This window comes from Rutilus rutilus, assembly GCF_951802725.1.
Source record: "Rutilus rutilus genome assembly, chromosome: 11".
NCBI classification, from domain to species: domain Eukaryota; kingdom Metazoa; phylum Chordata; class Actinopteri; order Cypriniformes; family Leuciscidae; genus Rutilus; species Rutilus rutilus.
This window is the reverse complement of record NC_140216.1, coordinates 3,963,082-4,033,915: the sequence shown is the minus strand read 5'-3', so window position 1 is coordinate 4,033,915 and position 70,834 is coordinate 3,963,082. Positions and strand designations below refer to the sequence as shown.

Here is a 70,834-nt window from a genome sequence, read left to right as displayed (position 1 = left end):
CGCAAACTCCAGCTCCCCAAGACCTCTGTGAGGAGGCAGAGTGTTTTCTGCTCCTCATCTACCTCTCCAGGTCTCATTCTCAGCCCACCACAGAGCAGCAAGCCAATCATCTCCAACCGTCAACCCCTTTGTTCTTGGATCAACCAATCGCTGCCAAGGATCTTGTCACACTCTTTATATGGGATGGTCTCCACTTTATTAAGCTTTTCTGGTAGATCAGGCTCGTTTAGGCAGACCAGATTATGTGATCTGATGAATTTTAAAGTGTGATGTATGTAAATGTGATGTAAATTGAGCAAAGATCGGGAGTCGAGCTGTAGATTGGCAAATTGAATTTGTTTTAATCTCCAAGTAGTTTTTTAATAAAGAGTTCAATTATGTGAGCAGTTTGCCCTTTCTCACGTTTTATGCAGAAGTCACCTATTTTTGACATCTTAGACGTTAAAATCAAGATTTGTTCGTTTTTTAAGAGAAACGCCATTGCTGGAAATTTCTCATGTTCAGGTTTAACAGCTTTGTTGGATTAAACAGTACCCTTGAGTACCTTTCTACCTTTGTCTTGCTGTGGAAACAGGTTAGTTTCTACCTTTTGTTGAGGTATTTTACAGAGTAATACCTTTTAATCTAATGTTCGTATGGCAATATGTATATAGTATCTGTTTCAACAGGTTTTATTTTCCTCTTCTTTTTTTAATTACTCTGTTTGGTCAGTTGTTTTAATACGAATCGCGTCAAAGGACTTACATACACACAGGTAACCTGTTTAAATTTCAAGTACTTGGTTGTTGTGAGAGTGTTGTATTTGGGGTTTTATGTGCTATGAACCTCTCTAAAAGGATTTTAGTTGTTGGATTTTGATGTTTTGTTTTAATGGGTTTAGATTTTTTTTCTGTCTTTTTGTTTTAGTTTTTAAGTTTGCAAGCTCCTTTGTCCAGTTATGAGCTCCTCTTGAGTTAGTTGTAATGAATGAGTGACTTGTCCTTTTGATTATTAAAATGGCATAACTCCATGGGATGTTATGTTCAAAAATAGACCCTTTGTCTGCTAAAGATTTCTGTAATTTGATTACAAAATTTTGGATTTTCTCAAACTGAGAGCCATCTGGAAGCCTCATGCACAGGTGAGGAACCACTGTTTTTAATGATTAAAACAAAAAATAGTGTCCTGGTAAAAATGGTAGTGATGTTTCAATCAAAATTGATAAAAAACCCTTTCAATGAATGCAACCTGGTGTAAGTTTGATGTGGGAAAATAAAGGAAAAACCTTTTACCATAATGTTCTTGTGGTTTAGAAAATTATTTAATTTTGTGTTCTTCAAAGAGAAAAAAAAAAAAAAAAAAACCAGCAATGTAGACCGTCAAATAAATAGAAGGACTTTTAATATAATTACACAAATCCCAGCTCAAGTGTAACTTGTTGACTTAATTTAGCTTGAGGCATGTGAGCTCCACAAGCCTGGAAACAGCCTGCAAACTTTAGTTTTATACTACACTGCCATCTGCAAAGCCTTGTACTTAGTCCATTTATCATTTATGAGTTACACAAACTTTAAGCAGCAGAGCATAGAGAAAAGGGGTGTGTCATGTGATCAACAGACAGAGTTACCAAGAGCATCATCAATTAATCAGGAGTGAAGCATTCACCGTCCAGCCAATAGAAATACACCTGTATCACTGGAAAAGGGGTGGAGTCACTGTGATCCTCATTAATTATTCATATATTTGATAAGTGAGTGTTTCACTATTGGTGATTATTAGAAATACGAAGAAATATAAATATGCTTTGATGTTCCCGTAGTATTGTTGACTTTTCGAACATTTTTTAATAAAAAAAAAAAGAAAGAAAGAAAGATGTTAAGTTTAAAACACCCCAAAACTCTATTAAATATTTGTTTTTCCACAGAAATGTGTTGAGTATTTTTAATAAATGTGTGCAAGTTGACACACACACTTTAAATGTTACACATTTAAACAACTTATTTGTATTTTTTGTTGGTTTTGGTTTCATTAATTGTATTATTATGTTTCATAATTGTGAATAGCCAATAATAGCCTGTTTAATGGCATGTTGACAACGTGCTCAACATAATATGATAAAATGCCACATAAAGTGTCATCATTTTCAACGAACTGTCTGACATCCAAACTGGTTTCTTATCCTCTCGCTGTAACATGGCCTTTAGACCACTTGAGGGAGCTAATTTACTAGAAATGCGTATTTTATTTTAGGCACAAAATCATCCACACGTTACGATCACAATCCCAATAGCTCAGGAGAAGCTTCAACCATGTTAATATATTCCTGTGAACAGTTCAAGACAATAGATAAAGCAAAGGAAAAGTCCGTTCACAACATCTTTGTATTTTTGTAATTTCATGTGCAACCCACGTTCATGTTTCAAGACTGTATGCAGAGTCTGTTTGTGATGCAGTCTATTTATAGATGAAAAGAGTATTTCAACACACAGAATGCTTCAGCTGTGCCCATGTACATTACAGCTTAGATGAAACTACACACACACACACACACACACACACACTAAAGCTCATCCATGTACAGACTGCCTCAACCCCCACAGCATCTGATGAGCCGCAGCCGTCCAATCAGAGATCCCGAGCCTCTATAAGCCTTATATGAAGTCAATGCCGTGAATGACCAAGATTGGATGAGCAGTTATGATGAGTAGCCTTTTAGCTTTTGTTATGACACATCTTCACTTCCCCCAGGGGGAGCTTATATTATATTATATTACATTAACCATGCTTTATATGTGCCTTACATCAGATTCAGATAAATAATAAAACCACAAAATCCCTAAGAGGCCCGAGGTAAGTGAATGAAAAGACGAATGACGTCTAAACACACTACATGCTCAACAAACAGAAATTTGAATCGCTCTAATCTGTACTTTGAGAAGTAGTATAGCCTACATTCATGGGAGAACCGCTGTAATCTGAGGCAGAGTTTTCATCTGTAAAATTTGTTTTTGCATACAGAGAAAAAAACTGTTAAAGGGATAGTTCACCCAAAAATGAATTTACTCACCCTCATGTTGTTCCAAACCTGTGAGTTTCTTTCTAAAGTTGAACACAAAAGGAGATATTTTAAAGAATGTTGGTAACCAGACAGTTATAGAAATGGTGAACTTTTCATTTCCTGATCCCGACTTTAAAGCTGATGTAATAATCAAACTCACTCACCAAAAGCGAGTTGATCAGGGTTGATCTACAGCTTGGATATTGTTTCCAAGAAGTCAAACAAAGTTGTAGTCGTCGTCTTCATCGTCTTTTTTAGTTTTAGATTTTAGTGTTTTAATGTAAACACACGCTAGACGGACGTCTTTAACGGCTGCGCTCGCGTATTTTGCAGCGTCTCACGTAAGACACGGCTCTTTAAAAACGTGGAGCTCAAGTTAAAAGTTAAAGTTCTGTGTGAATGGCCCCTTATAAAGTCTGATTCTTTTGTGACTTTAATGGCTCGGTTCAGTCTAAAAACGGTCCTCGCTCTCATGTGTAGTGTTATAAAATCTGATTCATTCTAGTGAATCGGTTCATGCTAAAAGGTTCTTTCTTTTACATTTAAAATACGATTTATTAAAGTGAATCGTGTGAATGAAGAGATTAAAGAAAATAATTTGGTTTTTGGATGATATTTCTGTATATCGACATACATAGATTTCTGGGTGAGAAGTATTTGGAGTGTAATTTGAGGCAGACTTTGCGATGAACAACCAGGAAGCATATTCATTAACATATGATCACTAATTTAGGGTCTTTACAAAGCTATAATCATCAGTACAGAGCACTTGATGAATTAAACATGAGAGGGCACACACAGCACCAGCTGCTTTGAACCCAGGATTCAAGTGATCGGGACAGAAGCACAACCTGCAATTATGGCTGAATCTCCTTTTCTTTTATCTGGTAAAGGTTGAGAGAAGTGTTTAAAGGGAAAGTGAATTATTAAAGGGTTAGTTCACCCAAAAAAATGAAAATTCTGTCAGTAATTACTCACCCTCATGTTGTTCCAACCCCGTAAGACCTTCGTTCATCTTCGGAACACAAATTAAGATATTTTTTGATTAAATCTGAGAGCTGGATCACTCCTCCATAGGCTTTTAAGACATTATAACTTGCTGGCCCAGAAAATGTATTAAAGAGATTGTTAATATAGTCCAAGTGACTACAGTGGCTCAATCTTAAGTTTATAAAGCGACGAGAATACTCTTTGTGCGCAAAAAAACACACAAAAATAACGACTTTATTCCACTATTCATTTCCTTCTCTCTGGGCCTCGAGTTTTTTCACGTAGTGTTTTAGCGCAGCGCTTCTGTGTTGTACGTCACACGCATCACACACATGACCAGCGTCACCCAATAGTGAGCCTACGTGTGACGTACAACACAGAAGCGCTGCGCTAAAACACTACGTGAAAAAACTCGAGGCCCAGAGAGAAGGAAATGAATAGTGGAATAAAGTCGTTATTTTTGTGTGTTTTTTTGCGCACAAAGAGTATTCTCGTCGCTTTATAAACTTAAGATTGAGTCACTGTAGTCACTTGGACTATATTAACGATCTCTTTAATACATTTTCTGGGCCAGCAAGTTATAATGTCTTAGAAGCCTATGGAGGAGTGATCCAGCTCTCAGATTTAATCAAAAATATCTTAATTTGTGTTCCGAAGATGAACGAAGGTCTTACGGGGTTGGAACAACATGAGGGTGACAGAATTTTAATTTTTGGGTGAACTAACCCTTTAAAGAGGATGTACAGCACAAACATACGGTTCATTAGCGCAAAAATAAGATAAAAGAAACTGAAATTTTAAATTGCATGTTAAACAAACTATTGTATGTCAAGGTATATATAGAGACCAGTATCCTGACAAGAGTAACTCAAGAGTTGATTGTCCGAGTGTGTACATGTGGCGTGGCTCATCCTTTAAATATGCAAAGCCCAGCATCTCTCTAAAAGCTCTCTGTTGTCATGTTATTTTTATAAGTGTCCATGTGCACTGTGCACTGGTCTGAAAGAAACGACACATTAGGTTTGGGCCTTTGCTCTCCCAGAGCGCTATATAGAGTGTTTGTGTTTTATCATGTGGTATTAGTAAAACTGCTTGTATTTTTAGCTCGGTTGCTAGCATCCGCACAATACTCGCACTGGGGAAAATCCTCTCTCAAAAGGAGGAAGCAATGTTATTGTTGAAAGGTGGAAACAGATATGCAATTTGGAACTGGAAATAAAACCGGTGTCCAAGACGTATATATTTATAGCAGACTGATGATCTGCTGGGCAATTATTAGCGCATGCCTGTGCTGGAGAAATGTATTCCTGTGACATTAGTCATAGTTTTTAAATCGCCTTTGTGAACAGCAGTGTTGGGGAGTAACTAACTAAAGACTGCAATGCTTTTAGTGGCGTGACATTAGTTCAGTTATATTCAATAAAGTCGCGGAGTAACACGACCAATCTCTGTCATTGTTTTTTAAATTACAATGAAAAGGAAGAAGCAACAGATCTTTTCTTCTGTATTGTGAAACGGATTATCAACTAACAAAGAAATGTAGGTCAAGGACTTGGTTCTAATCTGCTGTTGATTGGATTTTGAGAAGAAAACACCTCTTTACCGTCTTCACCAACATGCAACAAGTGCTTTGTTTAACAAAGGGGTGGGGTTTCAGCAGACGTAATGATTGGAGAAGTCCTGCATACAGTTCCCACCTAAACTGTGCTCTTTTTCTCACATTCGTATCGCTGAAAAGCCTGATTCATTCTAGTGACTCGGTTCATCCTAAACGGTTCTCGCTCTCATGTGTAGCGTTATAAAATCTGATTCATTCTAGTGAATTGGTTCATGCTAAAAGCCAGGTCCTCTCTTTCATATTTAACGTCAGAAAGTCCTGTTTATTAAAGTGAATTGGTTCATTCGGACGGTTCACGTAAATGAACAGTTGGGCTGCACGATATTGAAGAAAAATGCGATATGCGATAACTCATTAAATAATGCGCTATTCGATATGCGATACGATAATGCTTAAAGTGTGTAAAATAAACTTGAATTATCTTAAAAATACATTTACAATGATATAACCTACATACGTGTTTCACATTCATTTTGTGACAAGAAAACTGTAGCATAAGAAGTGTTATTTTAACATCAGTGTAAACCACGGGGTTTAGGGGTTCAGGTTATCCTACATTAGGGTTATTTAACAACAGAAACTGAATAATCAAATGTAAAAATAAACACTGCTTAGTTTTCACTGTATGAATTAAATATATACTGATTCTTATTAAAGCTACAAAAGTTATTCAGCCAAGAGCAGTGAGTGATTTTCTCTTTGTCTTTTGAGAATGACCCCAGTTATTGCAAGCTGTTGCGATATGCATATCACAATATATACATTTGCGATATTTCGATATATTGTGCAGCCCTAACATATTTTGAAATAAAGTCCCTGTGCGATGCTTTTGACGCAGTTATGTCGAGGTACGGAGGTCCTAAAGGGACATGGATGAAGCAAAAAAAAAAAATGCTTTTATGTTCTCTCACAAAAGTTTTGCGTTCCCCTGAGAAACTTTGCGTTCGCTCGCAAAATGTTTGCATTCCCTTGGGAAACTTTGCGTTATTCTACTTATCCGACTAACCCTAACTCTATCAAGTCTACTAATACTCTAATGACTGTTTGACATGTAGTTGCAAATGAATTAAAGTGTTAGTTAGCATGTAGTTGCAAAGTTACTTATAAGGTCTAAAGTGGACTATCAAAATAATGCTATAAATTATCCTTGTTTTTGCTTTAAAAAATACGACTATAATACAATGTCAAATATTTTTTGTTTATAAAACATACTGCCACTTAATGATTGTAGTTTAACTACGTCAAATTAATGCTTGTAGCTTAGCTATCTACAGCATCGAAGTATCCATCTTATTTTTAATCAATTTGTAACTTGCTTTCGGTGTCATCAGTTTATTTTTAGCTGTATAAACCAGTGCGTTATGCTGCTTGATATTGTAAACTGGTGTTTCATATCATATTATTTTTATGCATTGTTGTGATCAAAAACACACTGGTTGGAGCGCAAACTGTTTTTCCATTTACTGCACTGTTATTCTTCAAGTTACTTATCTGTAGCAGCTAATGAATCAGAAGTAAATAACTTACTTCCACTTTGGAAAATAAGGTGGATACTAAGAATGCACCGAAATTTCGGCTACCGAAAATTTTCGGTCGAATATCAATCAGTTCTGGCAGGTCACGTTAGTCAAGCTCGCATCAGCTGACTCTCAGCGGATCCACGTCGACCTATAGGAATACGACGCCTATCACTGTATACATATATAAGCTCCTTCGATATTATCAGGAGCTATCGCGTTTCTCAGGAGCGAATTACCCTCCTCTCTCCCCAGCTCCTCCTCCCTCCCCAGCTCCTCCTCCCTCCCCAGCTCCTCCTCCCTCCCCAGCAGCTCCTCCTCCCTCCCCAGCTCCTCCTCCCTCCCCAGCTCCTCCTCTCTCCCCAGCTCCTCCTCCCTCCCCAGCAGCTCCTCCTCCCTCCCCAGCTCCTCCTCCCTCCCCAGCTCCTCCTCTCTCCCCAGCTCCTCCTCTCTCCCCAGCTCCTCCTCCCTCCCCAGCTCCTCCTCTCTCCCCAGCTCCACCTCCCTCCCCAGCTCCTCCTCCCTCCCCAGCTTCTCCTCCCTCCCCAGCTCCTCCTCTCTCCCCAGCTCCACCTCCCTCCCCAGCTCCTCCTCTCGCCAGTCAGGATTCAGGATTCCCCCTGAATCAGAATAAATTCTCGAATCATGTTGTACTTTAAAAATCTTGAATTAATGATATCTGCAATACATCCATATTGGTTCTGTTCTGTTTACCCAAAGGGGGTTATTGCTGCTCTTCCTGACCTTATCCATGCTCGGCTGCGCGGGAGTTCTTGCCCAGAACAGAACCATACCGCCAATCCAAACTGTATGCTAATTGTCAATCGTATTCGACGATAGTGGTCCTGACAGAACAGCTATTTTTGGTTTCTGAGGGCCAAAATCAGTGACCGAAACAGACGTTTGATTAACGCTATTGGATACCAAGCACTGCCACTGATAAAACATTATTTTGAGAATGACAATGTAGCCTCCAACATTTGGGTTTGTCCTTTAGTGTTATATTGATACCTAAATATGTAAATTAACCTAAATTCATCAGTGCCGCATTAATGATTTGATTAATTGAGCAAACATCATACCTATTAAACAACTGCACAAGGTACATACAGTACATACACGCCGTGATGTGTTGTGTCTGATCTATTTGTGAATATAGGTCACATTTAATAGCCATTCTTTCTAAGCCTTTCTCCAATGCAGAAACACAATTTTAGGGAGAGCACGGCTATACCGTTTAGCTTCAGGCTTCAAACCCAAGAATGACTTCTCTGGGATGTCTCTATTAATCTATTTGAATCAAGTTAGAAGCACAGCAAAAACAGATGCTGCGAGGCTAATGAGTCACACAGCAACAGTCCTACGCTCTCATTGGCCCAGATGAATCGGTTGCCTCAGTGTGAATCAGGTGTTGCCGATCATCCGCTCGAGTTCAAGCCCTGCATACAGAATAACCCTTCAGGACGCTTCTGCGAGAATGTTAGCATTAGCCCAATAAAAAATAAATGTGAAAGCAAAGTGGTCCTTCAAATGTGTATACCCGGTCCTACATGTCATGTCGGATGCTTTCTTTTTCTTTTTCTTTTTTTGTGAGGAAATGTAGTGCTGATCCTCACAGGCCCTAGAGCTTATTAAGGATGGTGAGAAGTGAGAAACAGAGGGGAGTGGGATATAAATCATTTATCATTTATCATTTAGTCATGCAGCAGAATCAGTTCAGCACATGCATTAGAAAATGTGTTTCTTAAGTAGTTATCCTCAATTAGATTTGCCAGTTCATTGTTGTGAGGCAAAATTTTGCATTGCTTTATATGATAAAATTCATATTGTGCATTAAAACACAGAAGTGTTGCAAAAGAAATATATTGCAATATGAAGCTAAGATTAGCTTCCCTGTATAATAAACATAAATTTGCATTCGCCATGCCACAGATCTTGATGATAAGATTTTGAAGCTCCACACAAAGAACTGGATTCATCATGGATTGGAACTGGGCCAAGAGGATGACTCAGTTTTGTATCATACCCTAAAGTGTGTCAGTAATGTTTCACATGAGTACACTAGGAATACTAGCACTAATAATACTGGCATGAACCGAGTGTAAACAGGCAGTTACTTAGACTGCATGCATCTGAATGCATATTAGATGCGTCACTGAACAGATGTGCCACCCTATTGTAACGTATGTGCTGCATACAATATAATTATTATTATGCTTATTAATTATAATTATCAACAAATTATTAAAAAGGATTTCTGAAGGATCATGTGACACTAATGGCTGCTGAAAATTCAGCTTTGCCATCACGGGAATAAATTATTTGTTTTAAAATACAGTTTGAATTTTAGTTTTGTCACATGATCAGAATAAGCATCTGCTACTGTTATATTAATCATGTTATACTGGATCAGTAAAAGTCTTTAATGTCAAAGAATATGTGATATGGGCGGGTGGTAGAGCAATGAGGTTAAAAGCTGTACGCTACGATTTCTGCTAGACCTCACTTGGCCTTAAACCAAATTTAATTAGCCGTACGTTTAGCAATGTGAATAAGCTTTACATGTTAAGCCTGGCATGCTGAACTCAAGCCTGCTTTGGATAGCTGTGGCCTAGATTGCAGTCATAATTAATTTAGTGGTCTATGATTTATGCTCATTTTGTCATCTAATATGGCTAAAACTCTGGGCTTTTAGAACAGTCATAATCTAATGGGTACTTTGTGTTTCCTAATAAAAAACTATAATCATGTAGAGCAATTTCTGCTTTAATAATAAACTGTATGCAATGGGGCAATGTACAGGGGCATTTGTTGACTTCACCCACCCACCTGATTTGAGCTCATATCAGTAATGGATGATCAGGCCTGTAATTATGACCACATAATTGCTAATCTTCCAGAATGCCAAACGATTTTAATAAGTAAGTTAGCCTAGCTTCTTCAAATCACAATGTATCCCATTCATAGGTAGTCTTTCATTAAATCCAGTACAGTAATTATTCAAAACAACACCAGGCCTCTAAAATGAGGGGGTCAACCTGCTTTATGAAAAATTAATCTCAGAATGATGCAATTCAAGTGTAAGAGCAGTAACTGCTAGGTTTTCTGAACAGAGTCTGTTTCTGAGGCATGTGGATTATACATTTGTGTGAGAGAAATAGTTTTTTTTTTTTTTTTTTGTGCTGCCTTTTGACTGATTCTGTATAATTAATAATCTAATTCTGTCATATTATCATTGTTAAATCAAAACATATAGGAAATATTTAGTTCCGGTTAACACTAATGTTAATTTGACTGGACAAGCTGTGTTCAGTACTGATGTTTTGTATCACTCCAATTCCTTGTGTTCATTACAAAAAAAAATGCAGTTCAATGATTTGCAAGACTAAAATTAAAAAATATAGGCTATAGTATTTTACCTGAGTTTGTGACTTGTAAAGTAGAAGACCGTTAAAAAGTGGCGGGAAACATTTCTCCTCACGGACTGCACACGATAGTGAATATGTAGCGCGACTGAACTGATTCACAAACAAATGAGCCATTCACACCAAGAATGATAGCTGTAAATATATCTACAAAGATAACTATATAAACGTCGACACCAGCGGACGGACGATATAGTTGTTTGTTTATTCAAAGCGTGTGCTTGTCTGTCACTTTAAATGCTCGAGCTCGTTACGGCAGGATGGATTCTGATTGGCTGTCGATGCTTTCATCGTTCATCAGCTGGATAATCGTGATTCTTTCTCTGTGCCTTTATCGTTACAGCTGTGGTGTAGAATTATCTTTATCATTATCTTTGTAGTTATCGTCCTTGGTGTTAACGGGCCTTTATGAGCTGGCTCTTTTCAGAAAAAAAATGACCAGTGTAGGGTATTCTACAAATATCTTTTGAAATGCAAATTAGGATTGACCCACTTGACATTGGGGAGTAGGAAAGACTACTGCTAACTTTTACCTGAACTCTTTTCCACAAAAAGCTCAACATTCCCATCATGTTCACCTCAAAACAGTTTTTTTTTTTTTACCTGAGCTGTTTTTGCAAAAAGTGAGTGAATCGTAAACCACTTTAATCATGAGTAATACACATTATCAATGCCAACAGAAGTACTACAGCCTTGAAAGTGGAGTCACAAGTAAAAATACAGAAGCTCAAAGTGCAAAGACAAAGGGTTGAGGTGTTAGAGGAACAACAGTTAATATATAAACAATAGACCGTGAGATAAAACAGAACACTGAAAGTTCCACCTATTGTTCTCCTTCCTTGCATTCATTGTAAAGGCTCACATAAAGCATTTTGACTGACTAAAGATTTGGTCAGGGGCTTTTCTTTCTGCGGTTCTGTGATGGTGTTGTAGGTGTTCTAGTTTTACTGTGCTCTGCCCGCTGCTGTCTGGCTTGCAGCTCCTTTACCTCAGCCAAAACCTCTCTAGCTTCTCGCCAGGAAGAAATGGCCTCTTGTAAGAGTCGTTCAGCTGCCGCCCTCCTGCTATCCCAGTCCAAAGCCTCATTGAGAGGAGAATCAGTACCCCTAATGCTTTTGAAATGGGGCGAGTAAGAGATTCGGAAAAGAGCAGGGTCTGTTGACTTCATATGGGGGGAATTTGATCCAGTGGACAGAGGCGAGTCTGAACCTTTGATGTGGGTCAGATCGATGCATTTCATTTGGGGTGAACTTGATTCTTTTGAATCAGGTAAATCGCAGCTCTTCGAGCGAAGTGCGTTTTTGGAATGAGGGGATTTGGACTTGAAACGGGGCGAGTCTTTTGATTTCACATGTGGCGATTCTTTCCCTTTGGAACCGGGCGAATCTTTCACCCTCACTGAGGGGGAGTTTGTGCCTTTGCTGTGAGGTGAACTATGTGAGCTTGAGCCCTTGGAGTGTGGCGAGTCAGAGCCCTTGAGATGCCGGAGACGAGGGGAGTCAATGCCTCTCAGGTAGGGGTAAGATCCCATTCTGTCCCGATGGGGTTCTTGTTCCTGAATCTCAGCGAGCAGCTCTTGAGTCCTCTCCAGCCGCTGGTTGATCAGATCCTGCAGGTGTCCCGTGGGACTCTGGGCCTGCGTCGCCTGGGATCCATTCTTCCTATTTGGTTTTCGCTCTCCTCGAGACAGAGCGTCATCCATGGAAGCACATCGGTTACGGCCCTGAGATAACGTCTCACTCTGAGGTGTGTGAGACTGGTTTTCATTGTTCAAGGAGAACTCTGTCTTGCGTGGCAAGCTGCTGGTTTTCACCTTGGCCTCTGTAGAGGAGGACGGCGGCCTGGACGCATCGGTACCAGCGCGTCGACGGCCAGGAGCCAGTTTATCCAGGCTGACCCGATGGTCCTTCGACCACTCATCCTGATCGTCATCAAGCATACCAGCATCTTCTTCATTCACCAAGTCCAGCATCAGCATTCCATCAGAGGAGGCAGAGGCCTACAACAAGACAACATTAAATACCACTTTATGTTTATCTGGTGGATATGCCAGTATCTTGACACCTAGCAGCATGAATGCAGCATCATGAATTAGTTTTGGTTACCAATCCCCTCAAAGAAATGCACCAATGTTAAGTGAGCAGTATTCAGGTGGTCATGTGATCGTAATTATTTATTTAAAAAGGTTTGAAAATATTGAACCAAATTTAACTAAATATACACTACCTTTGTAAAGTTTTGGATCGGTATGACTTTTAATGACTGAAAGAAATCTCTTATGCTCATAAAGGCTGCATTTGATCAAAAATACTGTGAATGTTTTTCTATTTTAATACCTTTTAATGTAATTTATTCCAGTAAATCATTCTAATTTGCTGATTTGCTGCTCAAGAAGCATTTCTTATTATTATCAATGTTAAAAACAGTTGTGCTGCTTAAACTTTTTGTGGAAACTGTGATAATGTTTTTTTAGGATTCTTTGATGAATAGAAAGAAACAGCGTTTATATGAAATATAATTCTTTGTAACAATCTTAAAGTTTTTACTGTAAGTTTTGATCAGTTTAATGCATTCTTGCTGGGGGAAAAAATCTCTTAAAAGAATTTTACTGACCCCAAATAACAGATAAATCTACTAATCCTAACTCAAAAATGAAATAAATTCAAAGATCGCTGTCCAATGATAATCTAAAAACTGTTAAGAATAAATAATTCTCACAATTGTTGAAACTCAAATAAAAAGTGAAATTACTAAAAGCATAAATGTTGAAACGAGATTTAGAAAGGGAAAAATAAAAGGTGGGGTGGACATTTTACTCCAGGGGGACATCTTACCCCTATCTTAATCTACTATTTATGTGTAAAACGTTTTACTTTTTAATTGAAGTGCTTCTTTTAAACCGCAAAGTTTTCTGGACTGCACTACCTCTCTGTTATGCAGTCATGTTATAAATAGCTGCATATAAGTTTCATCATTATTGCACCAAACAACCACCGAGTGCCATGAAGTCCGTATGAGCAGACAAACAACAACAGTCTTTGGAATCAAAGTCAAAGCAAGAATGCCACCCACCACAGCCATGAGATGACCCCGCGTAGGCAAACGCCGCCCAAGTGGGATCTTGGCCCGATCGCGTGTAGGATGAGCCAGAAGACTCTCCTCCTCAATCGTCACCTGCGAAGGGAAATGAATCAAAACTGGAGCTGAGCTCATTTTTACCATATTAACACAGTCATTTTCAGCAACCTTATATGGGTTCTAATTTACACAACACAAAAGGCCTATATGACATGAAGCGTTAATTAGTCTTGCATTCATCTCAGTTTAATCCAGGAGTTTAATCCATAGTGTGAAAATGAATTTGCAGATTTATAAATAGAAGGTGCCTAATATAGATGATGTGAAATTCACACAAGTGGGTTTCTGGTATATGAAATGCAGTGGAAAGTGAAACAAGACTGTGTGAAATCTTTTGCAACCCATATGCAATTGTATTAAAAAGGGTTTTAATGTTCACTTTTTTAAATCTTAAAGAGGACCTATTATGTACTTTTACAAAATCCACTCCACTAGAATAGCTTTTCCAGCTTTAATGTTCAGAAAAAACACGTTATTTTTCCCATATTCTCCATTGTTGCAGCTCCTCTCTTCCCAGTCTGTCAGTAACACTCTGTTTAGTTCCTGTCTGAAAAGCACAATGAGCTCTGATTGGTCGGCTGGATAATTGTGTTGTGATTGGTCAACAGTTTGTTTAGGAAATATCCCACCCCTTACCATAACCGCCAGTTTCAACACACTCAACCAGGCCTCGTCCCTTTATTTAGCATATGCCTTGGGCGGGAATTATTTAAATGAGGAATATTGTGTTTGTTCCCGGAAGAAAACTCAAGACTACAATGGAGGCGTTTCAGGGAGTTCAGAAACAGTGAAACTGATATAGAGAATAACTCCCTTTGGAGTGACTTTGTGCTTGGTAACTTTGCAGAGCTTTTTCATGCTCAAACAGCAAATGGTTCAAAGGTGCACATTTAAACACACATAATAGGTCCTCTTTAAACCCCCTTTTAAATTATTATGGCCATAGTAATAAAACATGATGTTGACTGGCTTAACAGTTCTTAGCCGAAATGTTTTCCATAGGTATGTCAACCAAAAAAGTTACAGAGTGCTTTTGTGAAATAATTGCACAAAGAATTTCCAGTATCCTAAAAGTGCAAAAACAAATAATGACAAGAAGATAGAAAGATCTAAAAGTGAAATAGAAGAGGGTTAGCACTAGAAAATGAAAGAGAAATATATACAGAAAGAGACTGACTAATGCAATGAAAGAGTGTTGGAGTGGAAAGCTAAAAGATGAGCATTAAAAAACAAGGAATAAATAAAGAGTATATGAAATGTCTGTGCTCACCTCATCCAGCACACGATTCTTAGCTCTGGTAATAGCTGTATTTAAAACATTGATCCAAGATTCCTTCTCCTCTGGACTCACAGCCAGAAATACAAGATTGGGGCTCTAATGGAATAAAGCACTTATTAAAATATCAACAATTACAATTATTAAAATGAACAATTATGGTATTTTGAATTTTCAAACATGCATTTTAAGGGTCCTTCCATCTTTTTATCAAGGAATCAATTTCGTATTGCCAAATCTAAACGTTTGCAAAGCTTCATTCAACCAGGTATGTTTGAGCATTCTGTCCTTTTTAGGGTTGCATCTTGTGAAATTACATCATGTTTTTGGTTTATTTAGATGTCTTTGGTCTGGTTACCAATTTGATTATTTATGTATGGTCCTGTTAATGTCACTGTATGTCTGAGCCTCGTCACAAGCATTTCAATGCCCTCTATTCCCCAGAGTTAATTGTGCAAATGACAAATAAATGTCTTTTGACTCTTGACTCCCTTGGTCTGTGTGGCATTCATATTTCAGTTGAACAGCACCAGAGTTTGTTTGGAAGCAGACTGAGATCCTGAAAATGTGGTTCTCGGTCCGCTTGTTTGGTGCACCAGCGTTCACACTTACTCAAATGAGCCGCACTCACAGAGCAATCGCACCAGAGTTTGTTTTAATCGAACCAAACCTGCCAAGTGTGAACACAACCCTAAAAAAACTGATTAAAATCATCCACCTTGTAGTCAAACAGGCACAATATGAATTGAACCCTTTTTTTTTATCCATAATTTCATAATGTTTAGTTATTACCTTGTTTCCAGGGTGTTGGCGGCGTAGCAGGGTAAATTTACTGTGGTTCTTCTTGCTGTGGCTCTTGGCTTTTCGCAGTTCCTCCGAGCGCTCATACTGTGCCAGGTCAAACACTTCATGAGTCTTCCCATTATTCTTCATCTGAACACAAGAGCAGCAGCATCAGCACACAGGCCTGAAGCTAGTAACAATTGCTACCATTAATTGAACATATCAGCTGCGCTTTCCCAGGCCAACTGTGCCGACAACAGTGATTCATGATGGGACACATTGATTTTAGCTCGAAGGACAGCAATAATTAATGTTCAACAGAACACTGCTGCGACATCAGTTCATGGAATCTGACAGAACGCTAAACAAAATCACCAACATTTAATTTACAAATAGTTACAAAAACATCTATTTAAGGATATATGAACAACACAACGTATTAAGAGTAACTTATACTCTATGGAAGCCAGTTTACACCTCAAAGTAAAAAATGGTACTTGTGTCTTTTATTCCTCATATTGCTAATTTATTTGTAACTATATATATGCAACTAGGCCTATATCTGACAACTACTGCTTATAACTGCTCATTTATGTCATATAATTGTGGTTTGACATTTTATAATGTGACTTTATACTTACAAGTTCTGAGTGCTAGCTAGTGGATATCTCACAGTGTTATACCGTACCTCAAAATAGCCATTGCAAATGTGACTATGGGCCCTATTTTAACGATCTGAAACGCAAGTATCAAACGCGAAACGCAAGTAACTTTGTGGGCGGGTCTTGGGCGCTGTTGCTATTATACCGGCGGGATAAATGACTCTTGCGCCTGAAAGATTTTGTATTTTCAGTCATCAGATTCATCTACATTGTGACTTAGATTTAATCAACTGAAAACAGTGTCTGTCATCAGATTCATCTACCTTGTGACTTAGATTTAATCAACTGAAAACAGTGTCAGTATAGATCGATCTCCTGTGGGAGGTCCTAACAGTTTCCCTGTGTTTGTAGCCCTTTTGTCTTCATGTATAAAGGTCAGTCACACCGACAGAACATTGGGTTAAGATTGTTGAAGGGCGACATGCTAACATCGCTGCTGAAGGACTGCTACACTACAAACCTTCAATAAATTCCTTTCCCCACAAGAACTCTGGTCAAGCTTACTTATTTTATGTATTGGAGAAATCTAATACATTGGCGAGCCACCCAAACGACTGCTCGGCCAAATACACCAAAATCTAACACGCCCGATGCAAATCTAAATCTGTGGGTTGGTCTGAAGTAGCTTCATTATTCATAGGTGTGGTTTGGGCGTAACGTGAAATAAACCAATCAGAGCGTCATCTCACATTCCCTTTAAGAGCAGGCGCGCTTGTTCCATGGCGGATTGCTATTATAACGGCGTATTTGCCAGACGCACGCCAGGAGTGCTTCACAGCCGAGGAGAACGATGCTTTCGTCAGGGCCGTAAAACACAGAGAAGTGACATTGGGGATGGAGAAACACACCCAAATATAGCTTCGGTTAAACAGGCGTATGATAATTTGGGTAAATGTGTAAGCTAGATTTATGCCTATTTTTTCACATCTTCATGGACACAACAATGATTTCCCTCGTGTGTTAATATTTTTCCTTGTAATAATGTAGCCTATGGTTTGCAAAAATGAAAACTGCTGCTTCTGTGTAGATGAGAGAATCAAAGTGTATGCGCGTTGTGCACACGCTACATTATGGCCAAGCATGCGCCCTCAAAATAGCATATGAATAACATGCGCAACATGCCACTGACTTTAGACTAGGTTTTTCCTGGTCAGTGGCGGAATAGTTTTCTGAAACTGCAAAATAGCACCAGGGAACGTTTGCGCCGGAACACGCCTCCTCTTTTCGCTGAACCGCCCCCGGGAGCGCAAGTTCATTCCCTGATTTACCGACGTGCGTCTGTGGAGGGAAAAGTCCGCTGTGCGCGGGTGCAAAATAGGAATGATACATGTGTCGGTGTACAAAGTCAATTGCGCTGGGTGAAAGATAGGGCCCTATATCTCACAATGTGAATTATGATTCTTTTTTTGGTAATGCTTCACATTTCACAATGAACAGTGCAAACTTCACAAATATAGCCAAGCCTGGTTCAGAACATATTCTCAATTAATACCAAATAGCATAAAAGGAAACAAACTGTGTTCTTTTCCATCAGAAATCAAGACAGGTGTTCCAAACGGTTTTCAGTTAGTACAGCCCCTCCCCTAATCATTCAGCCGTGACCCATCTGTGAAAAGTAAACGCCTCATTTTAAGACAGGTCAATCATCATTATGACTGACTGACTGTGGTGGAAAAGAGGTAAATTTCACTGAACCTGAGGGGGGAAAAACCCCACAGTGGGACATTAAATCCCAGAGAGCCACAATGAGGGTCACAAGGGTTTCTGCTGAGACGAACACAAAAACTCAACGCTGGAGATATTAGCATGCATGTAATGTCTCACATACCAAAAAAGAGAAATGTAGACATTTTGGGTCAGAGTTCTGCATGCATTCACCATAGCAACGGAAATACGCAACAAAGGAATCTGATGTCAGTCAGCTTGAGATTAAAGTACAAAGATCAAAGTGATCTGTGATCACAGACCAAACAGCAAGCACAAGCAAACCAACATCTATGACTCTATTCCGCTTTGAGATAGGTCACGTTTATCTAAGAGAGTTCACAAAACAGCCAGTTTTACGATAAAGAGCAGCATTTAGGTAAACCCCCCTCTATGCCACATATGGCTAAAGGTAATCTGTGTAACCGTATGCCTCCAGATGGCCTCCTGGGGTCACACATTTAAATGTGAGTGAGCGCACACTCTGAGAAAGAGCGTACTAGTGATGCTAATATGGGGCAAAAGACCCCTGGAGGAAAAAAGCCCGGCCTCTCTTCACCACATCAATATTTCACTCCCACGGTTGGCACAGCACGTTCCCGGCAGGGGGCCATCCTGATCTCTGGATTAACCACCTCCCAAAATAACCCACTAACCCACCATCTTCACTCTCACGAAGGTAACTCCAACAAGATGTAAGGGATAAAACGCAGCCTTCGTAAAGAGTACTCCTATGAATATTACATTTCAGACCAGAGCTGGTTTTCAAGGCATTGTGAATTGGTAGTTAAGTTTATAAAGCTGGCTCTGGCTGCTTCACTTTGCTTGGAGCCATACAACCTTAAAATCAGTCTCAAGATGTAAGGACTGTGAACATGAAGTGAATACTGCTGCTATTACATGCCTAGTTTTACCTCTACGAACAAGCTGGAATTAAAAAGATTTGCAGAATCCCCTTGAATCACGTGTTCAGTGTGTTCTGTAATCTGGTTGACTGCATTATTTAGAGGTCAACCAATTTTCCTAAAATAGACATAATTGAAATAAACTAAAGTAAACCTCACAGCCCTTTGTCCTGCCAAATCGATGTTATGCAAAGTTAAAAATCATAATTCACACAGATGATTGGACTGACGGATGATTATCAGACACTGTGAATCTGTGAATCCACACTGTTTATGAGTAAATCCTCAGTACATGTTTGATATGATCCATTTGCACACATGATGAATAAACTCTCAACCAAGAATGATCAGCCTGGATACAGTGAATCCTAGAGTAGAGCATCAATTATTTACACCAGATGTATAGAAGGAGCTTGAAAAGAAGCACTTTGAACCCAGTTATAGATGCTCAACTGTCTACATGTATAAACTTCAAATAATTCACATGGGAATCAGAAAGGATCATAGCCTTTACGAGTAGAGTTGCGTGAAGTGTCTCACTATGCTACATGAGTGAGATCAATTGAGTAGTTATGTCAAGTGACATCATTCTGGCAAGAATAGGGCTACCTTGAGCACTGAAGCAAAGTCAAGTGCAGCGGTGCATAACGCTATCAGTCCTAAGACAAACAATACACAGAGCCTGAAGGCATTGCAGCGATCACCAGAGGACAGACCTGTAGCACACACTCAAGACTGATGCAACCTGCTGACATTGTATTCTGATACTATAAAAATAACCTTGCTTGCCTGACTGGTGGGACGATGCACAGGGCTAGAAGATGAGCATACAGAATGCTAATCTGACTTGCGGCTTTATTTGACAACATTCATTTCTCTGAACACCTGGGGAATCTTCTGAAAATATGATGTCGTGTATGCCGAACTAAAATATTTTGGGAATTCAAGCAGTGCTGACAGTGGAGAATGAAAGATTGAAGATTCAATTACAATGAGCATAGACTGTATATTAACAAGGACCTTTTATGCCCTCTTGATTTTGTTTATGGGCTCTACTAGAATAGGTTTTCATGCTTCAATGTTCAAAACACATTATTTTCCCCATATTCTCCATTGTTGCAGCTCCTCTCTTCCCAGTCTGTCAGTAACGCTCTGTTTAGTTCCTGTCTCTATGAAGCCCCGCCTTCTGAAAAGCACAATGTCCTCTGATTGGTCAGCTGGATCAGTGTGTTGTGATTGGTCAACAGCTTTGAGAATGTTTAGAAAATGCCCCGCCCCTTACTATAACCGCCAGTTTCAACACACTACTAACTAACTCAACCAGACCCCGCCCCTTTATTCTGTGTATGCCTTGGGCAGGGAATTATTTAAATGAGGAATATTGTGGTGTTCGTCCCCGGAAGAAAACTCAAGACTACAATGGAGGCGTTTCAGGGAGTTCAGAAACACTGACACTGATATAGAGAATAATGGTACATTCAAGTCATGTCGAAAATATCATATTTATGAGTTGAACGCACATGAACACCACCACAAAATCGTAAATATGAGCTTGGGATTTTCTTTAAGCCCCGATGTCTTTAAGCTCCGACCAAAGTGACTTGAATGCACCTGACATTGTAAACACGACTTAAATACGAATTTCCCTGGAGGACTTGAACGCACCATAACTCCTTTGGAGTGACCCTGTGCTTTGTAACTTTGCAGACCGTTTTCATGTTCAAACAGCAACATCACACTCTAAAGAGAGTTGAAAATGCTCCTCTTTAAAATAAAAGTAATAATTTATCAAATAAATTAGTAATATATTAATATACATAAAAATATATTATTTGAATTTTTATGTTTTTTATGTTCCTTTAATACTTTTAAAATGGAAGTTTCTATTTTTTTTTTTTTACAAAATCATAACACTTAACTCAAGGTGCCAACTGCATTGGTGTCAGCAGGCTCAGTTTTGGTGATCTGTCCTTGTAAAGTTCATGTTTGAATAATTCCCCACATGAATAGGAAACATCCACACTCATTCTACTTCACTGCAACACCACCTGCATTTTGTGTATGTACTTGGTCTCTACATGTAAATCAATGTCTTTTTGAAGCAAAAACTTAATAAAAAAAAAAAGATAGGCATATAGTCAGTATTGGATTACTTACCAACTACAAACTAGCAAACAGACATAACGGAAAAGACTTTCAATTAAATCTGATATTGATTTAAATCTTTAAAAAACTGTCACCCTACAGTAAAGACTATCTTAAGAGGAGTCCCATTGTTCATGGTGAACTTGAAAAGCTTATCTGGTTCTTATTTGTGTCACTGACAGATCAAAACACATGGATGCAAATTGCTGTGATACTTCATTTAGATGCGGTATGTGTGGTTTGTTCACATGGGTTTCTTTTCATGATGGCGTGACACTGGATTCAGAGTCCTGAACATCTCCAGGGAGCAGGAGATGTGCAGCTGGGCTTTGAATCTTTTAATGTAAATAACAATGTCGCTCATCCAAAAGACAGCAGATGTGTGAATGCGACTGCTTTCTCAACTCTTAAAACCATGTACGTTGCTTTAATGAGAAAAACCAGGGCAACTCCGTACAGTTTTCCATGATGTGCTGCTATCTGACGGCTCTGTGAAAGTGATGAAAGCCTACAGGCAATGACAGAAACAAGCTGCTACACTTCCATGAAAATGACAACCGTGCCTCCACACAAGCTTCAAGTGAGCAAATGATTCAATTGTGAAGATTGGTTGCTCCTACATCGAACCGGAAATTGAATTCAACTGAATATTTGAAAGCAACTTCAGGGATCTTTGGTAGTGCTCCTGACACAAAATCCATGACACAGGGAAATATTGATTGTAGCCACTAACCAGGTTCGCTGCTGCTTGTCGTTTGGGGACACAATTGGGTTTCAATTTTCAGTGTTTATATAATACCCTTTAGAAAATTATAGCTTGTCAAAAGGATTAGTTTGATGTTGCAAGAGAATGTCCTTAATATCAAGGGCAGGAGTTTTTTTTTTGGCATTACTCCTATCATATAATCTCTGTAGTTAATGTCAAAATCTGAATGGGTTACATACACGAGTAGTTGACATGATATACCTTTGGGAAGTTGACATGCCCTGACTTGAGCATGAAATCATCATGAAAACTGTATTATAATTGTCTTTATGACTCACCTCTTTTTCAAAGATGTACAGATGATCTCCTTTAAGCATCACAAAGCGGTTTCGCCATATTTCCCTGAATATTCCTTTGCCGCTGAACCTGCGGATCCAGCCTACTTTGTCTGGTTGGGGTGACGGCTGGTTGGCATCCTGAAGACCCTGAGTGTGTCAACAGTGACCCGGTTAGTGTGTCGCCCGTCTTACATAATAGTATCCAAGTTCAAACAGATCTCTGTCACATGCTAAGCCATCATTACGTTTATTCCATATCTGTTAGTACTTATAATATAACTATTAGTAAGTTGTCCAATAGTGACTTTTTTATTGGTATTTATGTGTCTATTTGAAGTATTCAAACAGTTTACGAGTTACAAGTTTTGTTAGCTATTTATTAGATACTAGTGCATATAAACATTTTAGTAACACTTTACAATAAGGTCTCAATTAATGCATTGGTTAATGCATTTACTAAAATGAGCTGAACATGGGCAATATATTTTACAGCATTTATTAACCTTTGTTCATGTTAGTTAATACATATATTCATGTTAGTTCACAGTGCATTAACTAATGTTAACTTTTGAGCTTAAACAATGTAATAGTAAATGATGAGACTGACACTTTACCTAAAATCAATAAATACTGTAGAAGTATTTTTCATTATTTCATGTTAACTAATGTTAACTACTGAAAACTGTTACTAGTACAACTGGAATGCACACTAGTGTCATATAAACAGGTAGATATCTAATAAATAAGTACAAGTAAAGATGGAATAGGCTACTAGTAACTATTGAGTCCATAATTGTATCCATAATCTCTAATAAAATAAGATAGCCACTACCGGAATAAGAAGGATAGTAGCCTAAAAGTAATTTGTAAAAGATAGGCTAGATTACTTACTAGTTAATGCATTAATTAACACAAAGCAATACATTTGTTACAGTATTTATTAATCTTTGTTAATGTTAGTTGATAAAAAAAAATCCAGGTTGATTATTGTTTGTTCATGTTAATACACAGTGCATTAACTAATGTTAAATACAACATTTGATTTGAACAATGTATTAGTAAATGTTGACATTATCATTAACTAAGATTAATAAATGCTGTAGAAGCTTTTTAGTTCATGTTAACTAAAGTAGTTAAGTAATGTTAATAATGAAACCTTATTGTAAAGTGTTACCAAAATAACAGTAACCTAACAAAATAACTAGGCTACTACTTAACGTTAATTACAGGCTACTAATGCACCTTCAAATTATATCCCAAAAAAATGTTTTACTGTCAGTTGGTCAATTAAGGGTGTGGTCAATTAAAATGTCTGTTAAATAGAATAAAATATGTAAAACAAAATACGAGAGACAACAGCATAATGAAGAATACGCGTAACGAAGATCTACGCTCTCGCATTCGGCGCTTCATAACAAAGGAGTCACTGCTAAATTAATTTAGCCTACACATAATAAAGAAAAAGCAGAATACAAACACTTGCGCTGTTAATAAAAACTATTAAATTATGAGCATTCATAACTACTAGCCTTTACACATCTGCATGAAATTCTCACCCTTTTGACCAAATGGCTTTTCTTCATGCTGTTCGCAAAATATATGTGTCCCGCTCTCTGGAAGAAACTGAGGAGTTGTTCTGTATCCTTTGAGGAGAATGTGGCGCGCGCAGGTGTTGTGTGTGGCACGAGCTGTTTCTCTCAGGACTGATGGACTGCCAGTCTCTACATTGACGATTTGCAAACCGCGGGCAGAGGCTCTCCATTGGCTTGGGTGAGTCCCCGAGCTGCTGCTGTGCTTCTCAGTTCTCACCGACACGGATTTCCCCGTTTATAGAGCTCGACTGCTCCATCTATTGAACAACGAGCACAGCTGTCGGCGGGATGGTGATGATGATGATGATGATGTCACGCTGCATATTGAGCTTCCCTCATGAACACACTGCAAATCAGCGCACAGCAACGGATATAGTTATTTTAAATGATAATCAATAGTGCAGGGGTGTGTGTTTATGTGTGCACCCTAATGAATTCAAGAATATATGGTCATGTTTTTAATGTAATATATCCAGAACCACAGTGTTGGGTGTAATTTAATTACTATTATGGAGTTAATATTGTGCCATAATTAACCAAACAAATCCAGCATTTTGCAAACAAACTCGACCTTTACTTTCTGTAATTTACTTAGTTACTTCTGATTTAGATTAATTGCATGAAATACTGTATTGGATTTTACATCGACATTGTTAAAATGTATATTTTGAATGTGCAACTTCTCCCTTTAGTCAGTTTAAGAATAATTTATGCAATTGTATATTGTTTATTTCAAAGAATCAAAAGTGCAATTTCGTGTGTCTCCTTGTATTGTTCAACTGGTCAAGGTTGATATGGGATTTAGAAAGTAATTAATAAGTAATCCAATATTTTTTGGAGAGTAATTAGTACAGTAAACTATTTACACTGTTAAAATGTAATTAGTAGCTAGTAATTCATTTTACTTTTTTAGAGCAACTTACCCAACACTGCCCAGAACTGATCAACTGAGACCAACCGGGGCTAGTTGTCACACAGGAAAGTTTAGAAATTTTGATTCATTCATATTTTAGAATATTTTTTGTGTATGTTGTCCTGCAAACTAAAACAACAACATCACATTTTTAGCTGTTGGGAAACAAGAGAACAGAATAAAACCGCTACATATTCAGGCAAGGATATTTTTCATAAATTGCAGGTCGGGCAACTCGTCACATTTCTGAGATTCAAGCACTTTTCTTCATAATTGATTGTTAACTGTTTAAATTTTGCTGCAATGTTTATCATAAAGGCAGGTTCCACTGTGACAACTTACCCCATTCAGTGTGAAAACATTCTACTGGTGCGTGCCTGTTTTCCCCCTGGGTAATAAGAGTGTAAATGTTCGTTATCTTTAGTCTATACAGAACTTGACATATAAAAATAAACCTACCTTGATAGATATCGCTGGAATAAAAGTGTGACTAGCCGTTCGACTATAGCTTTGTTTCACTAAATCTAAAAAGAAATGTGGCAAAAGTTTAAAAAGACACGAATGAGAGCATGGATCTGAATATCGCACATACAATTATTATAACCACAATAAAACAAAATGCATGAACTTAAATTTAGAAATAGAAAATGTTTATTATGTAACTCAAGTATATAGGGGGATTTCCAAGGATTTTCCCTCCTACAAGCTCTGAGAAAACCACACACACACACACACACACACACACACATTCAGAAGGACAAACTACATCACTATAATTACACCGCTCTAAGCTTCTTTTCCGTCCACATAAATTGACCACATTATTCTAGAACGAAGCAAGAAATGTTTCCCTTGGGTTAATTGGGACAGATTTCTGGAAATAACAAACGGACACATCATGGACCTGATTTTTGTTCAGCTGTATGTGGGACAACACATCAAGTGTGACATAATCTGGCTAGCAAATCTACCAGGTCCTTTACTGACTCATCATAAGCAACCATTAATGTTTTTTTTTTTTTTTCTGTGCTGTAAAGTCATTAAGTGGTTCACCCTGCCGTCGTCTGGATGATAGTGGGGATTAATGGATGTGATTAGTGAGGGAGGAAGGGGAGTTATAGTGGAGCAACCTGAACTTGTCTATGGGGGTTTAAGCTCTGGAGGTTAAAGTGATGACCTAAAAGGTCAGGGCTAAACTCCGTCTACTTGATTCAATTTAATCAGTAAATCATTTGGGATGTGTTATACAGCCTGTTGACTGAGGCTTTAGTGGTAATAAAAACATGAAAAAAAATGTGTTGGTCTGAAATTTTCATTTATTGAAGAGCATCATAAAATATCGTCACTTACTTATCATGTTGTCCAGTTTATCAAGCTACAGTATGTACAAAGGCAAAGCTTAGTCAAAAAAAAAAAAAAAAAAGACATGCATGTACTGACACACTGAGATGCAAATACGTCGATGCGAAAGTTAGCCCGATTTAAACTCTTTGTCCACCAAGAACTGTCATATTAATTGATAAAAGCCTTGGACATTAATATCATAGTAACAGGCTGAACTGATGAGCTCTTTTTCATGAGCTGACGACACGCTGCAAATAAATATCCATTTTCTTTTATATTTTTTAAAAACATTTATTAATGTCTGGATATTTTTTTTTTAAACCCAATTGTTTGAATGATTTTTCCAGCTTTCTTGGGCACTTTTGATGCAAAATATCACATTATTGTGACCCAAGTTATATACACAGAGCAGCCTGTTTATAGTATATTTAAAAGTTATATACTTATATACTTTTTTTTACTGAACATACAGTAGTCATCTATCCCAAAATGATCAAATGTAGCATCACCAATCCAATAAATAAAAATGCTGTCATTGTGAAGACTTTTGGGGCATTATTTACACGTAATCATAAAAGTTATGCACATTTACAGTGTTTCACATACCATTATCAACACTTATATATATATATATATATATGATAACACTTTACAAAACATTTCAATTCATTCACATTAGTTAGCGCACAGTCTAACAATGAACAAGAATTTTACAGTATTTATTAATCTAGGCTAATGTTTACAACATATTTCTGCACATATACTAACACATTTTTAACAATTCAAGTTGTTGCTTGTTCTTATGAACACGCATGAATTAAAAATGAACAATAGTATATTCATTATTGTCTTGTTTAAGCTGTGCAAATTGTTGTTCATTAATGTTAAAGAATTGAACCTTATTGTGCAGTGTGACCATTTTCCTCCCTAAAACTGAAACATTTGAAAGGAATGTTAGGAGAGAGAAAAAGAGGGCGAATGTGCTCAGCTCAGGGTTCGGCGGACAGACAGCACACATTAATATGAGTGATGATAACAGCTCAGCGTCGGCTCTGCTGACGGCCTCGTCCTTGTGTCCGGTCTCCACCCGAACCCACTGCGAGCGTCACTTCCTCCAGGAAGCTGGGACAGAGAAGGGGAACATATTTGCGTTATAATGCATGAGTACAGTCAGCACTGGATTTGACTGTTTAAACAATCCACAGTGGGTAACAAAATATGTCAAACAATGAGAAATTACAAACAAACAGAAAGCAAAATGATCATGCAAATATATTTAAATGACGTATTTTGTTTCCGGAAGTTTATAGAGTCTAGTAGGTAAACGAGCATCTACTGTAATGGCTATAGTGTACAAGCGCCACAGATCTGGTTAAATTAGGTGGATTTTATGAAGTTTAGCTAAACTAAACAACATTCAGATTCATTTAGAGTTTACATGGCAGACAACACACGTAAATACAGAAACAAATTAAGTAAAAACAATAATATTGTAACTTATTATTACAATTTGAAATACAATTGTACTACTAAAAATAGTTCTCTATTGTAGTATATTTTAAAATGTAATTTATTCCTGAATTTTCAGCATCATCACTCCAGTCTTCAGGGTCACATGATCCTTCAGAAATCATTCTAATATGCTGATTTGCTGCTCAAGAAACATTTCTTGTGTACATTTTTTTTTTTTAGGATTCTTTGATGAATAGAAAGTTAAAAAGAATAACCTTTATTTGAAATAGTAATCTTTTGTAACATTATAAATGTCTTTACTGTCACTTATAATCAATTTAATGCATCCTTACAGAATAAAAGTCTTTTTTTTAAATCTTGTTGACCCCCTGAATGCCATTCTAGCGCTGATGTCACTGTGTAACCTGGATCCTACTTGAATAAGGCATTAGGGCTTGTGGATAGAAGTGAGATGGAGAAAAGAGACAACAGCGTTGAGGGCATTTAAAAACACTGACCTCTTAGTGTTGTGAATGGCCGTGCCGCCGAGTATGATGCGCACCCCTGGCATTGTGCGGTTCAGGTTGTAAACGGTTAACGCCTCCTCGTAAGTGGCCCCGCCAATTATGAAGACGATAATGTCTTGAGGTCTAAAGGGTGGAGACAGTGTGAAAGAGCACATTTATCTAACTGCAGTCCATGTTAGAGCTGCACAATTAATTCTGCTCTTGATTCAAACACCCACATGATCTTATTCCTTAATGACAACCATTCGCTATGTCTAGTAAACCGTTGACATACATGTATGATCACAGCGGACATTCAAATCTGCGTTGGTGCTGCCGCTGATCCAGAGAGAGCAATTGTCATGAAACAGCTTCACAAACACTCTTTTCAACCACACATTGTCATTATTTCTGTGTTACAGTACCGGTAATTCAAATGATCACAGAGGCACAGAGATAAACATTTATAGTTCAGATATAAACGCTGATGTCTACGAAAGAGATCAAAATAGAGTGAATCAACTTTTGATAGTAACTTGGCACTTCAAATGAAGATTGAATCGATTAGCGACTGTTATAAATTTACTCGTCTTTGAATCATTCATTCAAGAGATTGTTCAAAAAAAGCTGTTTCATCCAGTAATGAAACAAGTGAAGTCTTTATGAGTGAGTCATTGAACTAAATTTTCTAAAAAACATTCATAAATCTAAATAGACTGCAGCAATCAACATTTTGTCAGAACCTCTAGTACAGGGGTAGGCAACCTAAGGCACGCGTGCCAACACTGGCACGCGGAGGGTTAATCGCTGGCACGCAAGCAAATGCGAGAGAAGTGTATGTATTTCATTCAGATAAAGTAGTCTACCTGCACAGTGCACACAGATCTACATTTTGATGTAATAATTCCTCATAGTAAAAAAAAAGCTTATTTTATTAAGTTAGGAGTAGAGATGCACCGATTGATCCGCTGGTGACCGGAATTGGCCGATTTTCACGTGAGCGGCCATAACCGGCGACCGGCCGGTCAGTCTGACATATGCCGATTTTATGCCGGTCAAATGCACTCGGGCTCCCCATGATTAACATCGCGCAATATCAGCATCACACGTGCACACGGAACGCACATATAGGAAACCTCGTGAATTACGGCCGTTTCACGCATATTTTTTTTCGGCGTGCATGTTAATCAATGAGTGCATTCACACCGGGAGCAGGAGCAGCGCGTGAGTGCCCAACAGGAGCGTCGCGTGAGCAGCAGTGAAGCGGGGGTTTTGCCGCCGAGTCTATTTTGTCTGCGTTGCTCATGCTCAATTAAAGTGAATTCACACTTTTGATGGACAAAATAAATATGATTTCAAACAAAAGTGCCCAAAATGCACAGAATGTGCATAGTGTGTTTTAACAAGAACTGGATTAGGTTATGTCAGAAAAGAAAATGAAAACTCAAAAATATTATATAAAATTTACCCATTTAAACTTGTTCTTATTATTTAGTTTGGGTAAAAGGATATGGTATTTTATAATAAAAAAAAATATATATATATATATATAGAAAATAAATATTTGTGTGTGCTGTAAAGTGGTTAGAAAAAATGAAATCGGAATCGGGTATGGGCAGGTCAAACTCAATGAAAAATCGGAATCGGCCTAGAAAATTGTAAAAATAGAAAATCGGTGCATCTTTGGTTAGGAGTTATAAATACTATTAAATTGTCTATTTAAATCTAAAACAAATTTCAAGAGAAATATTAAAATTTCTGTACTATTTCTTATGAAAATGTAAAATGTTTGTGTATTTATATGAGTGTGTGTGTGTGTGTGTGTATATATATATATATATATATATATATATATATATATATATATATATATATATATATATATATATATATATATATATATATATAGGCTATGTGTGTGTTGTGGCACAGTGATGAACTCGGAAACTTAAAAATGGCACTTTATGACAAAAAGGTTGCCGACCCCTGCTCTAGTAAATTACATGTTATTTTGTTTAGTTGTCTAAAAAAAATTGTGATTCTCAATTTATCAGTGATCGTACAGCTCTAGTCCATGTTTCAATCCAAGCACAAAAAGTATGAATTGTACATGAAACAGGGCATTTAAAATGTATTTAACTAGTAAGATGTGTGAAAACAGCATTCCGTAGTGACACAGAAATTACACACTTTCAAAGCAACAAGAAAAAGCTCACATTAAATGTCTATAAGTGTGCTTGTATATTATTAATGCATGAGTGTGAATGACAGTCTATTTATGTATCTGTATCACCTGTCTCTCAGAGAACTTGGCCCGAGGTAGGGGAACTGGCTGTCCTTCAAACGACCCTTGATCAGCTGATCCAGCGTGTCATGTAGAAGCGGCTGATGCTGTGTGTACACATTTTCAACTCCCTATCCAAACACACAAACAAGTTTTAAACAGAATGTGGCTTTGGCAATATGACATGTTAAAGGGGACCTATTATGCCCTTTTATAAAGTCTTGATCTTGTTTTTGGGGTCTACTAGAATAGGTTTTCATGCTTGAATGAATGTCTTAAAAAATATTTGTACATATTTTTTCCATACACCTATTTTTATGCGCATTTTGGGATTTTGCATGTAAAAAAAATAAATCACTGGATGGAAACACCAAAATGTGCATAGATTTTTTTTTTAATGCACTCAATTGAGACATTTTTTATCTGATAAGAAGACATGCGCATAAACTGTGATACGAAACATATTTGCCGAATAAATCCCTCGATGTGCAACAAAAACCTCACATGACTTTTGCCTCAACAGAGGCTGTGATTGGATAACTAGATCAGTTTTATTGCACAGCATCTCTAATACTTGTTTGATCATTCTGAAATGCCAGTGGAGGCGTTTCAGGGAGTTCAGAAACAGAGAATAACGCCCTTTGAAGTGACTTTGTGCTTTGAAAATGTAAGGAATAATGCAGTCAGAGGGCCATAAACATGATCTACCTTAAGTCCTTTGAAAAACTGCTTGGTAATGGCCACAGCATCTGTAGGAGCAATGAGGTCACTTCCTCTGACTCGTTTCCCGCCATATTCCACCATGGCCTGCACCATCTGCAGTACAGGAAAGTTGCTTTCCTTTTTAATAAATCGTACTAGTAATAGTAGGACTTTATCAAATTAACCTGGATCATCCATCAGTAGCAATACACCGTGCGACAGGACACAGTCCCTCACCTTGCGGTGTCTCTCTGACACCCCTTTGCGATTGAGCTCTTCCATCAGGCTGGGCAGAATACTGCTGCTGTGTTTCTCGTAGCGAAGCGCGTACAGCATCACCAGCCGCACAGCGTCGATCTCAGAAAGACGAGGGTTCTGCAGGAGCCGCCTCAGGCTCTGCAGGAAGAGGAACAAGGTCATCTTTAGCAACGGTGCAAGATTTACAGCACTTAACATACTGTAGGCGATCACAAAAAACGTTGTGTATTGACATTCACTTGGTTCAAAAGTTTGGGGTCGGTAAGATTCTCTTATGCTTACCAAAACTGCACTCATTTGATTTAAAAAAAAACAGTAAAAATAGTGATATTGCCAAATAATAATCAGCACTTTGTGATTAGACTGCGTGTCAAACTCTGACCTGTTGTGCATTGGAGTGGTCACTCTGGCAGGCCAACTCCTGCTCCACCTCTGACACCTCCATCAGCTGTCTTTCACTGACCAGCCGGGACAGCTCCCCAACCACGGTCACGTGCTTTGAGACCGTGCCCGACATTTTCTTAAACTGGGGGTAGTTGTCCACAAATGCCTACAAAGGGGGGGGCAGAACATGGTCATAATACTGTAACACAATAATAAAAGTTCTGGATCAGGGGTCTTCACGGTTCACTCCTCATATAAGATGATGTGCTACAGTGAACAGTATTATTGGGTCCGCTCACCTTCATGTCAGATATTGACTCTAATTTCTGTTGGTCCTTGGGCTTTTTCTTCTGAAAATCCTCCATCAGGTTCTTGATGTTTGTTCCAATCTCACCAAAATTCAGGTACAAGTTCTTATTAAGAGAAAGAGAGAGAAAACAACATATAGTAAGGGGTCCAAAAGTCTCACATCACTAAAAAAAAGGCTCTTCCTTTTGCTTTTATTACAGTTTCTAAGGAGTTACATATGGACAAGTCACAAATGTGCTTATTTAACTAGTCACCTAGACATATTGTATGTCATAATGTTTCTTTGTTTTACATTATTCAACAAAAAAAAGTGTTACAAGACTTTGTTGTCTGCACTACATCAGTTTCTTTGAAACAAAAATGTACTTGGTAAATAATTTCATGATGTATTACATTTTTTTAATGGAATCTGTTTATGTACTTTTGCACAATATTTTCAACAACTTTACTCACATTTGCATAAAACTCATCATTTTCTGCAGACAAGACCACCTCCCGTAGGTCCTTACTGATTCCAGGCACTCTGGACAGGTCTATGCGGTTGTTATTGAGGCCCAGCAGCTCATGAACCATGGCCTGATACGTCCACTAGAGGAAGCAAATGCATGCACATGTAGAATTTGCTGCAATATCAGCACACTAAATCATTATGTAATATTAATTTTGTTGCAATAACATTTTTTTTTTTTTTTTTTGTAAATGCAAGCAGGACACACTGGCTCCTGTAAATCTCACAGTAGAGAAAAATAATAAAAAGCATCATATTTAATGTCTAACACGGTTTTAGCAGTTTTCTAACGTAATCCAGAATAAAACCATGGGCTCTATCTCCCTCTGGTGGTCAGGACTGGGATTTTGCATACAGATCTTGTTCTGTAATATGAGATTATTAAGAGACATTGTTTCTTGCCTGGTTGAGAAGGGGAGTAATGGCATCATCACTTCTGTCTAAAATCAGGAGAAGAGGAGGTACTTCTGTTTTCCTGAAGTCAAACAGTTCATACTCCTTAGTAATGATTTGCTGTGGGAAACACAAACAGATCATTAGTCAATACATTTTCCTCCATGAAGAAAATCTATAGAGTAAATCAATCAGTATAAAAGAATGACCTGTTCACCAAAAGGTCAAAGATAATGCATACTACAGATCTATGATACAATTACAAAATGAAGTCTTACTTTGACGCTCTCTGCCAGCCTTTTGGACATGTCAGAAGAGAGCTGGTAGCGGATCATGGGGCATTTCTTCAGGGCCAGCAGCACTGATGTCAAACCCTGAGTGACACGAGGCAGTACACTGGGCTCCCAACTGCGACCCTACACACACGCACAGAAATATTCAGAGCCTAAAACAGAAGGATTCGTGCTCACAAGAGAGCCGGCGATAGTTGTGAGATAATGATTAACTTAAAGGGATATTTCACCACTGGAAAGATGAATGTGTATTTAAATTGGGTCATTTATGTAGTTGAAGTGTGAAATTATTTTAGAAGTTGGTGCCTTCTAGACTGAGAAATTTTTGAATTTTTGGGTTCATGTGGATGAAAGACAACAACTCCCAGAATGCACTTGCTTCGCCGCCCTACGAGGCCACTCCCAAGCCACGCCTACCGGTTACAGAGGGCAGTATCGGAAGAAATGATACAACTAGGCTACTAGTCGACTCGAAACTGAAAAGACAGCGTTTTATCCATAGACTGTAAAAAATATGGACAAAGCGTCTGTGACGTCAACCATAGACTTTCTGAAGAACGGTTTTGAAGCCGTTTATGGGGGGTATGGGCGGCGCCATCTTGGAAAATCTTGGGAAATCCTAACCCCGCCCACCTTCTGGCCAATCCATATATGGGTAAAGGACGCAGCGCGCGTCACTCAGCTCGCTCTGCTACTCCGGTTATCTCTGTATATTTTAGGCAACGAAATATGTTATAAAACACCATACTAACTCTTTTTTCGTTTTCATTTAAAGAAATCTTAAACATTATAGCCACACAAATGTGGTTCAGGCAACGCGTATTGATTATATTCACTGCATATTTGCCTATTTATAACAAAACGAAATATAAAACACAAACCTGCCTCTTTTCGTTTTAAATATAATATAAAAATATTAAACATTTTAATATGGTCCAGGCAATATGTGCATTTGTACTAAACAACAGTAAACAACAGTTGCAGTAAACAACATTACAGATCATCTTCGTTGTATTAAAATTTAAAATGACAAAACTCAACCCAGTCTCTTTTTGTTAAACTTCAGTTTTATCAATATTAGCTATTATAAAAGTATAAGTAAAAGGTACAAGAAGCTATACAAATAAAGCAAACAATTCAGTCAAACATACAAAGTCAGCGCTCTAGTCTACCCATACAACGGTAAAGTTAAATAGCTTATAAAGTTATGAAACTTCCCCTCAGCCAAAACGATTGGCCAGGGAACAAATTATAGATTCACGAGACCAAAAATCGCCCGTTAGATATACACAAGACGAATTATATCTCATGTTTAACCACTACAGAGACGCCAGAGTCAGCGGCAAATGTCAGAACGACTAGCCGAGGAAAGGCTGTTCCAGGCGGGGTACATGAGCGCCGAGCACCCGGTCATCGCTGGATCTCACAACCTGGATAAAATTTTCATAAATCTTTATAAATAAACCACAGATTTGAGCTTTAAACAACTACATTCTCGCCTGAAAAACTCTTAAAACTACATTTCATGATTCAAAAACAGTAGTATTATATTTCAACTGTGTTCAAAAATGGCGCTTCTTATGTTGTCATTCTCCTTGGATCAGCCTATGCTCGTTATCAGCTGTCAATCAAGCTGTCAATCAAAGTTAACCACGCCCTTATTTGTCATACATTTTATATCTAAATACGATCTAAACTAATGAGTTAGAAAAAAATTCACCCCCCTCACAGTTGTCAGGCACTCGGAACCTATCGAAAAATACAATAAAAGTCCATGGGACCAACCTGTAAAAACATGAATTTATGCTGTGAAAACGGACATTTTAACATGGTGGTCTATGGACATTTGCTCCCTTTTGGGACCTCCCTCTAGCGGATTTTCGATGTATTGCAGTTTTTCGCACTTCCGGGTAGGTTTCATTTTTCAGATTAGAATGTTGCCGCTTGGTTTTATCGTGAGATCCCCCTATGGACGGGTTGAAGACATGCGGAACGAGCTCCTCCTACTGGCTGTAGTCTCTCGCCTCTGGACAAAAAAGCCTCCAATGACACAAAATGACGATTTTTGCATCATCTGAGGATTTTTTCCAGACACACAATACAGAAATCTCTCGTCTCAGGGGGACATGAGGGAGGGAAGCATTCAAAAATACTACTGGGTTTCTACTGATACAAAGCTTAATGCTAATCGGTGAAGTATCCCTTTAAATTAAATAAACCATTTTTTTTTACATTTTCAACTTACTTAGTAAGTTTTTTTTTTTTTTTTTAATCTTACCCTGGATACTCCTTGAAGGTTGAGGGAGAAAAGATGAGGGTTCACAGCAATGAAATCTCCATAGAACTCCTAGAGTAACAACATTTTTTAGAAATTTAGAAAGTTTGCTAACATTTTGCAGGCACTATATGGAAAGCATATTTATGAATCAATAATGAAGACTTAATTAAAAAGAGGAAGGCCCACCTGCACTTCTGCAACAACTTCCTGTTCATCTGCCTCAGCCAAAACCTTTATCTCACTCTTACTGATCACGTTACTGAAATCTGCACAGAATAAGTCCTAAAGTCAGTGAAAGTCCATCTTCTGACCACACTTATTCTGCAAACTTATACATAAGAGGTAAATTGATGCAACACTCTTGATATATTTCTGGTACTCACAGATGAAATAGACACTATACTTGGGCCGACGAAGCTCTTGAATCAGGTGCTCTACGTTCTCCTGAAAGCAGAGACATTCAAGTATGAAATAACCTGGAAATGCAGTCTAAATCGATATATTGTACAAGAGACCATGATAAAAAAACCTTGGTTGGCCGGAGAAAGCAGATAGCTTTAAGGTGCTTCATGTTGTCTCGGTTTTGTGAGTCAATGCGCTCAAAAAGGTAGACCTCCTTCTGCAGGATCTCAGACTGAGTGTAGACCACACTCACAATACTGGTCTGTAAAGAAACGGAGGAAGAGTAAAGACAACAAGCAAGCAATGTTTTGACCACTGTTAGTCACTGTCTATGTAGACTGCTGACTACTTTTGTAACACAGCTCTCTACTTTAAAAAGAAATTAGAGTTACATTTGGTTAAAGGGATTGCTCACCTAAAAATTAAACCCAAACCTGTATGAGTTTCTGTCTAGTTTCCAACATTCTTTACATCTTCTTTTGTGTTCAACAGAAGAAAGAAACTCATAACGGTTTGGAACAACTTGAGGGTGAGTAAATGATGACAAAACTTTCATATTTGGATGAACTATCCCTTTAAGACACATGACAGGTAACAAGACAGCAAAACTAACTTACACTGCACACAGTACTAGATTATCAGTGGCTTATGCACATCTGCGCTTTTAGCTTGAACTGTTAAAGCTGTTTAAAGTCACTCACCGTCTCCTTGTCCATCAGCAGCACCTTCATCCCGGGTCCGCTGCTCTCTATCATTTTGGAAATGTACTGCTTGACAGCCAGAGTCACGTTCATTTTTTCGTTTTATACGTGTTCTAATTGTCAGTGAAAATGGTTCAAATTATCGAATCGTTTCAAAGTTGTTTAACTAATGATAAACGGCTCTTTTCATCAGTAAACCCCCGCATACAAAATACTGTTGACAATGGGAGACAGACAACTCACTGGACTTCCTACTACTTCCGGTGTACACGAGTATTCGGTCCGCCTCTGATTTGGGATCTGTTGTAGTTCAATCGATCTGCCAGTCTTGCGGGTTCCATTTACTAGGTCAACTGATCTGGTAACAGTTCGTAAAGCATGAACAATATCCCATAATTCAAGGCTGCTACGTAAAACGGAGTAAATAAAACGCCATATTGGTAAGGGCTCGTTCCTGAACGTAATTTCACTGAACTCTGTGTGTGTGTGTTTTTTTGCTAACTTCTGTGCCAACGTCTTTAAGGTGTTTTATAGCATGATTACGTAAAGAATTATCTCAGTAAACTTTTATTAATCACCAAAATAAATACTAAAAAAAAATATTATCAGCTTTAAAATGTTGATTCAGTGAGCCAGTGTCGGATTCGTGAAAGAATTCATTTGAAAGAATCGACTCAAAGGAACGATTCGGTCACGAATCGGACATCTCAACCAGACGACCTCTCTATATCGCTGTATTTTACCAGCTGCTAATGCATTATTTATTCGTTTATGTGATTTATAGCATGATTACATAGTTATGATCTCTTTAAACTTTTATTAATCATAAAAAGAAATGAAAAAAAAAAATAATTCGTTACTAGCTTTAATGTTGGTTCAGTGACTCAGTGCTCGGATCAATTTAGTCGGTTTCGTTAAAGAATTGATTTAAAAGATTCGACTCATCATTCATATAAAAGAATGATTCGGAATTGGACATCGCTACCACAAACCATCATGTTTCCACAGCGTACACAACATGGGGACAGGAGAGGTGTCATTCAGTAAATGGGAAAACCTGTGTTATTTATTTGAAAATGTAACTCAACTATTTTGTTGTAAATGTATAAATTGTAATACGTTACTTTACTAGTTACTTGAAAGTAATTTGATTTGCGTTACTTAATGCTTAACCGCTAACTGAAAATTAATTTATAGCTGTTGTTTTTTCCCCCAAATATCATTGTTACAATAATATGATTTAAAGTTTTATTATCATCAAAAGAAAAATACAGGTTCAGTGCAGTGTTCGGTCCAATTCAGTCGGATTCATAAACAAATTCAGTTTAAAGACTATCAGGACTAACAGGCACTTAACTTTCACTGTATTTTACCAGCGTCTAATGCTAAAATTGATGTATGTTATTTGATTTTATTTAGGTTACAATAAAGATATGCTTTTATAAAACCTTTATTAATCATCAAATGAGATATTTCAAAACAGCTTTAAAATGACAAATGATGAGACAAATATCAATTATCTTACATTTATACTGCCATATCCAAGACATAGGGATGACTACAGTACTGATCCAGACAAAAACACCATTCAGACTCTGGCTTTTTCTTTTATAGTTGATTAAACCACTAATAAAAAAAACCTCCAAAGATAGAAAATATGATCTGAGTGTTGCTAGCTGCATACAAAGCATTCCTGTGTAGGCATGGTATTATTAATAGAGCTTGGTGGAGTGTTGTCAGTTCTCTTCATGGTAGCCCACAAGCTTTGCACTTATTTCCCATAATCGCAGAGCAGCAAGATCATCTTTACCTTCAGGAGCTGGTTCCTTCAGCTTACAATCACTGTAAAAAGATCTCATAATCATCCAGTGTCAAGCATAAATGTTAGAAACAGAAAAGGTAAAATCTTTAGAGAAATTACAATCCAAACCCGTTACACGAATGATGTAAAGGTCAGTGAATAATAACATTAAAGGTGTACTATTATGCTTTCTTAAATTTTCAACTTTCTTTAGAGTGTAATGTTGCTGTTTGAGCATGAAAAAGCTCTGCAAAGTTACAAAGTCACTAAAGGGAGTAAAGGCCCGTTCACACCAAGAATGATAACTATAAAGATAACTATATTAGCATCCAGACCAATGGACGATATTGTTCTAAGCGTGTGCTGCTTGTCTGCCGCTTTAAATGCTTGAGCTCGTTGCAGCAGGATGGATTCTGATTGGCTGTCAATGTTTTTATCGTTCATCAGCTGGATAAAATCGTTCTGAAGGTGATTCTTTCTCTGTGCCGTTATCGTTATAGTTGTAGTGTAACCTCTGCTATTCTTTAACATTGAGAACGATTTTTAGAACTGTCTTTATCGTTATCTTTATAGTTATTATCCTTGGTGTGAACGTGCCTTTATTCGCTATATTAGTGTGCACTGTATTTGAACTCCCTGAAACGCCTCCATTGTAGTCTTAAGATTTCTTTCAGGAATGAACACATCACAATGTTCCTCATTGAAATATTTACCGCTATTTCCTGGTTGAGTTAGTTAGTAGTCGAAACTCGCAGTTATGTTAAGGGAAGTTACAACACACTCAAAGCGGTTGACCAATCACAACACACTAATCCAGCCGACCAATCAGAGAACATTGTGCTTTTCAGAAGAAGGGGCTTCATAGAGACAGGAACTAAACAGAGCGTTACTGACAGACTGGGAAGAGAGGAGCTGCAACAATGGAGAATATGTGAAAAATAAGGTATTTTTTGAACATTCAAGCATGAAAACATGTTCTAGTAGAGCCCAAAAACAAAATCAAAGCGTGATAGGCCCTCTTTAACAGCTCACCTGAAATAGCAGCCACTGTGAGACTCCAACCCCTCAGCAACCGCACAGTAGATGGACGTCTGAGCACCTTGTTTGGGGGTTTTCATCAGTAAAAGAGCAGGAAAAGACAACAGGGCACTGAGCAGAGGGTAGCGGGTCTGCACGTAACGTCCCAGTTCAGTGCGGATTACTCCAGGGTGAAGGGAGTACACAGTTACACCAGACCCTAATAAAAAACAGAGCAGGTTTAAACAAGGATAATGTAGGGAAAATACAATATGCATTTTTAAAACAGCTTTTTTGCAGCATTTTTTTATGTTTGAACGTGACTGATGTACTGGGGATGAGCGCACAAACCTTTAATCCTCCGTGCTAACTCGCGAGTAAACAGCAGGTTGGCAAGTTTGCTCTGCCTGTAGCTGACCAGGGAATCGTACGGTGTCTTGTTGAAGTTAAGGTCGTCAAAGTTGATCTTACCTATAGAGAAAGGTCATCGGACTGAAATATCTTGTATGGATAAAAGTCTCATGCATCTCTGCAATAATGTTTACAAATGACACATTATGTATATACCGTAATCAGTTATTGGTCAAACTTGTGAAAAAAGGGGCAAATGAGCATTTACAACATTGGCTCTCATCTAACATTCACTTAAAGTTTGACCTTAAAAACATTTAATAACACTCCATTCCACAAAAGTTTCTTTAGATTTTTAAGAACTGATCACTGACAGATTCTTTATGGAACCCAAAAATGGTTCATCTATGATATCGCAGTGAAAAACTTTCTTTGGAACCTTCTTTTAGAATATCTAAAAGGCATGATGTGTATATATTGGGTTTTACCTCCTTTGTGAGCAATACTGGATACATTGATAACTCGACTTGGACTAGACTTCTTCAGCATGTCCAGGAGCAGAACAGTCAGGAGGAAATGGCCCAAATGATTGACAGCAAACTGGGTTTCATAGCCATCCTCAGTGAGGCTTTTAGGGCACATCATCACCCCTAGTATAGGTTTGTCAATACAAAATGTATACCATTTAACAATACGGCTAAAAGCACAGTGTGATTTGCTGATTAATGAAGTCAAATGTCTCACCAGCGTTGTTAATAAGTATATCCAGTCGATTCTCAGTGGCAGTGTATTCATGCACAAACTGCTGTACGGAGAACAGAGACGCCAGGTTCAAGTGCCGAACTACTATGTTGCCATTTCCTGTAGATCTGCGAATCTCTGCTGCAGCCTTTTCTGCTTTTGAAAGATCTCGACAAGCCATCACAACCCGAGCCCCTGAAAAAGAAACCCCAGAAAACATTCAGTCTGAGCTAAAATCCTCCAAAATCTAGACTTTCATTACTCTTAAAGATAAAAGGTTCTTTATTGGCATTGATGGTTCCATGAAGAACCTTTAACATCCATGGAACCTTTCCATTTGGTCAAAAGGTTCTTTATAGTGGAAAAAGGTTCTTTAGATTATTATTCACAAAAAAGGGTTCTTTTAAGAACTGTTCGCTGAACTGTTCTTTGGGGAACCAAAAAGGGTGTGAAATGCAGCGTTTACCTCTCATGGCCATGTCATGTGCCGTCTCTTTTCCAATCCCAGTGTTGGCGCCAGTAATGACGACTGTCTTTCTATCCAGTCGCACGCGGCAGCAGCACACTCCACCTGCAATCCATTTTCTCAGCAGAACCAAACCTATTTTTGAAGAAAATCCGTTTGTGATAGAGCACTTTCTTCCAGTCGAAACCAAGGAAATTCTACATGCAGAAAATGCAGACTTTTAAAGATCTAAACAGATCTGGTTGGAAGCACTGTTGGAGAGCTGGATGTTGCCCTTTAGCAGATTTGATATCAAATCAATGAGATCCATGATACAAAGGTCCATTTATATCATGGATACATATATACACTACCGTTCAAAAGTTTGGGGTCAGTAAGATTTTTTTATGTTTTTAAAAGAAGTATCTTCTGCTCACCAAGGCTGCATTTATTTGATAAAAAACAATAAAAAAAAACCCAGTAAAGTTGTGAAATATTATGACAATTTAAAATGACTGTTTTCTATTTTAATATATTTTAAACGGTAATTTATTCCTGTGATCAAAGCTGAATTTTCAGCATCATCACTCCAGTCTTCAGTGTCACATGATCCTTCAGAAATCATTCTAATATGATTTGATGCTCAAGAAACATTCATTATTATTATCAATGTTGAAAACGAATGTTTTCAAAATGCTTTGATGAATAGAAAGTTCAAAAGAACAGCATTTATTTAAAATAGAATATTTTCTAACATTATAAATGTCTTTACTGTAACTTTTGATAAGTTTAACTCATCCTTGATGAATAAAAGTAATGATTTATTTTATTTCTTTCCCCCAAAAATAAAATTAAAATTCTTACTGACCCCAAACTTTTGAACGGTAGTGTTTGATGTTACAAAAGCTTTAGATTTCAGATAAATGCTGTTCTTTTGAACTTTCTATTCATCATAGCATCATGAAATAAAAATGTAAATAACTGTTTTCAACATTGGTAATAATCTGAAATGTTTCTTGAGCAGCAAATCATCATATTAGAATGATTTCTGAAGGATCATGTGACACTGAAGACTGGAGTAATGATGCTGAAAATTCAGCTTTGATCACAGGAATAAATTACACTTTACTGTATATTCACATAGAAAACAGCTGATTTACATTGGAATAATATTTCACAATATGACTGTTTTTGTTTGTATTTTTAATCAAATAAATGCAGCCTTGGTGAGCAGAAGATACTTCTTTTAAAAACATTAAAAATCTTACTGACCCCAAACTTTTGAACGGTAGTGTATATATATATATATATATATATATATATATATTGGCATGTATACAATCGCTGTGAAAACAAATGACCGACCAAATCAAATTACATACTATTATAGTATTTATAAACCTTTTGAATTAGCTATTATTTTTATTTTTTCATTTTTCATTTTAGTTTTAGTAATTTAGTTATGTGCTTTTCTAAATATATCTATTTAGCCTTGATTTATTTTTATTTCAATTTTAGTTTAAGTAATTTTAGTACTTCAACTTATTTTATTTCCAATTGTGTGTGTGTGTGTGTGTGTGTGTGTGTGTGTGTGTGTGTGTGTGTGTGTGTGTGTGTGTGTGTGTGTGTGTGTGTGTGTGTGTGTGTGTGTGTGTGTGTATATATAATACATTTGGTATTACAATCATGTTTTTGTAGTAAAAAAAAACACAGCCTCTGAATTCTAATCTGTAATTCTGTTATCCCTTAAGCTACTACATCAAGTACCTCTTGAGCCACAACATTGTACCTTCTGAACAGCGCTGAAACTGTGCTGTTTATAATATTCTACAATACATATGGAAGAAATTGTATTAGTTCATAACTGGCTGAAATGTTGTTTCAGCCCACCAAAAGTTAGAATGAGAGGAAATGACATTATGTAACTTACTAATAGCTGTGACCGCAGTTACTGTGCCGTACTGGGCGAGACGATTTGCCTTCAGTTCCTCCCACATTTGTGTGGCTACAGAGAGATGCATGTCATCCACTGTGATGCGCTGTCAGCTCTGCTTTCATTTTATTTTCTGTCATACAGTACTAAACTCTTTTCTTTGTTAATAAAAAAAAAAGCTGTGGTTCCTAGTGCACGCCCACCATCAAGCTCAGTGCTGGCTAACACGTCTAATCACCCCGCGTTCAGGGCTGGGTTAAGGGTTAAGGTTTTATAAGAAGATTAAGTCAAGATCATGTTAGATTCCATGGCTTACAGTCAGACAGAAACGCGAATAACAAAACCAATGACCAAAACAATTTCCACTACTATAGCAGATAATAGTTGCGCAAGGTTTTTTCATTAGAAGCTGAAGTCTAGTCTAAATTTAAGATGTGACTTAATGTGAGGCATTTAAAAACAGCTTTCTGATATTTTAAGCTATAAAAGCTTTTTGGGGATGTTGTGCTCATGTCATGGTCATGGTCATGTGCTCTCCCCTCCCTCTTATGGCCTTATTCAGTTGTTTGCCACTATTGTGGTGATTTTATTGTATTACCTGGACAGAAGTATGGGAATGTTTGGCAAGTCAGACAAGAGGGGATATTGGATATGTCAGGGACAGTGTTGGTCAAATTAGTTTAAATGTCATGTGTTTTAAATTGTGCTTTCTTATTCATAACCTATTGTTACAGCCATGTAAACAAGACACACACAAACAAGCATATGACCTACTTTCTTTTTTTTTATAAAGTCCCAGGCTAAAAAAAGGTTCCAATTTATTTACTTGACTAGGCTACTAGTGCAAGCAAGTGTGTGCAGCAGTGAATTTTTGTTATAAATATGGTCTGTGTTAAAATTAGCCTATGTTTTGTTTACCTACACACAGTTTGATGACCTTAATGATGTGAATTTTGAAACTGCCTTGTTTTAAAACATAAAGTGCTAACAAATTGCTATAGCCTATTGACTAAACACCAAAAGATTACATTTTCACTTCTAAGGTAAGTTTGTGGATACTTTATTATGTTATTGAACAAAACAGATCTTATTTAATATGTTTTTAAATGTCATTCTTAAAACCCCAATAGAAAAGGAGGGGTTCTCAAGGGGAAGCCATATTGTCTAAAATGCTAATTCTGTTCTTGGTTGTGGCAATTGGGAGTTAAAGTCGGAATTGTGAGATTAAAACTCGCAATTGCTAGTTAGTTATAAAGTCATAATTGCGACATATAAACTCGCACTACGAGAAATAAAGTCAGAATTGTGAGATATAAACGCGCAATTCTGAGTTATAAAGTCAGAATTGTGAGACATAAACTCGCATTTCCGAGTTATAAAGTCAGAACTGTGAGATATTTAAGCTCGCAATTACGAGAAGAAACGTCAGAACTGTGAGATAAAAAGTTACACAGCCTTTTTTATTTTTTATTCTGTGGCGGAAACAAGCTTTACTAAACTTATGCTATAAAAACATGGGTTCACTGCTAATAACGTTATAACAACAAAACACCAACTATTGTTTTATAAAAATCACAGAACTGTGTTGTTGTTGGAGAAACATGCTCGTTTTAATATTAAGTTGATGTTTCATTCGAGGAACATTTGGATAGAAACATTTCAAATGTTACGACGTCAATAATAATGTATTCCTGCCTTCTAAACACCAGCCGCCATCTTGGAATTAATGAAAGCAGAGTGAAACGTAATGCGAAAAGAAAACGATTATGCGGGAAAAAACTATTAGATATGGCTCGAGACTAACATGCATTGACTAAAAAGCCAATGTTTTTCTCCTAGTGATCGAGTTTATGTTTGTGTCGTCAACTTTGAGCCGGCGATGTTGGATCACTACTGCACTATTTAGCCGGCTAAGCCAGTGCAAACTGTTTAGAGAAGATAAATATCGCCGTTATAAAACAAGCAAATCTGTGCAGCAGGTAAGATGACAATGGTCTCAAAATGTCCAAACATAATCCATAATCTAAATAATTTAATGTAGACGGTAATTAGCTTTAAAACGTTTATTATTAGAAATGATACTCCAGGAAACTTTCCATATCGTAATATGCGTGTAATATAACATTGACCCTTTGCGTGCACTGGCATTGCATATTTTATTTGCTTATGTTTATTACATATTGAATAATCACGGTCATCCCGCGTTTCTCACAAAATATCACAACCAATCAGAGTGCAGGGAAACACGCGTGGAAGTGACGTTTTTAAATGTTTCGCCTACCACCGCGCGAGCAAAGAGGGAAAACGTCTGCAGAAACAGGGATCATTGTTTTTCCATCATGGCAAACCCCGCGAAGAATTAAGGGAAATAACGCATTATAATTTTTTGATTCCACATATGCAAATCTGTGCATGAGGTAAGACTTCCCTTTCTTCTCCCTAGAAACAGCGCGTCGGTGTTTACGTAGTTGTTAAAAGTTGTGCAGTCAGATAAAGGCTAGCCTGTAGCGTTGAGTGCACAGATGCATTGGCTTTGGCAGGATAAACATGCGTGCAGGAACAGTTAGCAGGGCGGGCTAATGTTAGCCTCTGTTATTGCGTTAAAGGGGCTCAAGTTTATTATCATGACAGCCTGTAGATAATGAGGCAATAAGTCGGTTTAGCGACCTATGCTTTCCCCTTTTTGCCAAAGTATGACAAAGTAAATTAATAAATGAACAGTGTTGGGTAAGTTACTCTAAAAAAGTAGTTACTAATTACATCTTTGACAGTGTAGTTAGATTACTGTACTAATTACTCTCTCTAAAAAAATATTGCATTGCTTATTAATAATTACTTTATAAATCCCATATCAACTTCTACCAGTTAGTTGAATAGTACAAAGATAGACATGAAACTGCTCTTTTAATTATTTCAAATAAATAATATAAAATTCCATGCATTATTCTTGAACTGATTAAAGCATTTAAAGGGAGAAGAATTTTAACATTAAATGTTGATGTTAAATCCACTATTGTTTTATATAGAATTATTTAATGCAATTACATCAAAGTAACTGTAATCAAATTACAGAAAACTTAATTAAGAGCAATCCCTTACTATACTTTTACAAAGAGAAAAGTCATTAATTTACAGTAATTATTACTTAGTAATGCATTACACTCAACACTGTATATTAATTATTTTAACTTTGAGTTTGAAAGTAGCAGTTGAGAGCCATGACTGACAACTAAAATAATATATATATATATATATATATATATACACACATACATACATACATACATACATACATACACATACGTATGTTATGAAAAATAAGATCTTGTAACACATTGTCCAGACTTTAAAGGGATACTCCACTTTTTTTGGAAATAGGCTCATTTTACAACTCCCCCAGAGTTAAACAGTTGAGTTTTACCGTTTTCGAATCCATTCAGCCGATCTCCGGGTCTGGCGGTACCACTTTTAGCATAGCTTAGCATAGATCATTGAATCGGACAAGACCATTAGCATCTCTCTCAAAAAAAATGACCAAAGAGTTTCGATATTTTTCCTATTTAAAACTTGACTCTTCTGTAGTTACATCGTGTACTAAGACCGACGGAAAATGTAAAGTTGTGATTTTCTAGGCTGATATGGCTAGGAACTATACTCTCATTCCTGTGTAATAATCAAGAAACTTTGCTGCCGTACCATGAGTGCAGCAGGCGTAATGATATGACGCAGCGCCTGAAAATAGTCCCCAGCTCGGTAACTTCACATCTAAGTTTGTCTAACCTATTAGACCTATTTTCAGGCGCTGCGTCATATCATTACACCTGCTGGACTCATGGTACGGCAGCAAAGTTTCTTGATTATTACGCAGGAATGAGAGTATAGTTCCTAGCCATATCAGCCTAGAAAATCACAACTTTACATTTTCCGTCGGTCTTAGTACACGATGTAACTACAGAAGAGTCAAGTTTTAAATAGGAAAATATCGAAACTCTTTGGTCATTTTTTTGAGAGAGATGCTAATGGTCTTGTCCGATTCAATGATCTATGCTAAGCTATGCTAAAAGTGGTACCGCCAGACCCGGAGATCGGATGAATGGATTCGAAAACGGTAAAACTCAACTGTTTAACTCTGGGGGAGTTGTAAAATGAGCCTATTTCCAAAAAAAGTGGAGTATCCCTTTAAATGTTATTGTTGATTAAAAGCTTTATTGCATATAACAAAATGATCACATTGTCCAGTTAGATTTTCTATTTATTAATAATAATAATTTAATGTCAAATAGATAGTGTATGTTCAGCTACCCACTGACCATAGCCAACTTAGTCTTGTTGACAGGAGTGACGACACTGTATAAGCAACACTTTTTGGTTTACAGAAACATGGCAGATTCTGACCTTTACATGCAATGTGATGAAGATGATCTAGAGCCATGCCAGAGTATTACAGAAAACAGGGACCAGCGATATAACAAAGGTAAATAATGTTTTTGTGGTAAAAACACTCATTATTATGTCTTGATAGAAGAGCTTTTGTGAAGAGCATTTAGTCATGTATTAGGAACGTAAGTGTGAATACAAATAAGTTTAATGCCTTTTGTTTTTATTCATTCATTTAGTTACTGTAGTCCCAAGTGGCAATAGTGCACCAGCACAATCCGATGGCACCTCTAAACCGACATCAGGTACTACTGACCTCGTAAATCGAGCTGTGTCCCATGTACCTAGTGGTCATTAGTGATGCCACACTGCAAAAACACTGTTAAAAGAATAGCTGTGGGACGTCAGTGTGGAAAGAAACAAGTGTTTTGGTTTGTTTTTACCTTTAGCTCCTGCTGTTACGTTACTGCCTAATGCTGTCCAGACGGGTGGAGCCACAGGAGGCACACAGACTATCTACATCAGTGCACAGGTTTCACTCTGCTCTTTTACTATCAATAAGGCTTTTAACCTTCTGTTTACATGGACATACCAAAGATGTTGTATTTAAGTGATGATCATCTGTTGTAGCCCAATCCAGGTCAGCCTCTGGCAGGCTCAATGGGATTGGGAAGTTTGGGAACATCACTTGGTTACATCTTGAATGGACAGCCTATTAGTTTTCTGACTGCTGGTAAGTCGTTACTCAAACCAGTGATTTAATTACACGGTTGCTCATTCCCAGACATATTTTGCAGGATGCATTCCTGAATTTTAAGCCGGCGTGAAAGAAAATTCACCCTATGTTTTTTCTAAATCCATGTTATATACTATATCTCATTGTGAACCATTCATCAATGCATGTTTCATTTTTAAATTTTTTGACCACAAGATGTTTAATCATAACTCGATCTTCCTGTGAAAATGACTTATGAGACTTCAGACAATTATTTAGTCTGCTTAAACTCCGCCCCTTTCTTATAGTCGACTGCAAGCTCTCATTCATTTGGGTGCAATGCCAACATCTCAATCCAATCTACAACTAATGTATAGAAACAAGTCCCCGCCTTAGTTTTTTGTCTGTTTTTACACTCTAATGTACGCCACAATACAAAAGAAAAGATCGGTTGCTACTTTCATTTCTTCATGACTTCAACATTTATATGCACATGCAAATGATGAATGTTTGCGCATCAGTGTTCCAGATGTCTGTTGCCATGCATTTAGTTTTCTTTATTTACACCTATGCTGCTCAAAAACAAATGTTTTTATTTTTATTGTAGAATTACTCGCTTTGCTTAAATACTTTCTCTGACCTCTTCAGGTCAGACACCCCAGTTAATTTCTCCACGGATGGTCACCCCAGGGAGTGCAGGACAGCAAACGGCGCCTGGAAAACTGCCTACATTGCAGATCCCAGTCACCTTGACCATCAATAACCCCTCAAACTTACAAAGCATCACCTCATCGGCTCCAGGAGTGTCCACTCTTAATGTGACCCCCTCCAACGTCCAACCAGCCACAACTCCAGGTGACAGTTTATCCAGTTTTTACTTTTTACATTGTACATCCGTTCTTTAGGTCATTTACATGTCTGTTTTATTTACATTTTGTTTACTTTGATAGGTGCAACAATTAAAGTTATAAAGTTTACGAAGCTAGCTGGAGCGCCTGCAGCTGGTGGTCAAGTAGTGAGTTCACTAGTGCAGCCCACCAAAACCTTCACCATCCAAAACAATATAACAAACAGAGCTCCAGCCCCGTTCCTGTCTCAGACTGTGAGACCTCAAGCACAGATCTTCGCCCCTCCTCTTGCCACAACAACTACCGGTCAGGACCAGGACTTGTTTTTACCCTCCTATTTCTCAGTTTTTAATTGCTGTATTGAAGTGTTGTTGTTTTTAGATGTTGTTGATATCAGCTTATTGATTAAACATCACTGATTGACATCATTTATGTGTTGTAGAGCTGCACGATTAATCGTTAAAAGATCGCAGTCTTGATTCAAACACTCACGCGACCTTATTACTTAATGACAATGATTCGGCTATGTTTATTAAACCTTTGACGAGTACGATCACAGTGAACATTCAGATCTGTGTTCTGACACAGAGAGAGCTGTTGTTATGTATAGATAAGAAACAGATTCACAAACACACCTTTCAACCACACAGTATTATTATTTCTGTTACAGTAATTCAAATGATCACAGAAGTACTGGGAAAGTTGATTTATGGGAAAGTTGACTTATGTTCACGGTAGCGATCAAAAATAGAGAATATCGAGGGCTTGGAACCAGAAGGGCGTAAGTGGCATTTGACAAACTTTACAGGAGAGCCAAAACAAAATTTTGACCACACTTCAATCAACTGTATTTATTAACCTTCAACCACAAGATTGCAACCACATACATACTTATATGAGTAAGGTCTTAAGTGAACATATTATGGCATATTAACACGATGAACATATTCTAAAACCTTGCAAAATCTTGAAAATATGGCAAAAACATCAAATACGCCTTTTTGGCACCAAACATTTCCAATTCTTCTAAAGAAAAATAGGGCGTATCTGCTGATCAATGAAGAAATGATTGGTCAAAACATTGGTTAAAAACACTCTAACTTCATAACTTTTCATTTTATTTAAAATACTGTATACATAGTCATTTAATTTCATCATTTCAAACTGTTTAACATTTCATTTCTAACCGTTTAATTTCAATTCTCATTTATGAGTTCACATTCATGTCAAACAGTTTAACATTTAATTTCAAACAGTTTAATTTCTCTTGTTTATTACACATTTCACTTTTTAGTTCACTTTAGTTGAACTAAAAACTTCACTCCCTGCCCACTGTCAGAGTGTTCTAGAACTCTGCATAACAGTGAGGAATACTCCCATTGGTGCACAGGGTGAGTAGGTCTTTTTTCTTTAAGGCACTGATCCCTGCAGGACTTTCATACAATGAGCTGGGGTGTGTGGTTCTGGTGCCTCTTGTTGCCTGTTGTGCCACCGTCAGTTTTTGGAAGGTTGGGGCGGTAAAATCATACTTGAAGAAGATTGTTTTTGGTTCATCTTTCGTGTAGCGGAAACCATTTAATCTTCTGCCAATGAACTGATTGTCCCTCTTCATCTTTTGTTCTGTTTTTGAGTATGTGGTTGGAGAGGGACTTGAAGTCCAGAAAGTCCTTGTGTCCAAGTTCATGTACACTGTATGGGTCGTTCTTTCTTGCCATTCTCACAAGTGTGTAGTAGCCATCATGGATGGCTACTACACATGGAGAGTGATAGTGTGCATGCTGCAGTGGAAACTGCAAGAAGAAAAGTTTCTATTTACTCCCATGATGGCTACTACACACTTGTGAGAATGGAAAGAAAGAACGACCCAGATGAGGAGGGACAATCAGTTCATTGGCAGAAGATTAAATGGTTTCCGCTACACGAAAGATGAACCAAAAACAATCTTCTTCAAGTAAGATTTTACCACCCCAACCTTCCGAAAACTGACGGTGGCACAACAGGCAACAAGAGGCACCAGAACCACACACCCCAGCTCATTGTATGAAAGTCCTCCAGGGATCAGTGCCTTAAAGAAAAAAGACCTACTCACCCTGTGCACCAATGGGAGTATTCCTCACTGTTATGCAGAGTTCTATAACACTCTGACAGTGGGCAGGGAGTTTAAGTTTGTGAACTAAAAATGAAATGTGTAATAAACAAGAGAAGTTAAACTGTTTGAAATGAAATGCATTAATGTGAACTCATGAATAAAAATTGAAATTAAACTGTTTGAAATTAAATGTTAAACTGTTTGACATGAATGTGAACTCATAAATGAGAATTGAAATTAAACGGTTTGAAATGATGAAATTAAATGACTAGTTATGAAGTTAGAGTGTTTTTAACCAATGTTTTGACCAATCATTTCTGCATTGATCAGCAGATACGCCCTATTTTTCTTTAGAAGAATTGGAAATGTTTGGTGCCAAAAAGGCGTATTTGATGTTTTTGCCATATTTTCAAGATTTTGCAAGGTTTTAGAATATGTTCATCGTGTTAATATGCCATAATATGTTCACTTAAGAACTTACTCATATAAGTATGTATGTGGTTGCAATGTTGTGGTTGAAGGTTAATAAATACAGTTGATTGAAGTGTGGTCAAAATTTTGTTTTGGCTCTCCTGTAAAGTTTGTCAAATGCCACTTGCGCCCTTCTGGCTCCAAACAATGTGTAGGCCATACATGTATTTTTTAGAGCCAGAAGGGCGTAAGTGGACATACGCCCCTCTGGCTCCAAACAATGCTCAAACTTTTGTGTTAGGTCTTTGTTGTTTTGTTGCTTTATTCAATACAGGTTGATTTCTGATGCGTCTTTTTGGCACAACTAGATAGAGCTCATCAAGACCTTTAATTTGATATATAGAACTCATTTTCGCCCAAAATGCCACTTACGCCCCTCTGGTTCCAAGCCCTCGATATCGACTTTCGAAAATGACTTGATTCACTTGACCTTTGAATGTATTTGTCATTGAATCATTCACTCAAGACAAGAGATTCATTCAAAAACTCTCATGCATCCATTAATGAAAGAAATTAAGTGTTAATGAGTGATTCATTGAATTGTACATTCAAACCAGTTAATTCACATTAATTTTTTATAGACTGCAGCAATTAATATTTTGTCAGAACCTCTTGTAAATGACATGCTACTTTTAGTTGTCTATTCAGAATTGTGGAAAAATCAAAACAAAACAAATTGTGATTCTCAATCTCAATTTATCCAGAATCGTGCAGCTCTAATGTGTTTAAAGTAATTGTTCACTCAAAAAATGAAAATTTGGTCATCATTTACTTGTTACAAACCCTTACGATTTTTCTTCATCTTCATAATACAGACTGACATTTTTAATGAAAATTGTCATTCACCCAAAACTTTGGCACATCAAATAGTTCATAAAGGAATCCATATGAGTTGAGTGGTTTACTCCAAGCTTTTGGCTGTACTTGCTTGACGTGCAAGAAAAACTTCATTGATTCCTCTGAACTTCATCATATTTTTGGTGGAATGGACTTTCAATGGAGGGACAGAAATATCTCAGGCTTTGTTAAAAGTATTTTCATGTGTTTCAAAGATGAAGGGAAATTGTGGCAACATGAAGGTAATCGAGTAATTGTAAAAGTAATTGATGACAGAATTGTAATTTTTGGGTGAACTAACCCTTTATGAGGTCTTTGAGAAGAGATTGAGTGGAGTATCTTTGTTCTACAGCATTGAAAAGGGCCTCCAGTTCTTCGAATTTCTGTGTTCGCTGTAAAGCCGTTTACCAAAAGAGTCAGTCCCTCCGTGGATACTTCTGTGTAAGTTTTAACTCACACACTTTTTAGATTGAATACCTTCAAACAACGATGCACAGAATCTCTCTTGGTTAAGAACCTTTTGCTTTGGTGGTCTTTAAATCTTTCACCAAGGTCTTACTCATGTCCATTCTTCATCTTCCCCGTTTTCAGCAATGCAATCAAGATCTCATCAAGAGCGTCAAGGACCTGAAGGCCCAAACTAGAAAAAGGATCAAGCGGCCGAGTGACAAAACCCAGTCAAAACCCGCCTCATCTGAGACTGTTTCCTTCTCCTCGTCCTCAGAAACGTCTCTCAAACACGTCACCACTTCTGAGATGCCTCAGGGAGCGCCTAGTCCTCGCTCTGGAGATTTTGACGACCAGGGCAGAATGATCATGCTAGTCGAAGACTTCTTCTATGGGCAGCACCCTGGCCAGCCTGCATCAAGAAGAACCAATTCAGAAATCATCTCAATGAAATGCCAACTTTGTGAAAAGAAGGTGAAGGGCAACATCAAGTAAGTTGGTTTTCAGATTGGTTTTTTGAGGGGTGTTGTTGGTATCGATAGATTTGTTCATTCTTCAACCCTCATTTTAAAGGATGATGAACCACATGAAACACCACATGGAGTTGGATCACCAAACAGGGGAATTTGACTATCATATTATGTGCCAGCATTGCTACAGAAACTTTTCAACACCCTTCCAACTGCAGTGCCACGTTGAGGCAGTTCATAACCAAGCAGAGTCCTCAAGTGAGTCTATACTTCTAGAATGATATATCATCAACGATCAACCTAGTTCTTGACAAACATATTAAATGGTTTTAATCCATTGTTGATGCGTGAGTTGATAATATTTGACTTGCGGTATTTTTTTTTTCCAGCTTAAAGAGGGCCTATTATGCCCTTTTATGAAGTCTTGATTTTGTTTTGGGGCTCTACTAGAATTGGTTTTCATGCTTGAGTGTAAAAAAACGTATTTTTCACATATTTGACATTGCGCCTCTCTTCCCCAGTCTGCCAGTAACATTCTGTTTAGTTCCTGTCTCTATGAAGCCCCTCCTTCCAAAAAGCACAATGTGCTCTGATTGGTCAGCTGGACCAGTGTGTTGTGATTGGTCAACCGCTTCGAGCGTGATTCGAAAATGTCACACCCCTTTTGTTAACCACAAGTTTCAACTCACTACTAACTAACTCAACCAGGCTCCGCCCCTTTATTTTGCGCATGACTTGGGCGGGAATTATTTAAATGAGGAATATTGTGAGGTGTTTGTTGTTGTACATTGGAGGCGTTCTGAAACAGTGACACTTGATATAGAGAATAACTCCTGCTGGAGGGACTTTGTGCTTTGAAACTTTCATGCCCAAACAGCAACATTATACAATAAGAAAGGCTGAAATGTATTAAAAACATCATAGGCATCCTATTTAAAACATCTCATTCTGCTTTACAGAAGTGTGCAAGATCTGTGAGTGGTCCTTTGAGAACGAACCCCTCTTTCTGAACCACATGAAACAGGCGCACAAGCCTGGTGAGATGCCCTACATGTGTCAGGTAACTGTGTGTATAAGTGTTTCATGTCATTCAAGTTTTGTCTTGAAAACATTTGTGTAAATCAATTACACGTGTACTTTTTGCTCCTCAGGTGTGCGAGTTCAGATCCTCTTTCTACCAAGATGTTATAAGCCACTTCACAGAGCAGCACAAGGACACCTGTATCTTAATGTGTCCCTACTGCTTAAAAGTATTTAGGTCTTATATCGGCTTCCAGTTGCACTGCACTAGACACCAGGTAAAGTATATCCATAGCACTGAACAGTCGCAGCTCAGAGGGGTTTTAATGATAAATAATAACGATTTAATATCTCAACACTTATTAATATGGAAAGACTTTGTTTTGCTTTTTACCTTTTCAGCTCATAAACTAATGCTTTACTGCGATTTGCACTTAGGGATGGACAAGATATCATTTGTGTAGAGCTCATTTAATCAATTGTTTGATCGATTAATCGATTGATTATTCATCAAAATGAAAAAATATTGATTAATATTTAACTGTGCATGGTCATGTCCTCCATTTTTACATTTAGATTGCGTTCATCTAATTATGGAAGCTTGTTTCCGCCACAGAATAAAACATTTTAATAGATAATTGCGAATTATTATTATTTTTTTTATTTTTTTTATCTCACAATTGCGAGTTTACATCTCGCAATTCTGACTTTATTTCTCAGAATTTTGAGATATAAAGTCAGAATTGCGTGAAATAAAGTCGCAATTGCGTCTTATAAAGTCAGAATTTTGAGATATAAAGTCAGAATTGCGTGAAATAAAGTCGCAATTGCGTGTTATAAAGTCAGAATTTTGAGATATAAAGTCAGAATTGCGTGAAATAAAGTCGCAATTGCGTGTTATAAAGTCAGAATTGCGAGATATAAAGTCAGAATTGCGTGAAATAAAGTCGCAATTGCGTGTTATAAAGTCAGAATTGCGTGAAATAAAGTTGTAATTGCGTCTTATAAAGTCAGCATTCTGACTTTTTTTCTCGCAATTGCAACTTTACATCATGCAATTCTGACTTTATAATATGCAATTGGGAGATATAAAGTCAGAATTGCATGATATAAAGTCGCAATTGCGTGAAAATATGGCTTGTTTCCGCCACAAAATAAAAAAAATTAGATGATAATTGCGACTTTTTATCTCACAATTGCGAGTTTACATCTCGCAATTCTGACTTTATTTCTCAGAATTGCAAGATACAAAGTCAGAATTGCAAGATACAAAGTCAGAATTGCGTGAAATAAAGTCAGAATTGCGTGTTATAAAGTCAGAATTGCGTGTTATAAAGTCAGAATTGCGAAAAGTCAGAATTCTGACTTTATAACACGCAATTGCGACTTTATATCTCGCAATTCTGACTTTATAACACGCAATTGCGACTTTATATCTCGCAATTCTGACTTTATAACACGCAATTCTGACTTTATATCTCGCAATTCTGACTTTGTATCTTGCAATTCTGAGAAATAAAGTCAGAATTGCGAGATGTAAACTCGCAATTGTGAGATAAAAAGTCGCAATTATCATCTAATTTTTTTTATTTTGTGGCGGAAAAAAGCTTCCATATCTAATGGTTAATGCTTGAACACTTATAATTTAGTATCACAGTCTCATAATGAATAACCCTGTACATAATAAAGTTTTGATGTCTACATAGTTTAGTGTTTTCTTCAAATAACACAAAACGGTATGAAAGGTCTTTTATCTGTCAGTGTGTCAGAAGACTTCTTTATCAGTCCTATTAAAGTTTGTGTTTATTCGTCCAGAAAAGAACAGCGAATCATTGTGGCCGATGCCGACTTCAATTCATTCATGACAAGGACAAGTGGAACCACAGACACCGGTTTCACAGGACATGTGTCAAACCCAAGCAATTGGAGGGCCTCACGCCTGGTACTAAGGTAAGAGACTCCCAGTCATATATATATATATGGCTTGTTTATTGCTTATTTGATGGCCTTACCATTTACCCCTCTGTTTCAGGTAATCATCCGAGCTTATGCTAACAGTACTGCTGACAACAGAGATCATTTAGGAGAACCTTCATTGAAGACTTGCTCAAACGCCACATCAACAACTGCAGCATCTCAAAATGTCACCAATAAAGTCATTCCTGTCAAGAAAAAGCCAGTGGAAAGCATGATGGAGCTAATGGTCAAGTTTGAGAGTCAATGGTGAGTGTATTTTTTTTATATATATATATAATGTGTGTGCATGTAGACATTTTCTCTTTGCTGGTCTTTGCTTTTTGCATTTATTTTTAAGAAACAATATCTTCTGACCACCATATTGTTCTTCCAGCAAGCCAGCAGAAAAACACTACTGCATGGAATGCACATATGACATTCCCTATTTTCCCAACCATTTCCCCACCTATGTGAGCTGTTCCCTCTGCCGATACTGTACTTGCTGTTCCAGAGCTTATGCCAATCACATGATCAGGTAAACATCTTTAGATTATTTAACAGTTTGTGTGATAGTGTCATTTAAAAAACAAAAGGAAGGATTGGACAATATGTCATAATAGTGATTATCTTCTGATGGATTGATTATTTATATAAGATTTGTTTTATTGCTATTAGTTGATATTATATAATATTTAATTGTGCATGGTCATTTCCCTTATTTTTACATTTTAGATTACCTTTGCCTATCTGTAAAAAAAAGAAAGAAATTGGGTAACACTAGTTTAGGGTCCAATTCTCACTATTAACTAGTTTCTTATTAGCATGCCTATCACTAGGATATTGGATGTTTATTAGTACTTCTAAAGCACATATTAATGCATGATCATGGGGTGGTGTGGCGCAATGGATAAGACACATGCCTTTGGTGTGAGAGACCCGGGTTCGAATCCACTGTGAGACACCAATGTGTCCCTGAGCAAGACACTTAACCCCTAGTTGCTCCAGAGGAGTGCGACCTCTGACATATATAGCAATTGTAAGTCGCTTTGGATAAAAGCGTCAGCTAAATGAATAAATGTAAATGTAAATGTATCCTACTCAATACCTAAACTGCCTACTAACTATTAATAAGCAGTAATTATGAGTTTGAGGCTAAAGTCATAGTTAATATTTAGTTAGTTAGAATTGGTCACTAATCTAAAGTGTGACCAAAAATTAATATAACACAGGGTTCCCACAGGTCCTTGAAAGTTTGTGAATCTGGAAAAAAAGATTTCAAGACCCTGGAAAGTTCTTGCAAATAAACACACACACACACACACACACACACACACAGACACAGGTCCTTGAAAGTGCTTGAATTTATTTTGTGCAAGAAGTTTTCTGGAAAAAATCCCATATTATTCGCTTCGGTCCGCTAATGTGTTATTTCGCCAACACTTCGTGGCCTATGCATACTAGCTTGCTTGATTATCGTTAGTTACGCACATTACACATTAGGTACGTGAGGTACTTTGTTGTACGTTGCCATGACGTTCACGCGCAAAACTGTAACAATGTATCTTGCAAGATAACACAATGTAACCTTGCTCTCACTTGAAATGTGTCCCCACATTAAGTTCTTGAATTTGAGGGTATTGGACCTGGAAAGTCCTTGAAAGGTCCTTGAATTTGAAGTTAACCAAGGTGTGGGAACCCTGATAACATGATCACGTGAAAAGCTTTAAATTTCACAGTTTGTGATGATGTGTTGAGTGTTTTCTCATTTCTCCCTCATCTTTATTTGCAGTGTACATGTTCCTCGGAAAAGCACCAGAAAATATATAACCCTGTACAAACCCTGCCCAAAGTAAGACCTGAGTTTTGTTTCCCTCCTCTTGCTCTGCATGTAATTTTCACTTTAATTGTCAATCACGGTAATGAAAAATGTTTGCAGGAAGGGGAGGCTAAACTGTAGCACATGTAGATACAAAACTCGGATTGGAGATTCGATGGCCAAACATCTTGCTGACAATCCTGAACATCAAGGAAGCCGGTGCACCATGCGGGGTAAGTTGTTTATGTCTTTTTTTTTGACGATGAAAAGTCAAGCACTTAATAATGATCCTATCACAATATTATTAATAATAATTCCTCATGTTTCAGAAGGATTTTCACGTGGCTATAAAAGGTACGTTGATTTTTGCTTATTTTTCACTCAAAAATCTAATGTTGGTTTAAACCTGTGAGTCTGTCTTTCTTCTGTGGAAAATAAAAGAAGATATTTTCAAATGTCTTCAGGTTTTTTCCCCCATATAATGAAAGTCAGTGGGTTCCAGTGTTTTTGGACCCCATTGACTTTCATTGTATGGACAAAAACATTATTCAGAATATCGGTAATGTAATATCGGGAACACAATAAGGTTAATTGGTTAACATTAGTTAACTTCCTTAGTGCCATGACCTAAGAATGAACAATACTTCTTCAGCATTTATTAATCTCAGTTAATATTAATTTCAACATTTACTAATATGTTGTATTTGTTAACATCAGTTAATGCACTGTGAACTAACATGAACAAACAATGAACAGCTGTATTTTTATTAACTAACATTAACAAAGATTAATAAATACTAATAACAAATGTTTTGCTCAGTGTTAGTTAATAGAATAACTAATGTTAACTAATGAACCTTATTGTAAAGTGTTACCAGAATATCTTCATTTACAGAAAGTCATACAGGTTTGGAACAATTTAGTTGAGTTTAACTCTTAGGAAAAGGCTGTAGGAGCTTAATTTGTGTAGAGCTCATAAAAGCAATTGCAAATGCTAGAGATTTAACCTCCTGTTTAGGTAACTTACAAATGACTGTCATTGTAGATTTGTCTTCATCCCAACGGACCTACTCCGAGGAGGTCAGATCCTCAACAACGCGTTTTTCTTGCCTTTGCAAGTGAAGCAAGTGGACAGGAGTTCATTTCCTCTGTCCTCTAAACCCCTTCCTCGACCCACCTACAGGATAACACTGCCTGCTAGTCCCGCTCGCATAGCGACCTTTCCCATTCAGGTTCAGCCTATTGAACAAAGTGCCGTTCCAGTCAAAAAATGTGCGGTCAAACCAGATGCTTCGAAGCAAACTCCGAATGGAGGGCGTTCTAAAGTCGACACGGGACGTACAACAGTGGAGAACACGCTCACCGTAGCTCAGCTGAAAGTTGTCCTGTACGCCCTCTGCTGTGGAGTCCCACAGGCCGCCAATAACTATGACACTCCACCGGAAGATGTCCAGGCGTTGCTCTTGAAGCGTCAGCGTCAGATCGAGCCCTCGAGAAGCAGAGAAGGCTTGACGCCACAGGCAGCCGATAGGCTAGTGGAATGGGTGCTATGCCAACGTGAGCAACAGCTACCAATCGATGAAGCTAATCTGTTCGACTTCATGAGCAGTCACGGTGCGCAGGATATCTCTTACGACTCGGCGGTTGATTTCTTGCTGCGCCACGATCTGGGCTTGCAGGCGTTCGCCACATCCAGCAAGTTGCTGCCGGATAAATCCCAGGAGCTGGAGCGTTCCTTCAGCAGCTTTCTGAAAAAGCAAGTCATTTCGCAAACATTTAGACTATCTTCGATGGGCGCCATGGATGAGCTTTCCATATTTGTAGATATGGAGCAGCTGGATGAAGCCACTGCGGATTCGTCGTCCATGATGTCTGCTTTTAAGTTGATGGGCACCGCAGATCCACTCATAGAGGTTGTGTTCACAGCCCTGGCTGATGGGACCACGTTATCCACCATGCTCTTCCTCAGAGGCGAACCTCTCAAGCCAGATGCACATTCCTTGCCAGACTTCATCATCCTGGAGGCGAGACCAGAAGGGTTCACGGATGAAGAAAGACTACAGCTTTGGTTGGACAAGGTGTGGCGTCGGCATGTCAAACCTAGATCTGGAGGCAAAGGGTTGCTGATAATTGACACGTACAAAGGCCACACGTCTGATGAATTCCTGGCGGCGCTCAACAGCACGAACACTCTCCCAGGTCCGATCCCTCGCAGTTGCTCTCGTCGTCTGCAGCCCCTGGAAGCCTGCATGGGGCCTGTGTTACGCGAGTTTCTGCAGGCTCGATGGAGCGAGCATGTGACGACGGCGCCACAGGAACTGGTCGGAGCCAAACCAGCTGACCTTGCCCATCTTCTCTCTCGCTGGCTTGTCGAGCTACTGGATGTCCTCAAATCAGAGCCCAAGCTTCTGTTCCGCTCTTTCGATCGGGTTTTGAGCTCAAACCCAGGGGTGACGTCCGAGGAGCCTTCAGAGCTTGTGCGGAGTCTCACCGAAGCGCTCCTCGTCAGTAAAATGCGAGGAGAGAAAGTTGAGCAGAAAGCTGAGATCTCCGGTGTTGTTTCTGCAGAATCCTCTCCGCAGTCCAGCATGATTTTTTTGAAAAAGATGTTTGAGAAAGACAGCGATCTGGAGTCGTTCCATGGTTTTGAGGATTCAGAAATAATAGAACATTAAGTTATCTTTTTTTTTTTTTGCAAGCGTTTTGTGTGCCTTCTGCTGATGATTTTTATTTTTGGAGAATAAATTGAACTGTGCTCTTTGAAAAAGTAAATGTAGGTCATTGCTTGCATATGTCTGTATGGTTGCATATGTAAATATTTTTTGCATTAATGGGTACTAAAGATCCCTAGTTTGAAGTCCTCTAGTTAAGGCTTCTGTCGATCTTTGAAATACTAATGGTGCAACTTGTGGTTTAGTTTATCACTGTTTTCCTTCGCATCAGGTTTGATCTCTGTTATAATGTGCATAAATGTAAATAGAAATGATTTGAAATCATTACCTACTATATTTAGGATTATACTGTAACATACTTGATTCATGTCAATTGAATAAACACTTTTATAGGCCATGTCATTTAAGCAGTTTTTTTTCCCTTAAAGGTGCATTAAGCAACTTTTCATGTTAAAAATACCCGTTTTTCTAACCCATACATGCTTAAACAATTGCCTGATGGGCTGAATGAGCCCTTCTATGATCACTGCGATTGCCTCTATAATCCTGTACAGTAAAATAAATAAGAGGGATTCGGGACGGAATCGACTGGGCGTGACGTCATGCGCGTTCACGCTCACCTGGCTATGTCTGGCAGGTTTGTGTATTCGCCGCCATTATCCGCATCAGCGAAGACAACTCAAGTGACTTTTGCAAAAGTAGAAGATGGATTCAAAGAGACCGGCTTCTAGTTCATCCCAAACCCCAACGCAAACTCCACGTAAACGCGTGCACAACTCTGGTTGCAGTTTCGCGTGTCGCCAGAAGGGGGCATAGTTCTGCAAAAACTCAGAGACTTGCGAAATGCACCTTTAAGAAGCATGGGTTGTCTTTTAAGAAGGTATTTTAGTGATCTCGCAAAATCTGACCAATACAGTCGGTTTATACACGCATTGAATGCTATACTGATATACATTTTTGTATAAAATTACATTTTAGCATAAACTGCCTAAAAGCTTTTTCACATGCACCTTTTAATCACAGGTAGCTGTATATGATCCTAGTTGTGTATATGGTCACATGACAAAAATTATGTATCGTGCTTATGGTGTTTTTAAAAATGTAATAAAATGTGAATGTTTTATTCCATTTCTGGCCATTAGAATTAGTTTTATTAGTGATGTATTTTTATATTTGCTAGAAATATGTATATTTTTTCATAAAACTTTTCATTAAATTACTCAATTTTAAAATGCTGCAAATTATTTCGTAATATTTCCTTAGCGTATCTTTTTGAAAAAAAGTTGGAAATTAAAAAGCTAGAATGTAATAAATTCATAAACACTTTTTGTGGAAAAATATGGCATTACTTTTCGTTTGTAGTCATTTTTGCAAATTTGATAAAATTCTGATATAAACACATTATGTTGGTGACAAATCAGCAGAATTTGAAACCACAATGTAAAAAAGATGACAAACTCAAATGTTTACGTTTGCCGGGCATAAATTAATTTGCATTGAACATCTATATAAAAATATATATAGCATTGACCCAAAAGAGCAAGTGACTTCTCCATTAAGCACTGGATTTGATCAACCAACTAATTAATTATACATAAAGGAAAACGAAGACACGGTAGACAACTTTTATTAAGTTTATTTATGAATAACAAAAGAGCGAGAAACACGTCCAACTAATCTTGACAATATAATAGTGATCTGGTGGTGCTAAGAGCATGTCCAAAGATGATGTGACAAAAACGGGCTCAGCAGAACAGGATTCATTCAAAACCACTGCAATAAAAACAAACAGCAGTTAGCAAGCCCATAAAATGATTTAGCAATCATGATGTATGTTAAATATGTACATTAAGATATACATCAAACAATCTTGCATATCACTAAATACACTACCATTCAAAGTTAAGGTCAGTAAGACTTTTTGCTTTTATTCATCAATGCATCACAGTTGGTTTCCACAAAAATATGATGCAGCACAACTGATGGCAACATTGATAAAGAGAAATGCATTTTGAGCAGAATATTAGAATGATTTCTGAAGGATCATGTGACGCCGAAGACTGGAGTAATGATGCTGAGAAGTCTGTTTAAATAATATTTCACAATATTACTGTATTTTAATCAAAGACATTTTTGAAAAATCGTACCGACCCCAAACTTCAGAATGAAAGGAGAGCCTGGCCACTCCCTATAAAGTCCTATTGTACCGAATTGTGGTTGTAGTTCCACCAGAGTTCCACTGGGGGGCGATCACCCATGAGTGCAGAATGAATGGGAGTCTATGGAGCGAGACGACTAAATTGGTCTCTTTCACCCGATTGCCGTTGAGAAATCTCAGATTTGATTGTAGGTTTTGCAAGTTCAACATGGGTTATAGGTCGAAAGTTGAATGATGTCCTTTCGATTTCTTACAGGTTGAGTTGTTGTTGCCCATAACACGCTAGCATTCTGCTAATGAACGCTGATTGGTCAGTGAAGGACTGATTACGACCAGAGATACCACTTGATGGCATCGTGTGTGTGTGTATTTTCGGCGTGGTCTTTTAAAACAACAAAACAAAAACTCGTCTAGCACATGTATTTCCCTGTGTCAGCTGTGTTGTCGATGCCTCGAGAGAAAAGAAAGTGCAGAGCCCAAAAGCACCAAAGTGACTTAAGGATTGCTGTAAAGCAGTATCTCTGGTCGTACAATGTGTATAAAGTCAATGACATTTTAAAAGACTTTTTAAAGCAAATAAGTGACTCTAAAAAAACACCCAGCAATGTGTAATTTCTTTGCATCTCCTTTCGAATACAACATTCAAATTGCTAGACAAAAAATTATATCCTGAGAAAAGTGGATTTTGAGAGGTATAGCGCCATAGACTTCTGCACTCGTCCTGTGAGCGCCCTCTTATGGAACCAGAGTGGAACTGCAACCAGTTCAGAAGCCGGAAGTTTACTGAGAGTGGAAGTTCTCCCCTTATTAGACATTCTCTTATAAAACTGTATATTATACTAATTTTAATGTTTGTAGAAATACAGTTTTACTGATCTGTCAATATGAAAATGTCTATAAAACCCTTAATGGTAAGCAAATATTTAGACGCATCATGAGTGATTTCAGCCTACCTGACCAGATGAGCAATGTCCCAGTTTGTTTCAGAAGACAGTGGTCCAATGATCTCCACGCCATCAGCTGTTACAATGGCAATTTCATGCTAGAGCAAGTCCAAAGAAGGAGTGTTATTTTCTGTTTCTTGAGTCGCATACAATGAAATGTTGTCCCTGAGATAAGGATCTTTTCATGAAGGACAAAGAAGCTGAAAGAACAAAGCATGTCTCACCCTGTTGTACGAGCGGGCGTCACGGTAGTACAGCACTTTCAGGCATCGCTCTATCAGTTCTCGTGCCTCGTCCTTTGAGATTTCTACCTTGTTCTCCAGCGCCTCCCTCATCAAGGGCTGCAAACACACAAGTTCATATGGATAAGGGTTTTAGCTTAATTTAACAAGACAGATAATCTGATGGAAAAAAAAGATAAGAAAACTTTACCTGAGCCAAATAAGCACCAAATCCTGTTGCTACTGTCGGGGCTTCATATGCGACTCCTAACTTGTCCACATAACCAAGAAAGCTTAAGAGAACCATATAAAAATTGTGTTCAGTGAAAGTCAAATAACAGACAACTTAATTAAAGGCATTATGAAATCAAAATTGTTGTCTCTCTTTACTATGAAACTACAAATCTAATTACCATTTATAGTACTATACTTGTCACTACACCAAATTGTTGTAAATTGAAAAAACTCACAGGTTTCATAATTCTCAATTTCACCAGATACTGAATTAATAACTCAAATTAATAACAAATTACACAACTACTATAGGTATATCCAACCATAACCAGGGGCCGGTTTCACAAAGCTGTTTTAGACCGGTCTATAGTGTTAGACAAGTCTAAAATTTGCTCATAGACTCACAAAAATAAAGACTGACTTAATTTAGACCAAAAAAATTAGACACCTTACCCCCAGGCTAACTTAGGTCTAAGACTCTATGTTACCTTGGCAACCAGCAGTAACAATCAGTTACACTACAAACAGCCAAAAGAAAAGGGAAAATGGCTCATAATTTAAACATTTCTTCTTGTTACTACATTCTCCGCTAAATTTCCCAAGTAAAATGTCCTTGTAACTGTTATACTCCTCCAACAAACACATCTTTTCCACTGGGGTAAACTGCACTGAGCGGTTGAATGCGCTTACTCGATCCGCCATGTTTTTTGTTTTGAAAAGTGTCTTAAAGGGATACTCCACTTTTTTGGGAAATAGGCTCATTTTACAACTCCCCCAGAGTTAAACAGGTGAGTTTTACCGTTTTCTAATCCATTCAGCCGATCTCCGGGTCTGGCGGTACCACTTTTAGCATAGCTTAGCATAGATCATTGAATCGGACAAGACCATTAGCATCTCTCTCAAAAAAATGACCAAAGAGTTTTGATATTTATCCTATTTAAAACTTGACTCTTCTGTATTTACATCGTGTACTAAGATCGACGGAAAATGAAAAGTTGCGATTTTCTAGACTGATATGGCTAGGAACTATACTGCTGGACTCATGGTACGGCAGCAAAGTTTCTTGATTATTACGCAGGAATGAGAGTATAGTTCCTAGCCATATCAGCCTAGAAAATTGCAACTTTACATTTTCCGTCGGTCTTAGTACACGATGTAACTACAGAAGAGTCAAGTTTTAAATAGGAAAAATATCGAAACTCTTTGGTCATTTTTTTGAGAGAGATGCTAATGGTCTTGTCCGATTCAATGATCTATGCTAAGCTATGCTAAAAGTGGTACCGCCAGACCCGGAGATCGGCTGAATGGATTAGAAAACGGTAAAACTCAACTGTTTAACTCTGGGGGAGTTGTAAAATGAGCCTATTTCCAAAAAAAGTGGAGTATCCCTTTAATTTACCCAGAATGCATTGCAGTGTAGTCCTACTCAAGATAGTCAGAGTCTTAAGTGCTTTGTGCAACGGTCTGATTTAGATGTCTATCTGAAGTCTGACTATCTACTATATCTAAACCATAGTCAAAGTCTAGCTTTGTGAATCTGGCCCCAGATACATAAAGTACAATCACATTATTTGGTCTGGATTATATAGGAAATCTCTACTGACTGATTGTTATATCATCAAAAAAATGTACATTACATTATCGCCCAGTGATATATTAAAAGTTTGATACATAGTACATCCTACTTTACCTGCATACATACAATAAAGAGCAAGAATCATCTGCACTCTGCATAACTGATTATAGCGTCACATAAGAATGTATGAGCTGTATTATCACAGCTCTATATATACATGTGGATATATCTACACTCATGTAAATGTATGTATAGCATCTCTCAACTGCTTGATTGTCTGAATCGTCACAAAATGTAAACTATTATCCCTCAGCTCTAATCTACTATACGCAGCCATGTAAAGGCATAAAGAAGATGTTATAAACATTAACATCATGACTTTCTGTAAAGCTGCTTTGAAACAATGTATATTGTTGAAAAGCACTATACAAATACATTTGACTTGACAACAACACATTAATCTTATTGTGCATTTTATGTAAAAAAAAAAAAAACATCTTATCAAATGTAATGATTTATAATAATGTAAACTTAACGTTACTAATTTACCCATTAGAAATCAATTCCCAAAAGATAAAAATCAAGTCCCTCCCTACTTTTTTGTTTTACTCTTAAAGGGACAGTTCACCCAAAAATTTACATTTTATCATAATTTACTCCCCATCAAAGATATTTTGGAGGATGTCAGTAACCAGACAGTTAACGGTAGCCATTGACATACAGAGTACTCTGTATATCAATGGCTACCGTTAACTGTCTGGTTACTGACATCCTCCAACAGAAGAAGGAAACTCATACAGGTCTGGAACAACTTGAGGGGGGAGTAAATGATGACAATACTTTCATTTTTAGGTGAACTATCCCTTTAAATAGGTTGTGATTCTTGTTACATGCTGACTGTCAGTTGTCTGGAAACTGTCCCACCTCTCTCCATTGTAAAATCCACCAATGACCACGGTGTTCCACAAGGGGTTCATCTTGCTGCGGCGGTTGTACATGACCCGTGTGAGCCAGGAGTGGATGGCTTTAGGGGTGTAGCTGTGTCCATCTCCAAGAAGCTCCTCATCAATCCTAAAACAAACACACATCGAGTTATTGCCTATTCGCGTACACTGATATAAGCCCTCAAAACTGACAAAGTATCATAAACAAATGTGTGTATACTTACACCATCTGCTCAATGATATGTTTGAGGTACTGGTAGTCAGCATAGTCTCCTGAGGCTCCCAGCATGGTGGTGTTGTTGACCTTCATGAGTCGGGAGATGTTGCGGAAGCGCGCCAGGGACCCGTAGGAGCCGAGCATGTCAGCAGCAATGATCACACCACCAGTGAACTTCACACCCAGAACTGACGTGCCCGTTACCATGGGGTTGCTGGAAAACATTAAACATTATGAATTAAGACAAGACAAATTGAACGGACATATACATACACTACTTGGAGATTTGTAATGTTTTAGAAAGACTCCATTTATTTGATAAAAAAAAAAGTCACCATCATTACTCTAGTCTTCCGTGTCACATGATCCTTCAGAAATCATTCTAATATGCTGATTTGCTGCTCAATAAACATTTCTGATTATTATTAATGTTCAAAACAGTTGTACTGCTTCATATTTTGGGGGAAACCATATAATAATAAAAATGTTTGCATTCTTTGATGAATAGAAAGTTCACAAGAACACCATTTTTTAAAAACAGAAATCTTTTGAAACATTAGAAATGTCTTTATGTCCTTGCTGAATAAAATTATTAAACAGTAAATCCAACTTGTAAACACAGTAATGTATATGTATCGACATCATTATTAATATTTTAACCTAAACATACCAACCTATTAGTACTTTAAATCCAACTGACAGCGTTTCAAGTTCACAACTTTCACATTTGCACATAATTGTAATATCTAATGTGTTCTTGCATATTGTGCATTTCTATGCATTAACTGACTGTATAGATTTTTGAATTTTGTTTTTTTATTTCAATTATTGTTTTTAATTACTTTTAATTGTCTCGTTTATGTCCACACTTTCGCCAAGACATTCGTTATATAATATTGTACGATGTATATGTCTATTAAAAGACACCGGTTTTGATATTTGCCTATTCATTAGCATCGTTGCTAACAAGCTAACTGATCACTGAACTATTCAATTACTTTTTCAATAGATCAAGCGTGTAAAAAGAGACAGATATAAATTATATTCAGAGTATATTAAAATGTATCGAAGATATTTTAAATATATATATATATATTTGAGACAATGTTACAGGGTAAACAGCAACTTTCCTCCATGATGATGCAGCAGAGAAAAGGCAAATCGAAACCACAAACTGACCGATGGATAAGCGCCAAACTGAGCCGTCGTGATGAACTTACAGTGTGTGTTTGATGGGTCCACATCCTGGAGTCGCACTGCTGTTACCCGGGAACGAATAAAACTGACCGGGTTTCGGTCCGTTCTCCCAGAAATTCAGCCTCAGTCCATTCGACTCCATGTTCAAGATTGACGGAAATGACGTTGCTCACGCCTCTATGCGCTCCATGCAACGCGCGCTAGGCATTATGGGATGCTGGGTTGTGCTCATGTCTTTGGTTTGTGTCATTTCTTTAAGTTTAAGATGGGTCGTGCTGAGAAATCAGATGCCATAATTGATATGTTTGTAGTTCATATTCAAAGCTAAATAATAATCAATAAAAATATTTTGCTTATTAGACTACTTGGATGAGCAAAAGTAAGCAGAGTATTAAAATTATATTAAAATGTATAAAACCTGAAGCATTTCAAGCTATGGGTCCCTCTGGAATTTCATCTGAGTATTTAAAATAGTATATATTTTTTAAATCCATGAGTAATAAGTCACCATGAAATCAAAATGAACAATTCTTTGGAATATAAATATTTTTTATGGAATATTGTTATATTTATTATAAATGATTTATCTGTACACATCATTATTTTTTAATTCATGTGCCTCATAACCTTTAATCAAAATACCTTCCCCTCCCTCATGCAGTGACATCTCTTCTCTTCTCTGATGATGTGTTTACTGGCGTGAGGGCGGGGCAACCTGTCACTCACATGAGATCGACCAATAGCAAACCATAATCATCCAATCAATTCCCCACGGACAAAATCAAGTCCCGCCCTACATTTTCTCTTGTTTGAGAAGCCATTTCCCTCGGATAAAGGTCACAATAGAGTGACTAATACATTTCAAAGACATAAGTAGTTAAATAAATGCTGCCCATGTGTCAACTCAAAAGAGACTAATTTAGAGACTTTATTAAATCTAATAAAAAGCATTGAATGGTCATGTTAACTGAAGTCATTTCTGTTCATGGGGCGCCTCGTGAACCCTTCCAGCCTCACAGCGTGTGGACGGTGACATTCTGCTCAAAAACAAGCCCACCAGGACAGCTTAAATTCCATTCAGATCAGAAAATGAAGGCCATATGTTTTATCAGCTGAGTAAACGCTGTATGATCAAACACTGTGGCAGCAGGTCATCTTTGCAAGACTAACAAATAGGATACAGATGCTTTTCATTTTGTTAATTTAATTCAGTCAATAATGATGATAATATTATACATCTAGGGCTTGAAATTTTGACATAGCTACATGTGATGAATAATTAAATTTAGATCTAATACTGATAATATTAAAAGTAACATTTTTATATTTTAATGTGTTTAATAGCAATTTTAATGTGTTGAATGTGTGAATAGGAAACAACAAATGTAGTCAGTAGGTAATTTGCCTCACATTTGCTGAATGTTGCTTAACATTATTGCTATATACAGCCCTCTTGCATCCACATTGCTACATGGTAGCATGAACGGAAAAAACACACAAACCATTGCAATAATAAAAACAGAATGTAGCAGCAACATTGCCACAACATAAATGTGTTTGTATGGTTCGGCTCAGTGCTTCTAACACCCTGTGTCATGGTGAATATTTGTGTTAAAATTATCATCTTTGAAGTGAATCTGTGTTTTATTATTTTATTATTAATGATGACCATCTTTCTTTTTATGTTTAGTTCTTTGTAAGCAGCTGCTTTTTATTATTTATTTATTTTACTTTTTTTTTTTTTTTTTTGCTATACTCAATTTTTTAAAATTAATTTCATTTCTAATTTAGTTTTTCCAGAATGCAAAAAGCTGGTATTCGGGTGCCTTTTAGCCATCAACAAATGTAAAAAATCTAACTCTTTAAAATAAATAATAAATAACTGAAAAGAATAAATAGTGAATCTTTACTGATATGCAACAATGTAAAAGAAGGGGGGGGGGGGGGGGGGGTCACCTATAGTAAGTGTTGTACCCTATATTTATCATGAAATTGGGATTCACATGCCTTGAGACAGGAAAAATTGTGATCTGTGATGGTCCAAAATGCTGTAAAATGTCTCAAATAGTTTTTTTTTTTTTTTTTTTTTTTAATCAACTTCAATATGCTTAGAATTCAGTTGGTGTTATATGTATTACTAAGAAAGGTTTAAAATTGAAATTGTTCAAAATTTTAAGGCAGTCAGATCATGATCTTTACTGTGGGGACACAAAATGACACCAGTCTTTTGTTCAAAAAAATTCTGTAATCAACAATGTCCATTATAAAGTCTGCTATTATTACGTTTTCTGTTGTTGTTCTGTTGCATGTTTATGATTTTACGTTTAATATAAAGGTTGTAATTCACAATAAGGCATCCGGAATGTAAAGCAGCATTCTTTCTGAAGGCACGCTTTTGTTTCTCCAAGTGCCCGTCTCTGACTCTTGTTTTGAGCCGGAGGTTGTTGTTCCCAGTATAAGGTACAGTGGGTCGCGTGGGACTCATTTACACAGAGCTTTGATCTACAGTCTCATTATGCGCGTGTCCCAATTAGACCAAGACGCCACCATCCACCACTTGCACAAAATGCTCGAAAGGGATTTTTCAAACTAATCAGCCAATTCACTCCAGACAATGGTGTTTGCTTTTTATTATCCTTTGCGTACAGGGCATTCTTCATGGTTTCTGGTCAAATTAGTAAAAGTAACAGCAGCTGCTCTCGATCCATTCCAGACGACACTGTTCTGCTCCAGCCTTTCTAGTTGCTTCACGATTTTGTAACAAGCTGAGCGCG

At 37.6% G+C, this 70,834-nt stretch overlaps 7 protein-coding genes across 10 annotated transcripts in view; 3 read left to right on the top strand and 4 right to left on the bottom strand.

Annotated features, from left to right (window-relative positions):
• The window catches only part of anp32e (acidic (leucine-rich) nuclear phosphoprotein 32 family, member E), a 6,361-nt gene extending 5,328 nt beyond the window's left edge, over positions 1–1,033 (top strand). Inside the window, exon 7 of the mRNA XM_084422599.1 lies at positions 1–1,033. This exon is cut by the window's left edge and continues 430 nt beyond it. The gene's annotated coding sequence lies outside the window, so the exon portion shown is untranslated.
• A 9,308-nt stretch (positions 1,034–10,341) lies between these two features.
• On the bottom strand, positions 10,342–24,102 carry plekho1a (pleckstrin homology domain containing, family O member 1a). The gene is made up of 6 exons (XM_084424030.1): positions 23,801–24,102; positions 22,245–22,391; positions 15,794–15,934; positions 14,996–15,100; positions 13,660–13,761; positions 10,342–12,586 (listed from the first exon to the last, which is right to left on the bottom strand). Exons 1-6 carry the CDS (start codon positions 23,825–23,827, stop codon positions 11,480–11,482), a joined length of 1,629 nt encoding a protein of 542 aa, XP_084280156.1. The 5' UTR covers positions 23,828–24,102; the 3' UTR covers positions 10,342–11,479.
• Positions 24,103–26,058: 1,956 nt separating this feature from the next.
• Positions 26,059–36,825, bottom strand: vps45 (vacuolar protein sorting 45 homolog). The gene is made up of 15 exons (XM_084424668.1): positions 36,564–36,825; positions 35,990–36,124; positions 35,844–35,904; positions 35,647–35,726; positions 35,461–35,529; positions 33,168–33,305; positions 32,899–33,009; positions 32,442–32,576; positions 31,979–32,092; positions 31,678–31,845; positions 31,275–31,433; positions 31,044–31,151; positions 30,345–30,466; positions 28,064–28,195; positions 26,059–27,215 (listed from the first exon to the last, which is right to left on the bottom strand). The coding sequence occupies exons 1-15, from the start codon at positions 36,654–36,656 to the stop codon at positions 27,134–27,136; spliced, it is 1,707 nt and encodes a 568-aa protein (XP_084280794.1). The 5' UTR covers positions 36,657–36,825; the 3' UTR covers positions 26,059–27,133.
• A 908-nt stretch (positions 36,826–37,733) lies between these two features.
• Positions 37,734–43,092, bottom strand: LOC311299756 (retinol dehydrogenase 12). Its single transcript, XM_084423568.1, has 7 exons — positions 42,849–43,092; positions 40,940–41,074; positions 40,477–40,668; positions 40,221–40,382; positions 39,733–39,852; positions 39,397–39,601; positions 37,734–38,405 (listed from the first exon to the last, which is right to left on the bottom strand). The coding sequence occupies exons 1-7, from the start codon at positions 42,937–42,939 to the stop codon at positions 38,300–38,302; spliced, it is 1,011 nt and encodes a 336-aa protein (XP_084279694.1). The 5' UTR covers positions 42,940–43,092; the 3' UTR covers positions 37,734–38,299.
• A 2,034-nt stretch (positions 43,093–45,126) lies between these two features.
• pogza (pogo transposable element derived with ZNF domain a) lies at positions 45,127–61,694 on the top strand. Of its 3 annotated transcripts, XR_014629177.1 has the most exons (20): positions 45,127–45,268; positions 47,228–47,325; positions 47,468–47,533; positions 47,678–47,760; positions 47,859–47,961; positions 48,592–48,798; positions 48,894–49,097; positions 52,541–52,629; positions 52,780–53,126; positions 53,209–53,363; positions 54,065–54,165; positions 54,257–54,403; positions 55,941–56,075; positions 56,158–56,348; positions 56,476–56,616; positions 57,871–57,930; positions 58,018–58,130; positions 58,227–58,251; positions 58,943–60,997; positions 61,426–61,694. XR_014629177.1 is itself a non-coding variant. In XM_084423321.1 (19 exons), exons 1-19 carry the CDS (start codon positions 45,264–45,266, stop codon positions 60,570–60,572), a joined length of 3,897 nt encoding a protein of 1,298 aa, XP_084279447.1. In that variant the 5' UTR covers positions 45,127–45,263; the 3' UTR covers positions 60,573–61,690. The 3 variants fall into 3 exon arrangements, 2 of the variants coding, with proteins under 2 accessions (XP_084279447.1, XP_084279446.1); XM_084423321.1 differs by having other exon boundaries at positions 58,230–58,251; positions 58,943–61,690; XM_084423320.1 differs by having other exon boundaries at positions 58,943–61,690.
• A 495-nt stretch (positions 61,695–62,189) lies between these two features.
• On the bottom strand, positions 62,190–68,243 carry psmb4 (proteasome 20S subunit beta 4). Its single transcript, XM_084423678.1, has 7 exons — positions 68,084–68,243; positions 66,871–67,077; positions 66,627–66,773; positions 64,104–64,185; positions 63,896–64,012; positions 63,681–63,769; positions 62,190–62,342 (listed from the first exon to the last, which is right to left on the bottom strand). The coding sequence occupies exons 1-7, from the start codon at positions 68,200–68,202 to the stop codon at positions 62,330–62,332; spliced, it is 774 nt and encodes a 257-aa protein (XP_084279804.1). The 5' UTR covers positions 68,203–68,243; the 3' UTR covers positions 62,190–62,329.
• Positions 68,244–70,804: 2,561 nt separating this feature from the next.
• The window catches only part of LOC311299668 (solute carrier family 22 member 13), a 10,467-nt gene continuing 10,437 nt past the window's right edge, over positions 70,805–70,834 (top strand). For both annotated transcript variants that reach the window (XR_014629180.1, XM_084423411.1), the window contains exon 1: positions 70,805–70,834. This exon is cut by the window's right edge and continues 691 nt beyond it. The gene's annotated coding sequence lies outside the window, so the exon portion shown is untranslated.

Excerpts from the sequence above, each read along its gene's own strand:
- LOC311299756 (XM_084423568.1), bottom strand. The coding sequence starts at position 42,939 with ATGCATCTCTCTGTAGCCACACAAATGTGGGAGGAACTGAAGGCAAAT. Across the intron at positions 40,669-40,939 it reads ACATGACATGGCCATGAGAG|GGGCTCGGGTTGTGATGGCT; the intron begins GTAAACGCTGCA and ends TTTCTTTTTCAG. Across the intron at positions 39,602-39,732 it reads GTTAGCACGGAGGATTAAAG|GGTCTGGTGTAACTGTGTAC; the intron begins GTTTGTGCGCTC and ends GTTTTTTATTAG.
- plekho1a (XM_084424030.1), bottom strand. The coding sequence starts at position 23,827 with ATGAAGAAAAGCCATTTGGTCAAAAGG. Across the intron at positions 15,935-22,244 it reads TGTACATCTTTGAAAAAGAG|ATGAAGAATAATGGGAAGAC; the intron begins GTGAGTCATAAA and ends TCTTGTGTTCAG. Across the intron at positions 12,587-13,659 it reads GGGGTCATCTCATGGCTGTG|GCCTCTGCCTCCTCTGATGG; the intron begins GTGGGTGGCATT and ends GTCTTGTTGTAG.
- psmb4 (XM_084423678.1), bottom strand. The coding sequence starts at position 68,202 with ATGGAGTCGAATGGACTGAGGCTGAATTTCTGGGAGAACGGACCGAAA. Across the intron at positions 64,013-64,103 it reads TTGGTGCTTATTTGGCTCAG|CCCTTGATGAGGGAGGCGCT; the intron begins GTAAAGTTTTCT and ends GTGTGTTTGCAG. Across the intron at positions 63,770-63,895 it reads ACGCCCGCTCGTACAACAGG|CATGAAATTGCCATTGTAAC; the intron begins GTGAGACATGCT and ends GACTTGCTCTAG.
- pogza (XM_084423320.1), top strand. Across the intron at positions 47,326-47,467 it reads GGACCAGCGATATAACAAAG|TTACTGTAGTCCCAAGTGGC; the intron begins GTAAATAATGTT and ends TCATTCATTTAG. Across the intron at positions 56,349-56,475 it reads GTCAAGTTTGAGAGTCAATG|CAAGCCAGCAGAAAAACACT; the intron begins GTGAGTGTATTT and ends TTGTTCTTCCAG.
- vps45 (XM_084424668.1), bottom strand. The coding sequence starts at position 36,656 with ATGAACGTGACTCTGGCTGTCAAGCAGTACATTTCCAAAATGATAGAG. Across the intron at positions 36,125-36,563 it reads TGCTGATGGACAAGGAGACG|ACCAGTATTGTGAGTGTGGT; the intron begins GTGAGTGACTTT and ends GTTTCTTTACAG. Across the intron at positions 31,846-31,978 it reads AGTCAATATCTGACATGAAG|GCATTTGTGGACAACTACCC; the intron begins GTGAGCGGACCC and ends CCCCCTTTGTAG.